This window comes from Dipteris shenzhenensis, chromosome 7 (assembly GCF_047967505.1).
Source record: "Dipteris shenzhenensis isolate YYH24624 ecotype China chromosome 7, Dip_SZ_1.0, whole genome shotgun sequence".
Classification (NCBI taxonomy): Eukaryota; Viridiplantae; Streptophyta; class Polypodiopsida; order Gleicheniales; family Dipteridaceae; genus Dipteris; species Dipteris shenzhenensis.
In genome coordinates this window covers 60,514,589-60,586,677 of record NC_141602.1, presented here as the reverse complement: position 1 = coordinate 60,586,677, position 72,089 = coordinate 60,514,589, and the positions used below count along the sequence as shown (strand labels likewise).

General features: G+C 43.5%; 3 protein-coding genes across 3 annotated transcripts; 2 read left to right on the top strand and 1 right to left on the bottom strand.

Annotated features, from left to right (window-relative positions):
- Positions 1-12,755: 12,755 nt before the first annotated feature.
- Positions 12,756-27,513, top strand: LOC147900605 (uncharacterized; the record flags this gene model as incomplete). Its single annotated transcript, XM_087376686.1, has 4 exons — positions 12,756-12,784; positions 12,864-12,897; positions 13,151-13,208; positions 27,407-27,513. Coding segments are annotated over 4 exons (228 nt in total), but the record flags the coding sequence as incomplete, so codon positions are not given.
- A 1,616-nt stretch (positions 27,514-29,129) lies between these two features.
- On the bottom strand, positions 29,130-32,777 carry LOC147900604 (uncharacterized). Its single transcript, XM_087376685.1, has 4 exons — positions 32,306-32,777; positions 30,325-32,150; positions 29,787-30,216; positions 29,130-29,647 (listed from the first exon to the last, which is right to left on the bottom strand). The coding sequence occupies exons 1-4, from the start codon at positions 32,775-32,777 to the stop codon at positions 29,130-29,132; spliced, it is 3,246 nt and encodes a 1,081-aa protein (XP_087232811.1).
- A 7,031-nt stretch (positions 32,778-39,808) lies between these two features.
- Positions 39,809-41,062, top strand: LOC147900603 (uncharacterized). Its single transcript, XM_087376684.1, has 2 exons — positions 39,809-40,387; positions 40,565-41,062. Exons 1-2 carry the CDS (start codon positions 39,809-39,811, stop codon positions 41,060-41,062), a joined length of 1,077 nt encoding a protein of 358 aa, XP_087232810.1.
- The last annotated feature ends 31,027 nt before the right edge of the window (positions 41,063-72,089 follow it).

The window sequence follows — 72,089 nt, the reverse complement described above, 5'->3', positions numbered from 1 at the left end:
CTTGAACCATTTGACCTAAAACCAAATCCTCCCATCCAACTACCACACTCCTTTCATTCTCTCTAATTCCTCTTGCTTCCCTCTCATTTCTGAGTACCATTTTGAATTTTTCTTTGCTCTAGCCCTCTTTTCAAATTTCCTACTGGCTCTTGAGCGGGAAGCTTCGTTCTCTATTCTCCCTCTCATGGGATGGACTCTCATGCCAAAATCTCATCACTTCTCTTCTCTACCTGTATTTCCCTCCCATTTCACTCTCATTCTTTCAAAACGTTCAAGATTTTTTAATGAGATTCAATCTACCTTCTTCTTTCTCTATTTTGGGTGCTTCTCCTTCAAATCTTGCCACTTCCTCTCTCATCTGAGATTCTCCCACGATTTGAAATCATTTCATTTAGGAAGACAAGGCAATCAATGTTCTAAGTGAGCCATGAATGATGCAAGGTGTTTGGAGCTTAGAAGGAGCTAGTGGATGAGATTCTTTGAGAAAGGATCAAAGAATATTGACTTTTAGGCATTGTAGTTGCGGATGCATGAAAATCAATCTTTCTTTTGCCCATCTCTCAATACTAGTTACTTTCCCTACCCCAATCTCTAAGGGTGCATGATTTCGAACCATTTGTGAAGGTTTGGGGTCCATTCAGACAGCTTGTATGGAGGTTCAGGTGAGATAATCTTTGGAACAATGCAACACAGTGATTATGATGAGATTTGTTTGTTAATGATGTAACTTTGAAGAAACAGTTAGTTTGTAGTCCATTTTGTGTAGTTGTGTTGTTTTGTTTTATTTCATGGTTTGGAAACATTGAAAATTTTGTTTGTTTTGTACGAAATTCCATGAGAATTGAGTCTTTTCCACTCTTACTATCGATGGTTTTCTACATAATATTGCTTGAAATAGATTTCGAGATGTTTTGGGAGCATATAATTTGTTTTGAAGTAAGAACCATCAACTTCATCAATCCTGGAACACATTTGGGACCACTGGGAGGGACAAGTATAATCACATTTTTCTTTCAAAGAACCTTGCTCCAAGAATCGGGTACTGTTCATTCATGTAGTCTTAGAGTGTTTTTAGTTTTCAACTCAAATCAGGGTCTATCAGAGCAACTTGCATGGAGATTCACGTGAGAAAACCTTTAGAACAATGCAAGACAATGAGAATAACAAGATTTTATGATGCATCTTGCAAGAAGCAGTTAATTTGTAGTTTGTTTTGGTAATTTTGTTGTTTTCTTTTAATACATGATTTGAATAGGAAGAAAGATTTGTTTATAAAAGACACACTCTTACTATTGAGGTTTTTTACAGAAGATGGTTTGAAATAGATTTTGAGTTTTTTGGAAGCATATAATTAGTATCGGCGGAGAAACATCCATCAACTTCAGCATTCTGGATTACAAGAGGGACCATTGAGGAGGACAAGTTTGATCATGTTTTTTCTTCAAAGATCCCTGTGAGGTATTGTTCATTCACCTAGTTTAATAGTGTTTGATGATAAGTAAATGTTTTTTTGAATTTGTACATTTTAATCGTTAGATTTTGCATGTAGTTGGGGTTTTCATTTTTTCTTGGTTTGATACTTTTCTGAAACATGTCATGTTTGTATATTGTTTATTGATGTCAATGTTATATTATATTAGTTGGAAAGTGCATGAAATCATGCAAGCTGCTCGGAATTTAAAAAAGGTGGATATCTATTTTCATATAGATGCAGAGAATGCACCATTTTTAAAGAGGAATGAATCCTCCTTAGCAAGTGAAAGTGATTTAGTAGCTCTTTGAAATCAAGGAAAAGCACATATGGATTTGTGGTTAGAAGGGGAAATACATCTAGTAGATCCACAAACTTGTCAGACTCCTCAATTCCATGGATTGACCAGCTTAATGAAGTTCCTATGTAAGGGTGAGAATGGTTTGTTAGGATATTGTGGAAGGTTGATTGGTCATGGATCATAGCGAATATCAATCCTTGCTTAATGAAAGAGACAAAGGGATCGCAATATTGGAGGCTTGGAATCAACATTTGGTATCACTATGCAAGGTACAAGTGTTCAAATGTCTACATATGATGGCATAGAGAAGAAAAATCAAGAATTATAGATAAAGATTCAAACATTAGATGCTCAATTGGGAGAGAGCACTATAAATGCAATTCACTTACAGATGCAAAACACAGCTATGAAGGATGAGATCAAGAAGTTAGAGAAAACATTATCATTCATGAAGGATACTCCAATGGGTCCAAGACTATGTAAGAGGAAATTTCGTCCAATGGATGAAATATCCAAGAAAAGTGGTCATTGGAAGCATCGAGTGAGAGCTTGTAGGAGTGTTTCAGAACTCATGTCTATCCATGATGAACACTATGGTGCTATGGGTGAAGTGTTTACAAAAAAAATGTTGGAGTCTGTCATACAACATCTAGAATTCAAAAGTCTAAAATCAGAGATAACATCTGAGTCAATGAACAAAGTTGTGGAGCATTTCAATGCAACTAGTGCACATGGAGTTTGTGATACTATAGGGATAAGTACAAGGGTATATCGGCTCATATTTAAGAGCTGAAAAACAGCATGTCTTTTTGTGGGAGCAAAAGTTAAAGCCTCACTTCCTAAACCGACTGATGTTGATAAGGCTAGGCATGCACTCAATTTGGGTGTACTTGATTTAGTCAGTGAGCCTAAGCCCCAGCATGTATGTAGTACACTAACTTTGAAAACAAAGGCTGGAGAGACTTAAGAATTGGAATTGATAGTCAATAATAACTTTGTGATGGATGTTTGAAGAGTTCTGCAAGCCATGGTGAAGTTTTATGATATGCCTATGGAAGAATGCAATGGTACTTTGAAGATTGTACTAAAGCTTGATGAAAGTGAGGTGGTCAAAGGTCAAAATTTGGAAAGAGTTAGTTTGATGATGAATAGAATACTAGACCTTGAAGTTGAGCTTGATGATGCAAGATGATTCAGTGTGCAATCAGAACGTGCAATCAGAACAGGAGATTTGGTGGTTGGCTGCTTTTGAGGTATGATGGAAAATTGTATTTTAATGCAATAATGCAAAAAGACTTAGAATATTTTGAAATAACATGTGAGCTTTTTTTGCAGGTTCCGAAAGAATCACATTCAATTTTGAAGTGGTTTTTTGACTAAACCGATATCCCAAGTGTGATCAAAGGTCATAACAATGGTGAGGTACTTGAAGTTGAGGGCTATGGATCCTACCGTGTAGAATGGCATCTAGCTACTGACCTCAATACTATTAAATGTATGTTTAATGTGGCACATGGAGCAAATACAAGCCATCCTTGTCCACTGTGCATGCAAACGAGAGTACCTGCAAAGGGTGGTAAAAAGAATCAAAAGCAATGGGCCTCTGAACTTGCAGAGATAGATCAAACTAAGGCACCATATAGGGATGCTCCAGGGAAAGATCCATCATGGAGCCCAATTCTTGAAATTCCTCTTGAGAGCGAGTACACATTTGTGCACTTCATGCTATTGTGAGAATAATTGAAAAGTTGGTGCACCTATACATCATTGATGCATATAACTTGAAGCCCCAACAAGAGAGTGAGAGGATGATTGCAAGAATTGAAAAGGTTCTTTCAGATATGAGACTACACTCTGGGCAAGTAAAGATTAGAAAAGATCTGGAAAAACAAGCAATGTTCCTTGTAAGCCAAGCTTTTGTGGTGTCAAGGCTTTAAAATGCCTTTCTGTTGCAAAGAAGAAGAATGACAAGCTTAAACGTGCTAATGAGTTTGATGTATGGAGAAAGTTACACAATGCCTGTTGTGAACGAGGGGGGAAGGGACAAAAAAGACTGGAAAAGGCGCGAGTGTGGTTAGCTCTTGATAGCTTGGTACCTTTACTACAAAAGAAAAGATTCAAAGAAGATGATGCACAATGTTTCATCAATGCTGTGAATGACTTTAGTCGGAATATGGAGATAGCTTGGGGAAAGAATCATTTCACACAGTACATGGTAATCTCTAACTTGGACATTGAGATGTGCATATTGAATGGTCCTATATTTACTGATTTGTTTTTCTATTTGGCAGCACATATTATATGCTCATGCACCATACATGGCATGGAATTATGGAAGCATCGAAGTGTGGTCCACTCAGGGGATGGAAAGATCGCATTGGCAAGCACGTTGTGCATATAATAGAGCGATCCAACACGGGGGTGGTAGAACTAAGTCAAGCCCAATCGTTCAATTGGTTCAATGGTGGTACAGGCGTATCAAAATAAGAGTAGTTGCAACACTAGCATTCAAAGAGTCCTTAGTGTCCCATGCAGTGCAAGATGTTAATGCGGAACATCGAAGAAGAATATACAACTCATCGAATGCAAGACATAATCATGCAAGTTGGCGTGCAACCCATCTTATAGACAAGGGTGCATATGGGTGGAGACATACGAAAATGATGGTGTAGACTATTTCAATGTGGATGCCCATGCATAAGTTTCAGAATTTATTTGTAATTGTAGTTATGTGATTTGCAGTAAAGCCAACGTATAATGGACATGAGTTGCAGTCTAAATGAGAAATTTTGTGTTATGGGATGTTAATTATAAGTATTTAGCTCCAGGTTGCACTAATTTTACTTTTTTAAGGGTTTTTATTGAAACAAGTATTTTAAAAAAATTAGGGTTTTTGTCCCTATATAAGAGAATGCGCCCTCATTTTCATTTCACTATATAAAGAGCTCTCCACTCCCACACCACCTCCGACTTTCCCCTGAGATTTCCACCCTATCTCTTGCACCCTCACCCTTTCTCTTGCACACTCTCTCCATCCCCCATGTCCAGGCCCAAGATCAAGTCACCACGGAGACTGGCACAGCCATACTCACCTCCGACTCAGAGACAAAGAGTGATAGCCCCCCCCTCTCCCCCTGATGATCCCCGTCGAAGGGAGAAACTGCCAATCTAGATACCATACAAGGAGAGGAAGGCACAAGAGGAGGGACAGAGGAAGGCACAAGAAGATCCTCTGATAGAGACGGATGACTCGGAGAGCACAGAGGAGGAGCATGTGGAAGAGGAACAATGAAGGACAGAGCAGAGGACCAAGAGAAGAACAGACAATCAGGGTCCATGCCAATGGGGGAGAGGTGCCCGAGCTGCAAGTGCAGAGGTCAAAGAGGCCCTCAACATCTAGGAAGAGGCCCTCCACATCGAGGGCAAAGTGGCCTTCCTCCAGTGAGGCGGTACAGATTCAAGCCAGGGACAGTGGCACTTCAGGATATCAGAAAGTTTCAAAAGTCCATTGATCTGCTCATCCCGATGGCCAGCTTCGCAAGGGTGGTATGCTAGGTCATGCAGGACCTCAGCCCCATGTCTCGGTTTTACAGGGCCCGCGGAGTTGTGGAGGCTCCTTGGCGTATTTCTAGAGAGGCCTTGCTTGCACTACAGCATGCATCTGAGGCCTACCTACTAGTAGACGTCAGGGATGACACCCAGGTGGCTGCCATCCATAGGAAAAGGGTCACGGTGACCGCTGTGCAGACATGCAATTTATTGTATGTCTTAGGAATCCCAAGGGCACTTAGGGATTTTGTATGGTCCACCTTGTACTTTGCCTATAGGCATCTATCTTGTACTCTGCCTATGGGCATCTACCTTGTACTCTGCCTATGGGCATCAATATAATAAAATGTCTTTTTTTGAATTGTCTTTCAATGTGAAATCTTAAATTTATTTTCAATGTATTTGCAATCTATTAATTTACTTACATGCACTCTCAATGTATACAAAGCAAAATAAAATAATAAACATCAAATCTTAATAGAACATGCAAAAGGAAATAATAGTCAATTTTACTTAACATAGAAAAGGAAACAATGTTCTGTAAACGGGAAGAGAAAATTATTTGAAAATGGTATTCTTTATTTACATTGAGTAGTATCACAAATATCATCAAAGCTTGAATGCCTAAGCTACTCTAGTCTACGCTTCTTCCTACTTGGCTCACATCCCTTTTTTGCTTGCTGAAGTAGAGAGGGCTGCACAATTTCATTCTCTATAGTTAAGAGATCTGTAATGCCAGCTGGCCCTACAATAGCTATAATACTATGAAGCGGACCAAATCATGTGTCTAAGAACAAAAATAAAGCTGCACTATGCCTAATCAGAACAACAAGATCAGTAGTAGGACGGATGGGCCTCATCTTCACCATTCGATTGAGGACCCTAAACTTCATGATGTTTATCTTTCCATCTGACGATAATTGTCGATGGAACACCAAAATGTGTTGAGCCACTCTATTGATGTAGTGGCCAATCGATGCCATCCGCCCACCAGAAGACCCTCTGGTTCCACTCTTGCATCCGGTATACTCATCCAAAGATTAGATAAATTAATAAAACATAAAATTTCAAGAATTAATAAGAATAAGGGTTTTTTTCCAAGTAAAAATCATATCTTTAAGAAATCTTATTTGGGAGGCCACTGGGACCCTAGCAACCATGCCCATCAATTTTATGCCCAAAAAACCCTTGCAAGCCCAAAATCTGACATCATTCGTCCAGAGCCCAGTTTTTGCACTGGTTGCATGATGTCAGATTTTGGACTTGCAGGGGTTTTTTGGGCATAAAATTGATGGGCATGGTTGCTAGGGTCCCACCAGTGGCCTCCCAAATCAGATTTCTTAAAGATATGATTTTAATCTATGAAAAAACCATAACCTTGTTTACACAAATGGAGTGAGAGGGGCAAGTGGTAGGGGCATGTGTGAGGGACAAGTGGCAGGGCAAGTGTGACAGGTGGCAGGATGTTCTGGGTTTAAAAATATAACATTTGGTTGGGTTTTGTACCCTAAACCCTCAATCTTATTTTTCATTCCCTAAATCAAATTCGGGAGGCCTCTGACACCCTAGCAACCATGTGCATCATTTTTCAAGCCAAAAACCCCTTGTAAACCCATGTGACCAGAGCCCTACAAAACCATAACCCTAATTGTTTCCAGAAATTTAGGGGCAAGTGGCAGTGGCAGGATGTCTTGGGTTTAAAATCATAAAATTTGCTTTGGTTTTATACTCTAAATCCAAAACCCTATTTTCCCTACCAGTTGAGGAAAAAGAAATGATTTTTGTTCCTAAAATGGAACCTAGAATTATACTGATGATTTTGAATTACATGATGAAGCTCGCAAAGCTATATACCTTTTCTGCCTCATCGCGGAGTGCGTCGGCTATAGTGCCCAACTGGACTCCCTTTTGTGGTTGATCTTGAACTTCATGTTGGCTTGAGGTGCCAGCTTCTTCATCTCTCTCCCCGAACAAATCCCTCTTCAAATTCATGAACTGCTCATCGGACATGTCGTACTCTAGTGCGGCATCCTCGATTGCCTTCTGTGTTAGTTGAATTGCCTCCAGATCGGTGAGGCTCGAGTCATCAAAGCATGCAATCTCATCGATTGCTGGATTCACTGGAGCATCAAAGTCAATGACATCATCAAAAGTGTCATTCGAGAGCCAACAGAGCACCTCGTCCTCTCGGAGACCGGTTTCTTCCATCACTTCCAATAGGGTAAGGTATTCCTCACCCTCAATCCTTATTGGATCAATCCAAGCAAGGTGTGGCTTGCTTGCTGCCTCATCTGGATTATAGGTAGAGGATGGATATGCAACGAGTTGGATATGAGATAAGATGACCTCGCTTTCAACTTGCTCCTCAGCTAGGCTAATAGTATGTTCCTCAGGCTCCAAGTCTAGGTTTAGGTCAGCTCCTCCACCACTTGGTGATGGACCTACTCCACCACTTGTGGATGCAGGACCCTAGGGCTGCTCGCCAACATCCTCATCAAACTTGCTAGTTGCAAGGAGAATAGTAAGGGCTGCATCTCTCTCGATCAAATGAATTGGGGAAGATGAATCATCCCCGATGGGAATAGCATACTCACGAAGAGAGATAGGGACATTATCCATGGCCCTGCCTAGTGTCTTCTTGAAGTTAGCTCTCTGGTCAAAAGAGCTCAAAATATCCAATGAAACCCATTGGTGAGGGGAATTAGCAATCGCGCAACAGATTGCCCATGGATAAGTCTATCAGAAAATTGAAGAGAGGGATTATCAACAGGAAGGAGAGCTCTCAAGTGTGACTCAAGATGGAATGCTTTGCAGAAGATAGGATAAACCTGATATGCAGAGGCATGGGAATCAGTGGATGAAATCCACTGGTCAAAAGCCTCTTTAGGGGAAGCCATGAGTGTAGGAGGATGCTTGGGAAGATGAAAGAGAAGGCTATGGAATGCAAGGTTACTCACAAGTGGGAAACTGAAAATGTGAAAATGACCTTAGAAGTGTACTTTATAAATGGACTATAAATGGACATTGCCCTTAAAAATGCTCTTAATTACAATATTTTTATATTTGTTGTTTTTTCTTTGGAAAGTCTCTCTCTCTCTCTCTCTCTCTCTCTCTCTCTCTCTCTCTCTCTCTCTCTCCTTAGCTATCTCCCTCTCCTCTCTCTCTCTCTCTCTCTCTCTCTCTCTCTCTCTCTCTCTCTCTCTCTCTCTCTCTCATAGACCCACAAGGTCTTCCAAGGATGTTAATATATCTTTCTTTCTTTCCCTTCCTTTGTGTCCCTCATTGTCTCTCTCTCTCTCTCTCTCTCTCTCTCTCTCTCTCTCTCTCTCTCTCTCTCTCTCTCTCTCTCTCTCTCTCTCTCTCTCTCTATCTCTTTCCCTCCCTTTGTGTCCCTATTTGCTCTCTCTCTCTCTCTCTCTCTCTCTCTCTCTCTCTCTCTCTTTCTCTCTCTCTCTCTCTCTCTCTCTCTCTCTCTCTCTCCCTCTCTCTCTTTCTGACACCCGATGATCATCTTGTTGCCATGTTGCCCTTAGCTATCTATGTCATGGACATTGATTTTACATATACACTTTTTGTATTTTGTTAGTGGCTCCACCCTTTGGATCAGTTGTATATGGGTTTTTTTTCAATCTCATAGTGTCTCAAAGACCTTAATTAACTTTCTTATTTTTCTCTTTCTCAACTTGGAGGTGAAAATGAATAAATGCAATCTTAACTCTCTCTCTCTCTTCCCATTCTCTACCTCTCTCTCTTTCTCTATCCCAATGTCCATCTCTCTCTTTCTGTCCCCATCTCCATTGTCATGGACATTGATTTCATGTATACACTTTTTGTATTTTGTTATCGGATCCACCCTTTAGATCAGTTGTATCTGGGTTTTTTTTTTTCAATCTCTTAGTCTCTCAAAGACCTTAATTAACTTTCGTATTTTTCTCCTTCCCAACTTAGAGGTGCAAATGAATAAATGCAATCTTAACTCTCTTTGTCTCCCTTTGTATCCCTCCCCCTCCCTCTATCTCTTTCCCTCCCTCTATGTCCCTGACTGCTCTCTCTCTCTCTCTCTCTCTCTCTCTCTCTCTCTCTCTCTCTCTATTCATACATCTAACTCTGTCCATGGCCAGGTGCATTATTTGTGTCACTTATTGCACTCTCAACTTCTCTCTCTCTCTCTCTCTCTCTCAGTCTCTCTTGCATGCTCTAATTGCTATCTATCTCGAGATCACACACTCTATGTCTTGCACAATACAGATATACAAATACCCACACAAATTTAAAATTACAAATATTTATCATTTTATCATTCATAGACCATAGAGAGCCATCAATCTAAAGGTGCATACTTAATTTAAAAAATCTTAACAATAAATGAAATAACACTTTGTATTATATATGATTTATGTTCATACATGTAACAATGCCTCATTGCCAAGTGCATTGTTGAAGCACTAAGGATCCAAGAAATTGGATATCATATGAAATACCTGCCATCATGTCTCTACTATCTCTAGAGTATGGGGGAGGCAACAATTCTTACAAAGGATACTTATCTCATCCCTATATCTAACTTTGCGATTATCAAGTCTAAAATAATAGTCTTGGGGAGGGCTTGCTATTGCCAATTGTGATTCTTCCCTGATAAATCGCATGGTCCACTCCTCTTCCAATTCCAACATTAGATCAGGATGTCCTTGTCAATAAATTGATACCTCGACAATAGGACTATGAGTCCCATCACGCAGATCATCATCCATTACTGCCCATTGAAGGTTCTTCCATCTAAACCTTCTATATGTGAAAGTCATGCAAAGATTTTGCCTTCTAATGAAATACTTGCAAAATTTGGGATCTATTAATACATAGGATCCTTATCATTTTTTATACAAACAAGAATTGTAAGATTTGCTCACCGAAATGTCACATCTGAAGTGTTCAATCGACATTGTACTAAATCTTCATCATGACATGTTGTTGTTGTCCATCCATTGTCAAATAGCTCAGATAGCTAGTCCATTTTTAAGCTCTTGCAAGTGTAAGTAATCTTTGTTTTCCTTAATTGCCTACAACTTGCAAAGAAATCAACAAAGCATGGAAATGGAAGAAACCAGCTCAACCTAGCATTTCTTCCACTAGTATTTGGCTTCATAGCATTTCTCACATCATAAACATTCTATTTCTATATGATTCACTTATCTCCATTGGAAGCAGCCATTCTGGACTATCAAAAGAGGGTAAGGAAAGAGATTCTAATCTACCATACTGTCCTTCTTCATCTGGATGTGTTGACTCTGTGCCAACATGAACTTATGAAGAAAGAGAAGGTGTTACAACTTCTAGACACAATTTTGTGTTACAACTTTGTGTTACGACTTTGTGACACAACTTTGTGTTACGACTTTGTGACACAACTTTGTGTTACAACTTTGTGTAACAACTTTGTGTTACGACTTTGTGACACAACTTTGTGTTACAACTTTGTGTAACAACTTTGTGTAACAACTTTGTGTTACAACTTCTACATGTAGAGAGAGAATGTGATACAACTTTGTGTTACAACTTTGTGATACAACTTTGTGTTACAACTTTGTGATACGACTTTGTGTTACATGCAGGGAGAGAAGCTCTCCAACTTGTATAAATACCCCATAATGGAATGAAGCCCACACTCTTGGGGCATTGTGTTGAGTCTACATTGGTATTCCAAGCATTTGTCTCAAGTGTCCATGCTTCCTTGCACTGCACGTCCAAAAGCATGTCCTAACCTTGCAACCCTTCTCCCCTCTCCTCCAACCCTGCAACCCACCCTCTCCCTCTCCTCCTCCCTCCTTCTCCCTCCTCCTCCTCCTCCTCCTCCTCCCTCCTCCTCCTCCTCCTCCTCCTCCCTCCTCCTCCTCCTCCTCTCTCCTCCCTCTTCCTCCTCTTCCCTCCTCCTCCTTCCTCCTCTCTCTCTTACTTCACCCATGCTCTTACACCTTCTTCCTCTCCCACTCCTATGCTTTCCTAAACCCTTAAACTCAATGATCTACGAGGGAGACGAGTTCTCCACCATGTACTCTACTCTGAACCTTGGACCCTCCTTCTAACCCTGGACTCCTTCTAAACCTTGGAACCCCCTTCTAAACCCTGGAACTCTTTCTGAACCCTGGAACCTCCTTCTGAACCCTGGAACTTCTCCTAAACCCTTGAACTCTTTCTAAACCCTACAACCTCCTTCTGAACCCTTAAACTCCTCCTAAACCCTACAACCCCCAATGAAGGCGAAAGCCTTCATTACCCCAACAACAATGGTTTACGTGCCTTTTACACATGCTTGCATTTTGTTTACTTACCACACTTAAGCCTACGTCTCTCACCGGAATACGACTCGAGGTCCTAAGCTACACATATACTACAACGACAATCCCAATATATCTGTAGGTGACAAAAAGCCTCGGAACCCTGCAACATAGAATACCCAGCTCTTCCTACGAAAGCGGTAGGAAAGAGCCAACATTTGGCGCCGCTGCCGGGGAGACTAGCGTCTCAAGTAGCGAGTAAACATGCGTAGGTAGGTGTAAAACAAGTCACTAGTTCAAACTTTCACGCACATACCACTCAAGGGCAAGGAGAGTAAAAATTTTTCCAAATCTAGCCAAACATATCAACCCCAAACATCCACTTTGGGTTACTACCTTAAAAAATTTTCTTAATTTCTTAAATAAAAGCCACATGATGTACAATTAGGCTAGGTAGTGGACACGGTTGCGTAGAGCTTTCAATTACGATCATTTTACCTTTTTACAGAAAGGCAAACCGAGCTCTCCATAAAGAGTTATGGCTCGGGAAGAGTTTAGGGTTAAACCCTAAACCTAAACCCTAAACCTAAAATCCAAACCTATAAAAACCTACTCCACTCCCCCTCATGCTTCATCTTTCACTTTTTGCCTCCATTCTCTTCCTCCTTCCGAGCCCCACGCAAGACACTCCTCCCTCTCCATCGACCGCCCCCTTACTCCTATCCTCGCCATGTAAGTGACATCGAGCCCTTCTCGCAGCGATGACCTAGCCTTCCACCCACCGTCCATTGTTCCGCGACAATCCCGTTCCATCGAGAAAGACTTGGAGAGCGTCAGGTAACCACTTCGCCTTGCTTTTCAATTTCCGTCTTTCAGTTTTTTTGTTGCTCTTTTACCCCTCCCCCTCCACCACCATCTCCCCCTCTCCCCCTCCCCCTTCATCTCCACCTCCCCCTCACCTCCCCCTCTCCCCCTCCCCCTCCACCACCATCTCCCCCTCACCTCCCCCTCTCCCCCTCCCCCTCCACCACCATCTCCCCCTCTCCCCCTCCCCCTTCATCTCCACCTCCCCCTCACCTCCCCCTCTCCCCCTCCCCCTCCACCACCATCTCCCCCTCACCTCCCCCTCTCCCCCTCCCCCTCCACCACCATCTCCCCCTCTCCCCCTCCCCCTTCATCTCCACCTCCCCCTCACCTCCCCCTCTCCCCCTCCCCCTCCACCACCATCTCCCTCTCACCTCCCCCTCTCCCCCTCCCCCTCCACCACCATCTCCCCCTCTCCCCCTCCCCCTTCATCTCCCCCTCCACCACCATCTCCCCCTCTCCCCCTCCCCCTTCATCTCCACCTCCCCCTCACCTCCCCCTCTCCCCCTCTCTCCTCCTTCTCCCCCTCCACCCCCCCTCTCCTCTCTCTCCCCCTCCACTACCACCTCCCCTCTTCCCCCTCCCCCTTCATCTCCACCTCCCCCTCACCTCCCCCTCTCCCCCTCCCCCTCCACTACCACCTCCCCTCCCCCCCTCCACTACCACCTCCCCTCCCCCCCTCCACTACCACCTCCCCCCTCCCCCTCTCCCCCTCCCCCTCCACCTCCTCCCCCTCTCTCTCCACCCCCTCGTTCTCCCCCTCCACTACCACCTCCCCCCTCCCCCTCTCTCCCCCTTACCCCCCTCGTCCCCCCATCCCCCTCTCTCCTCCTTCTCCCCCTCCACCCCCCCTCTCCTCTCTCTCCCCCTTACCCCCCCCCTCTCTGTACGCCCCTAACCCCCCCTCTCTCTCTCCCATTCGCTCCTCTCTCTCTCTCCCCCGCCCCCTTACGCTCGCCCCTCCACCCCCCTCTCCTCCTTACCCCCTCCCCCTTACTCCCCCCCTCTCTGTACGCCCCCGCTACCCCCCGCGGCGGCGCACGCAGCGCCGCCGCCCCACGCCCCTCCAACCCCCGCCACCCCGCCTGCGCACCCGCCTACCCCGCCCCGCGCTCGCCACCCCACCCGCGCCCCTCCCACGCCACCCCCGCCCGCCACTCCGCCCGCGGCGACGCACGCAGCGCCGCCGCCCCCCGCCCGCGCCCCGCGCCCCTCCAGCCCCCGCCTACCCCGCCCCGCGCCGCCACCCCGCCCGCGCCCCGCGCCCCTCCAACCCCCGCCTACCCCGCCCCGCCACCCCGCCCGCGCCCCTCCCGCGCCACCCCCGCCCGCCACCCCGCCCGCGGCGACGCACGCAGCGCCGCCGCCCCGCAGCCCTCCCCCTAACCCCCCCGCGCACCCCTAACCCCCTCGCCCCCACCCCCTAACCCCCCCCGCCCCCTCTGTCTAACCCCCCCGCGTACCCCCTCCCCCCCTGCGCCACTCCCCCGCACGCCCCTTCCCCCCTGCGCCACTCCCCCGCACCCCCTCGCACTCTCCTGCGCCCTTCCTCGCCATCCCCCCGCTCACGCACCCCCGTCCTGCCCCCCGCTCACGCACCCCCGTCCCGCCCCCGCGCCACCTCGGGCAGCCCCCCAGGGCGCCGCCGTCGGACAGCCCCCCTCAGAACCACACAAAAAAAAAAAAAAAAACTAAACCTAACCAAACTAACCCTAACCTAACATTAACTCTAGGGTTAGTTTAACCATAGTTAGGTTAGTACTAACTACAGTTAGGTTAGGTTAGTTAACCCTAGGTTAGATAGTTAACCTCAGTTAGATTAGCTACGTAGGTTTGGTTAGTAGTAACTACGGTTAGGTTAGTTTAGTTAGCCATCGGTTAGGTTAGACTAACTCTTCAGTTCGTATCTAACTACAGTTAGTTTAACCTCCCAGTTACAATAACTGGGAGGATCTAGGTTAGTTAGTCTAACTAGAGTCACTTGGTTTCAACCCCTCGGTTGGACTTAAAGTCCATTCACACTACCATTAGGACCGCCCAAACGCCAAATTTACCCTCCTTTAACCCCTCGAAACTCATCCGTTTGGGACCCAAATTGAACCCCGTTTGAACCCAGATTTCACACACGGAAACACCACGTTACGGGGTATTTTTCCAGCCCATTGCACCCCATTTCGGCATCCCTAGCACACGTTCATTCGCGCCCCCGTGTGGGCCTCATTTTGCATTAATTCACTCGTATTTTCACGCCACGACCTCCGATTAATGATCCGTCTGCACCGGCACATTTCCCTACACACGTAGGACAATCCTAGGCACATTATTAACACGACGGTCCCTACACAAACTAACACCACTCTAACTCTCCTAACAGCACTACCTCCACACCCGCCCTTGGGGTAGCGATACCCTTCGCAAATCACGCACCATCTGCATGCAGTTACGTTCCGGCCAACTACTTCGACTCCAACGCTCGCCCAATCCGCATCTAACTCCACTGCAACAACCGCCCCCGCCAATCCTCTACCCCGACTCCCCCCCTGAGATTCAACAACTTCCTTTAACCCCTCCTCGCCCAAACATGGCTGGACGCCGTCATGAGCATGATGGGGACATCGAGCTCGATGCCGAGGCTGACAACTTCTTCAATCGACGAAATCACAACAATCACGGCCGACGCCCCTTGGGAAAAATGGAACTTCCCAAATATAATGGTAGGGGAGACCCTGCTCGCTTCCTCCAACATTTTGATGCTGCATGTCGAGCAGGTGGTGATCAATCCCATGAAACTAAGGTGGCTTGGTTTCCAATGGCCTTAACTGATGAGGCGTCGGAATGGTACCTCGACCTTCTTGTGGAAGAACGTGCCACATGGGACCTACTTCAAACCGAATTCAAACGTCGCTTTCAAACGGAACGACTACAAGATGATCCCGCTCTCCAACTCAGCAAGATCGAACAAGGCCGGAGGGAAGATGTACGCACATACCTGGGAAAGATGAAGAGATTGATTGCCAAATGTGACCCACGGCCAGATGCAAAGTACCTCACGGCATGGTTCATAGCAGGACTCAGAAAGAAAATCTGCAAGGATATGAAAAAGATAAGTAGCTATGAAACATTCAGTGCTGCTCATGCGGCAGCCATTGACATCGAAGATGGTATGACAGATTCAGACACTAGCAGTGATGACGCCAGATCACATACACGAGATAAACGCTCGAAAAAAGGTAAATCAAAGGACACTGCCGAAACATCCACCAATGAAGATCGCCTAGAGGCCATGACCTTGAAATTAAAAGAAGATATGATGCAGGCCATGGATCAAAAACTCCACTTGTCTCAGCCGCCAACTCAAACATATCCACGGCGAGAAAATGTCTGGTGCTCACACTGCTTGGCAAATCATACAGCAAATGAATGCCCAGTCCTAAGAGCAAGAATCACTGCACAAGCAAATCCACCGCCACGGTTGTGGTGCCATATCTGTGTCGTCGACGGCCATGATGAGACCAGTTGCATCTTCAACATGCGCAACAATCCGCCTCGACCACCACAATACCAAGCGGCACCCATGCCAGTATACAGGCAACCGGCACTTGCACAAGCGCCCCCAGCTCCGAGGCTAAATCCTGTTCCCGTTCGGACACAAGTCCCACAACTACTCAGGAATCCAAATCCACGACCGTATCCAAGAGCACCAAATCCAGCTCCTCCGGCAGTTCCCATACATCAATTACAAGCCGAGGAAGTAGACTCGCTATTTGAGTATGAAGCAGAGTACCCAGTGTACTATGTAGAAGGTGCAGAGGGTCTAATACCAGTCTATGCAAATCAAGTGCGACCCAACACATTTCGAGCACCAATCAAGTGTTACGGTTGTGGCGAAAATCATAGGATCGCAGAGTGCCCTCATCGTGGTAGCCCCGCTACTTTCCAACCACTTTGCAGAGATTGTGGCATAGGACATGCCTGTATGGATTGTCCCATGAAAAATAAGGTCCCAGAACAAACAGAGGTTAAGCCTGACGTCCCCATCGGCATCATTGGGGTGGACCATCAAAGTCTGGGTCCAGCAAGTCTAAGGTCACAACCTATCAATGTAATTACACGCCAACATAAAGAGGCCACGAAGGACCCTATCATTCCAATCCAACCGAAGCGACTTCTGAGAAAGAAAGCACAAGTGTCTCCACCTCCGCCAAGCAATGAGCAGCCGAGCTCATCCACATCCACTCCCGAGCCTCGAATACAAGAAGCTCCATTCCCGAATGCAGAGGTGGAGAAGGCTCGTTTTCAGGTACTTCAGCAATGGGTTCAAAATGAACAAGCTCAATTTGAGGCTCAACAAAAAGCTCAAGACCCAATCCATGACTTGGCCCCACAAAGTATTGATACTGTACTCGAGCCTTTGTTCCAACAACAGACTCCACAACAGAATGTACCGCCATGTCAACTTGAAGGAGCTGCACTCTCTAGCATCCTGAGTTGCCCTGTGTCCATTCCCATCGGAATCCTCTTACGAAATTGTCCCAATCTCTGGGAGAGTTTCAAAGGATGGATTGAACTCGCAACTCCCCCTCCACCTATGAACGACATTGAAGATATCCCTGTGCGGATGGGTGAGCGAGATGACATACGCAACATCACTGTGCCTTTAATCCACAAAGCATATAATGAAGTCCGCCATAGTGGATGGTGGAGCAGGTGTCAATGTCCTATCAAAGGAGCTCTACGAAGAATGGGGTCTTCCACCAATGCAAAAGGCTAATTTCAACATACGCCTTGCCGATGATTCACGGGCTAAACCCTTGGGAGTAGTGAATGGCGTGTCCACAAAGATCGCAGGAGTCCGCTTTTCCCTTCAATTCACAATCTTGGATCTCCCCAAAAAATCCTATCAAATCTTACTGGGACGTCCTTGGTTACGGGAAGCATCGGTCCTCCATGACTGGGGAACTAATAGATTGACAATCCAGAATCGAGACACTGCAGTCAGGGTGAATGTGGAGACAGGAGCTATTAAACCAATTGTTCCTAGAGCATTGGATGACACATCTTCCACGACACTCTCGAGCAAATCAGCTCCCTTGCGACAGCATGCCATAGCAGGTGACTCACAAAGCAATGTCAATAACTGGATACAAACATTGGCAACCATCGACAACTGCCATTCATTAGACCCCATTTTCTCACAGATAGATGTTAACGCACTACAGGTCGATCCTCCACCGACACATGAAGAACCAATCAATCTAGAGATGCCATTCTTTATGGCTGACCTCGAATGGGATAATGAACCTGAAGAAGGTACCCATACCAATGATGATTCAGATTTTCCTTGGGACCTTGAAACAGAGGCTGTGAATGCTGAAATTGAAGATCAAATCTTTGATAATGACCTAGCCATTCTCCATGCCCTAATGGCAGTTGAGCTCCCAAAAGTTGAACCTCCACAGTTGAATAACAGCAGAAGATCCCGCAAGAAAGCTGCAGGTGGAAATCGCAGAAAAGCCAAGGCCGAGCACTTCAATGAATTCGAACGAGTCCAAACAAGGATCGTCGAATTGTACCTTGCAAAGTCAGTTCCCTCCAAATCAATACCACCACCTCTTGAATGGTCCCCTGAGGGACTGGAAGGAGTATGTGCAGCACATGAACCCTTACTTGGACACACTTTACCAGTGGAAAAGTTACCCCACAGTTCCCAACGTAAGAAGTTTCGGAAATATAAGCCACATGTGCGGATGAAGCTCGATCAAGAGACTTCAGAAAAAGAAAGAAAAGAAGAGCGTAACAAATTCCTAAATGCAACTATGCCACCCAGTACACATGACTCATGTCAGGCTAGTTCAACCCCATCAGAGGCCGATCTTCGAGAAGTGCCGGAATACTTTAAGAATTATACAAGTGGCAGTGCACCAATAGCAATGCCAAGACCAATCAGAGAATCTGAAGTTCAAGAAACCGATAGCATTGGAGAAACTCCAATCTATGAGGGACCGGCAAAAACACGCACAATAGACCTCGCCCTTGAAGGGGAGGAAGAAAAGTTGGTTTTCATTGGGAAACAGCTCCGTCAAGAAGATGAAATCAAACTCAAAGACCTCCTAATGGAATACCGTGACTGCCTAGCATGGTCATACAAAGAGATGAAAGGCATTTCACCAGAAGTGGCAGTTCACACGATTCCTATAAGGGAAGGTGCTCGCCCTAAGGTATGTGGACCTTATCGCACAAATCCTAAATATGGCACCATGGTTTATGACGAGCTGGAAAAACTCCTAGATGCCGGATTCATCTACGAGATCGAGCACACTGATTGGGTTTCCCCCATTGTCATTGTGCCTAAACGCAACAAGAAGCTCAGAATATGCGTGAACTTGAAAAATGTGAATGCCGCCACAATTAGGGATCACTACCCCCTACCCTTAACAGAAACAGTGTTGGAAAAGGTGGCAGGATCCGAAATATATAGCTTCTTGGATGGCTTTAGTGGCTATAACCAAGTGCAAATTGCTCCTCAAGACCAATCGAAAACAGCATTTGCTACAGAATGGGGTATTTTTGCATATAGAGTCATGCCATTCGGCCTTTGTAATGCCCCAGCCACATTCCAGCGAGTCATGTTCACAGCTTTCAAGTCATTTTTGAATAAGTTTTTACAGGTATTCTTGGATGAATTGTGCATCCATTCAACCAAACAGGACCACTTCAAATGTCTGGAAGAAGTACTAATCAAATGCAGGGAGTATGGCATCTCCCTAAATCCCACAAAATGCCAGTTCATGGTCACCCACGGAGTTGTTTTGGGACACATCGTCTCTCAACATGGGATTGCAACTGACATGGACAAAATCAAAATCATCATGGAATTGCCTCCTCCTACAAATTCCAAAGGTGTACAGGTCTTTATGGGACATGCCGGCTATTATAGAAGATTTATATTGCGGTATGCCATGATAGCTAGACCACTTTACAAATTATTAGTGGAGTTCCTATGGACCGAAGAGTGCGACCAAGCCTTTGAGCTTTTAAAGTGGCGCCTAATCACAGCACCCATCCTTCTATCTCCCAATTGGGATATTGATTTTCATGTTCATACTGATGGATCCAAGTATGCAATTGGGAGTGTGCTTTGTCAACCTGGTGAACATAAGAAAGACTACCCCGTTTACTTCGCCAGTCGACAACTCAATGATGCAGAGATCAACTATACAACCACAGAAAGAGAAGCCCTAGCAATGGTGTATAGTGTAAAGAAATTTCGGCACTATCTACTCGCAAATGATTTTGTCTTCTACACCGACCATCAAGCCTTGCTTTATCTTGTGAACCGTCCGTGTACCACAGGAAGAATAACCAGATGGCTCCTCTTGCTGCAAGAATTCAACTTCAAAATCGTGGTCCGCAAGGGTGCCCAACACTACATTGCCGATCACATGTCTCGAGTCAAGACAGGAGAAGAAGCCACTGGAGTAGAAGACGACTTACCAGATGCCACACTATTTCAAAAAGATGCTGTTCCAGAATGGTGTGGAGATATCATTGGGTACTTGATGGCAGGAAGACCACCCCCTGACATGAAAGCAGTAGATGCCAGAAAATTGATTCTAAAGGCTGCACCATATCAACTCATTGCAGGACAACTATACAAGATGGGCAAGGACCAGATATTAAGAAGATGTGTAATGCCTCATGAGATCCTGCCAATCCTGAGTGAAGTCCATGAAGGCATTGCAGGAGGACACTTCCAAGGGGAAGCCACAGCAAGAAAAGTTCTCCTTGCAGGCTACTGGTGGCCAACACTGTGGGCAGATGCCTATGAATATGTAAAAGGCTGTGATGTATGCCAACGAACTATTAAACCACAACACAAAGACTTCAATCCCCTAACAACAGTTGTTGCACAACAGCCATTTGAAAAATGGGGGATTGATTATGTGGGTCCCATACATCCAGCAGCAAAAGGAACACAGGCACGCTACATCATTGTGGCCACTGATTACTTTACAAAATGGGCTGAAGCTAAAGCAGTTAGAAAGGCAGATGCCAAAAGCACAGCAAGATTCTTGTACGAACATGTGATCACCCGATTCGGATGCCCCCTTGAAATTGTGTCGGATAGAGGCACACATTTTGTCAATGAGGTAATCCAAGAACTCTTGTCTGGCTTCATGGTCATTCATAGAAAAAGCACACCCTACTACCCCCAAGGGAATGGACTAGCAGAATCCACAAATAAAATCATATGCAATATCCTTACCAAGGTAGTAGAACCACAGCGTTCTGATTGGGCAGAGAAACTGAATGCAGCCTTATGGGCATACAGAACCACATTCAAGGTCAGTACAGAGAACACCCCTTTTCAATTGGTGTACGGCCTTGAAGCCGTGGTTCCACTCGAATTTGTAATACCAAGTCTACGCATCGCAATACAGGAACGCATGGGTGATCATGAGTCCTTGAAAGAAAGGCTCTGTCAGTTGGAAAAGCATACAGAGACAAGACTCGTTGCCTATCATGCCATGACAACAGAAAAACGCCGAAGAAAGGCATGGTTTGACAGGAATCTGAAAGATAAAGACATCAAGGAAGGCGACTTAGTCCTGTTATACAATGCCAAGGTACACAAGGGAAAACTGAAGTATCTAGGTCAAGGACCCTACCGAGTACGAAAAATGAATCCCATCGAAGCTGTGCTACTTTAGACACTAGATGGAGTCCAATTCAACACAACAATAAACGGGAGCCGACTGAAGCGCTACTACATCAACACGCGAGCCATCCCCGACAACAACGAAGATTTGGGAAACCAAGTCTTCCTTAGTTAGGCTTAGATTGTATCACAAGCACTCACTCGCATATGCACGTTTTTGCACATATAGTTTGCACTAGATTGTTACACGCACATTCACTGCATATGCACGTTTTTTGCACAATAGGGATGTTTGAGTCTTAGTTTCCCTATCAAATCCCACAAATAAGCATATAGTTAGACACATCACATGCACTCACATGATTTTGCATAGGCACATACTAGATTGCATAAAAAATAGTATCACACACTTTCATTCCATACTCTCAAAGCATGCAATGAATTCACAAGCAGTACACAAAGCTATGCCAAAACTCAAGATGAATTGGCAACAGAGTCTGCAGCCTCCGCAACGAGACCCCCGCCAAACATCACAGCCGTCTCCTATATGCAAAAATATCAAACTTGCATACTAATTATCTACAAGCTCAATGCTACGGGTGCAATCGCATCCAACATGTATGCAAGATAGCAAGAAATGCCAACCTCAACAACGAGACCCCCGCCAAACCTCTTCCCAAGAAGATTCGATGGCAACGTCCGCAACCTCAGCAACGACATCCCCTCCGATATTCACAGTCATCTACCCCTCCTTAAGAGGAGATAAGCTTCTTGACCAACATCCTTTTTATACCAATCCTCAACAACGAGACCCCCGCCAAACATCAAAGCTGTCCCCTATATGCAAAAATATCAGAGTTGCATCCTAATTCTCTACAAGCTCAATGATAAGGGTGCAATCGCATCCAACATGTATGCAAGATAGCAAGAAATGCCAACCTCAACAACGAGACCCCCGCCAAACCTCTTCCCAAGAAGATTCGATGACAGAGTCCGCAACCTCAGCAACGAGATCCCCTCTGAAATTCACAGTCATCTACCCCTCCTTAAGAGGAGATAAGCTTCTTAACTACAGCCTACGCAGATATGGTGCAAAAGCATTACAGCAGGAACGCCTCGCATACCACAAGGCTAAACAGCCACTGGATTACACACATGGCATTCCAAGTCTTGGGGAGGGCTTGCTATTGCCAATTGTGATTCTTCCCTGATAAATCGCATGGTCCACTCCTCTTCCAATTCCAACATTAGATCAGGATGTCCTTGTCAATAAATTGATACCTCGACAATAGGACTATGAGTCCCATCACGCAGATCATCATCCATTACTGCCCATTGAAGGTTCTTCCATCTAAACCTTCTATATGTGAAAGTCATGCAAAGATTTTGCCTTCTAATGAAATACTTGCAAAATTTGGGATCTATTAATACATAGGATCCTTATCATTTTTTATACAAACAAGAATTGTAAGATTTGCTCACCGAAATGTCACATCTGAAGTGTTCAATCGACATTGTACTAAATCTTCATCATGACATGTTGTTGTTGTCCCCATCCATTGTCAAATAGCTCAGATAGCTAGTCCATTTCTAAGCTCTTGCAAGTGTAAGTAATCTTTGTTTTCCTTAATTGCCTACAACTTGCAAAGAAATCAACAAAGCATGGAAATGGAAGAAACCAGCTCAACCTAGCATTTCTTCCACTAGTATTTGGCTTCATAGCATTTCTCACATCATAAACATTCTATTTCTATATGATTCACTTATCTCCATTGGAAGCAGCCATTCTGGACTATCAAAAGAGGGTAAGGAAAGAGATTCTAATCTACCATACTGTCCTTCTTCATCTGGATGTGTTGACTCTGTGCCAACATGAACTTATGAAGAAAGAGAAGGTGTTACAACTTCTAGACACAATTTTGTGTTACAACTTTGTGTTACGACTTTGTGACACAACTTTGTGTTACGACTTTGTGACACAACTTTGTGTTACGACTTTGTGTAACAACTTTGTGTTACGACTTTGTGACACAACTTTGTGTTACAACTTTGTGTAACAACTTTGTGTTACAACTTCTACATGTAGAGAGAGAATGTGATACAACTTTGTGTTACAACTTTGTGATACAACTTTGTGTTACAACTTTGTGATACGACTTTGTGTTACAGGCAGGGAGAGAAGCTCTCCAACTTGTATAAATACCCCATAATGGAATGAAGCCCACACTCTTGGGGCATTGTGTTGAGTCTACATTGGTATTCCAAGCATTTGTCTCAAGTGTCCATGCTTCCTTGCACTGCACGTCCAAAAGCATGTCCTAACCTTGCAACCCTTCTCCCCTCTCCTCCAACCCTGCAACCCACCCTCTCCCTCTCCTCCTCCCTCCTTCTCCCTCCTCCTCCTCCTCCTCCTCCTCCCTCCTCCTCCTCCTCCTCCTCCTCCCTCCTCCTCCTCCTCCTCTCTCCTCCCTCTTCCTCCTCTTCCCTCCTCCTCCTTCCTCCTCTCTCTCTTACTTCACCCATGCTCTTACACCTTCTTCCTCTCCCACTCCTATGCTTTCCTAAACCCTTAAACTCAATGATCTACGAGGGAGACGAGTTCTCCACCATGTACTCTACTCTGAACCTTGGACCCTCCTTCTAACCCTGGACTCCTTCTAAACCTTGGAACCCCCTTCTAAACCCTGGAACTCTTTCTGAACCCTGGAACCTCCTTCTGAACCCTGGAACTTCTCCTAAACCCTTGAACTCTTTCTAAACCCTACAACCTCCTTCTGAACCCTTAAACTCCTCCTAAACCCTACAACCCCCAATGAAGGCGAAAGCCTTCATTACCCCAACAACAATGGTTTACGTGCCTTTTACACATGCTTGCATTTTGTTTACTTACCACACTTAAGCCTACGTCTCTCACCGGAATACGACTCGAGGTCCTAAGCTACACATATACTACAACGACAATCCCAATATATCTGTAGGTGACAAAAAGCCTCGGAACCCTGCAACATAGAATACCCAGCTCTTCCTACGAAAGCGGTAGGAAAGAGCCAACATTTGGCGCCGCTGCCGGGGAGACTAGCGTCTCAAGTAGCGAGTAAACATGCGTAGGTAGGTGTAAAACAAGTCACTAGTTCAAACTTTCACGCACATACCACTCAAGGGCAAGGAGAGTAAAAATTTTTCCAAATCTAGCCAAACATATCAACCCCAAACATCCACTTTGGGTTACTACCTTAAAAAATTTTCTTAATTTCTTAAATAAAAGCCACATGATGTACAATTAGGCTAGGTAGTGGACACGGTTGCGTAGAGCTTTCAATTACGATCATTTTACCTTTTTACAGAAAGGCAAACCGAGCTCTCCATAAAGAGTTATGGCTCGGGAAGAGTTTAGGGTTAAACCCTAAACCTAAAATCCAAACCTATAAAAACCTACTCCACTCCGGAATACGACTCGAGGTAGGAAAGAGCCAACAGGATGACATGCAACACCCCAGTTACACATGCTACAGGCTCCCACTCTTTGTAAGTAGATGGATATAAGTCTTTAAAACAAATACAAGGCATAAGACAGTAGTGTCAACGTCCCCAAATAAATGCAAATACTCTAAAAAGCAAATGAAGTACTAGTACACGTTGAAAAACTTACAATTGGGCCTACGATATGGAAGTCCTGCATTCGGATGCACATATATGTTTGCATGGGTAAAGACATGCTGAATATATACTTGTGTCACTATGTTACTGCCAGGACAAATTTCAAAATCTAAGATCCTTCCCTTCTAATGTTTAGAGAAGTCTATTGCATCCTTCCGACCCACTTTGTTATAGCACCCACGATTAGTGGGTTGCATTGTGATCCAAGAATATTTCCTACAGAGCTGAGGAATCCATTCCCCATGCTCATCCTTAGCATTCTTCAATACAACAGACTATAAACTACTTATGTATCTATCATTTTCTACTTCCATAGTTCTGCCCCTGTACCATATGATTAAAATTAGCTCTTTCTACTTCCAAAGACCCTCAAATTTATGTCTTCTATTCTCTCTTTCTATCCCTCTCTTTCTCTTTCTTTGCAAGTCTCTCTCTCTCTCTCTCTCTCTCTCTCTCTCTCTCTCTCTCTCTCTCTCTCTCTCTCTCTCTCTCCCTCTCCCTCCCCCTCCCTCTCCCTCCCCCTCCTTCCCTCTCTCCTTTAACTAAACCTCTCCCAAAAACAAGCAAAATATTATTACAAAAAACATAGAATACTTCTCTCTCTCAGTCTGTCTTCCAAGGTACCGCTCACACAAACAAACATCAATTTTTTTTGAAATACTTAGTTACGATATGCTCTCTTCCTGCTCTGCTGTTTCTCCACAAATAAAGAAAACATTATCAATATCATATCACTCTCTCTCTCCCTCCCAAAACTCTTTGATTAGGATCTCTTTTTCTTCCTTCTTTCTCAAATACTTCTAAAACCTAGCAGTTTGAAATACAATCTCTGTCTCTCTCCCTCAATCATCCCCTCAACAAAAGAAAACATAGCAGTTCGAAATATAATCTCTGTCTCTCTTTTTCCTTCCTCTATCTACCCCTCCTATACTAGCAAATAAGAAAATGACTATTTTCTATCTCTCTCCCTCACTCATCCCCTCAAACAGATAAAAAAACACAGCAGTTTCAAATATAATCTCTCTCTCTCTCTCTCTCTCTCTCTCTCTCTCTCTCTCTCTCTCTCTCTCTCTCTCTTTCCCTTCCTATATCTATCCCTCCTATACTAATGAAGAAAAAAATGACTATTTTATGTCTCTCTCTCCCTCACTCATCCCCTCAAATAGAAAACAACATAGCAGTTCGAAATAATCTCTCTCTCTCTCTCTCTCTCTCTCTCTCTCTCTCCCCCTTCCTCTATCTATCCCTCCTATACCATTGAAGAAAAAAATGTCAAAAATCGTCTTGTAGTTTAATATATCATCTACCTCAATCTCTCCCTCTTCCCTGTCTCTTCTAACAAACATATAGACAAAGTGTGATACAAAAACGTATCTACTTAATACAAACAAAACTTTCAAGACGAAATCACCTCATTACCTGGAAAGTATGCGTTCCTTCTTCTGGAGTTGACTCTATATACTCCAAAAAGGTAGAGAAAGAGCCGAAAATGATAGAACACCTGCTTTTCTCACTCCTTCCAAGCAGATTTAGGTCGCAACTTCAGGAGGTGACTCTCTATACTCCAAAAAGGTAAGGGAAGAACCAAAAATGAGAGAACACCTGTTTTTCTCACTCCTTCCAAGCAGATTTAGGTCGCAACTTTGGTTTCTAAGAGAGAGTGAAATAAGTAGAGAATGAATGGAAGAGAAGAGGGATGAACAAAGCTTTGACATAAGTTTCTATGAGAGATTTTTGAATGTGGAAGAAAAACGTGAGCAAAGAGGAGAGAGAATGACTAAGCAAGAGTGGAAAGAAGATATTTTGAAACCAATTGCTAGAAAGTGGCGGGAATGAATGTTTGAAACATTTTGGAAGAGAGAGAATAGGGGGAGAGCTGGTTAGGAAGTGAGAGTTTGGGCCAAATGGTTGAACCAAATGGAAAACGTGAGCATAGTTTTAGCTAGGGGATAGTTTGCCTTGGGAGGAAAACATCGGACGCCTGACAGGGTTAGGGCAGGCCTGTCAAAGATAATTTTTTATTATGAACCACCAATGACGTTTTTTGGGGTATTTTGAAAAAAAACTAAAATTTCCCCTAGATTTAGGGAGACTCTGTCACAGAGAAGTCCACACGGCATAATCTCCTTCATGGATACCATATTCCCTTATCCAAGCCTCTAATATTTTAGTAATTCTCCAAAGGGCCCCTTTTTGAGTCCAAATTTTTTGTAATGCTTGGATATTCTTGGATTGCGCTAGCTCCATGGTCCCCTTGCCTTCTTTGTGGAGAACACATGTACAATACTATGAGCTCACAATGTTGACGTGCCAAAATGACATGTTCTATATCACCATTCTAAGCAAAATTGGTACTAGCCAACAGTCCAACAATGACCTTGAATCAATTAATGTTTGCTACCTTCAACAACCATCTCAAAGGCATGCAATATGACACGTATAGTATACAAATGCCACCAAACACAAACACTATAATGATGTTTGCAACCTCTTGCATACTTCATGACATATACTCAAAGCAGATGACTTGACCCATAAATCGTGCAAGAAAACAATAAGGATATTGTTGGAGTTGAGGAACACTGGTGGGTTTCATGTAGACTTAATGCTCAAGCCTGGTATGATTTGCTCAGGCAACTTAGACATTTTTGATGGTCTTGTGAAGTGTGTGGACGGCATCTTCAAGGACTCCCACACCAACTCGAAACCTTTCCATGAGCCCAATACTCCTGAACCCTAGTACCTCCTTCTAAACCCTTAACCCCGTGAATCAATGAAGGAGACTAGCTCTCCAGTCCTCAACCCTGGAATCCTTTATAAACCCTGGAACCCTTAGCTAGCTTTCTCAATCCTATCCTTCTTCTAAAGTGGCAGCGTCTCCACAGCATCACCTAGTGGCGACGCACGCCTCAAAAACTAGTTGCCTGCCTGCAAAATTCGATCGCTCTCGCTACGAAAACCTGTCGCTCGTTCTCAAAAAACGACGGCGGTGCCCACCCTACCTAGCACCCGTGCGGCGGCGCCACCCACCCGTAGTGGCTCTAGGAGGACAAGCACGCATAGGCAACAAATTCTTGTACAAAAACCACCACTCCAGAAACATGGACCCAATACTTTCGATAGCGTGCGAATTTCAAGTGGGCAAAAACCATCTAAACAATGTCTATCCAACCGGTTGCCACTCGAACAATACACCACTTGGATGGCCTTTCAATGGATTTTCTTGCATTCGACCCGTAAAACATCAAAGCACATGGACTAGTTATATTTTTTTCTCTCACAAGTTCGTGACCCTGCAAATTTCTAGCTCCTTCGCAAAATTGAACAAAAGCACATCAACGAAGAAATTGAGCACCTTAAATGAAGTTGTGAATGGCTCCATGATTACATGGACTTCACATTATAAAATCATAATAAATCAAACATGCAATCCCTCAATACGAAGTCATTCCAGTTCCATGCAAGAGACATCATGTCCACCCAAAGCATGCTTGCAGTAGTAGTGCTTTGTCTCCAAGAAACACACATGCCATCAAACCAAAGTATCTGAGTTCTCGGATTTTGCATTATTACATACAGACAAGACCTTGGGATATCCACCTCCTACAAGAAAAGGGTTATTCTTTAAATCAACAAAGTGCTTGTGCTTGCTCTCCATAGTTGACTCTTCGATTCTTACGCAATTTGCAACAATAATCAATGTCTATAAGGCTCCAAAGGATCCACTGCAAATCCTCTTTCCACATTCTGCAAACAATGCTGCTATGTATACCATGGCACACTCCATATGTCATTGGTGATTCAAGTTTGGCTACAAGTCAACAAGTGCGAGAAACTCTAAGCTATGCCAGTTCATGTCACCTCACAAGCTACAACTTGTTACAACATCTACAACAGCCCATTTTATGACTCTGGACCACATTTGGACCAACATGCCTAATTACAACCTTCCACATGGAGCAAACGTCATATATTGGTCTCACCACTCCCTACTATACATTACAATTATTTAAGGCAAGCTGCATGAATATCAATGATCATTGATCATCCTGATTGGCTCATTTTGGAAAAGCCTTTACTCATAAGTAAAGCACCTCTCTAATTTCTTTAAACTTAGAGCCTCTTTTTGTGCTGAATCTTTCAAAGATTCTGAATGTGTCTCCTAAGGTGGAAATATTATCCAAACAACCCTCAAATGGGGTTCAAAAACTAAAGAGTTGAAAGCCAAAAACTTCAAGTTCTCCAATTATGCTTGTTGTACTGATCACCATTATATACACATGCATAAACAGTAACTAGATTGGCCAAGCTGGAGGTCTGCATAATATTGCCCCACTTGTTATATTTACAAAAGGTTTAGAGGTTTTTAAAAGGAATCTCTTGATCAGTGGTGGCATCATCATCGTAGAGCTGCTTTTGTATGAGAGATGCTTGACTGTGGAGTTGCTGATGCACGTTTCCAAGCTTGATGTGATCAATGGTGGCATCGTCATCATAGAGCTGCTTTTGTATGAGAGATGCTTGAGTACTGTGGAGTTGCTGATGCACGTTTCCAAGCTTGATGTGATTAAGATGTGTCACTACGTCCCTCATACAAGGCCAATCTTGCGGCTTTCTCCTCGTGCACGCAACGCCCAATTCCATCACCTGCATCATCTCGTCGCGCAGGTGCGTTTCTTTGTCACCTTCCGATCGGAGCGTTGCATCCAATGCTTCCCGTGTCGAGAACGTGGACAGCACCCACGACCGCAGGTCCATCGTATCCGCTTTGAACATCTCGCTGGTCGAACTCTTGCCTGTGAGCATCTCTAATAGTGTTATACCATAGCTGTAAACATCGCCTTTGGTAGTGTAGGTAGCTTGAAATGCGTACTCTGGCAACATGTTCAGATGATCACAATTCATTAGCAAGATCGGCAAAAGGATAACAACTACCAAATTCGACGAAATAGTTGTAGGATCCACTTGTATACGTCTGAGACTCTGAGCATCCGCAAGAAGGGAGAGACTCACCTGGCGCAGCATAGCCTAGTGTGCCCTTGAATGTACTGGAGTTCGTTGCACTGACGGCAACCGGATCTAACAGTTTTGCAATGCCAAAGTCTGCTACACGAGCAGTCATGTCTGCATCCAACAGAATGTTGCTCGGTTTGATGTCGCAATGCACCACGGGCTCTTGGCACTCCTCGTGCAAATACACCAAAGCTTGTGCAACAGCAATGGAAATATCAAAGCGCATTCTCCAGTCAAATGAACCTCTTTGTCCCTCACGGTAGAGTTGGGCTTCTAAACTCCCATTCTCTAAGTATTCAAGAACCACAGCTTTTACTTGTGAGCCGATGCAATAGCCTTTCAACCCCACCAAATTTCTATGTCTTAAATTGCTCAGTATTCCCAATTCCTTCCTGAAGGCTCGATCCCCCCATAGCTGCATTCTGTTTGTCTATCCTTTTCACAACGACCACAATATTGCCGTTGTTCAAAGTACCTTTATACACTCTGCTAAACGCAGCGGTTCCAATCAAGTTTTCTGGTTGAAGTCGTTTGTTGCAAGACGGAGATCTTGCTCGTCGAAGTGCTTAAAATCCTTGACAGTGAAACTCGTACCACTAGAAAGCTGAGGTGCAAATACTTGGTGAAACCGTCGATAGCTCCACCAACTGATCAAACAGGCTAATAGTACGAGAAGCATCCCCGCTGCACCTAAACTGATTTTCCCAAGTTTACTCAAGCCCTTGTGGTGTTTGGTAACTGAGGGTGCAGCCATACAATATTCTGGGCTTAAGACTCGCCCACATAGTGCCACATCTCCAAGAAACGATTCGTTTGTGACATTTTCGAAGACACCCGTGGTAGGTATCTGCCCTGTCAGATCAGCGTTATAAGACACATTTATAAAAGCAAGATTTTTTAGTTGACCAAGGCTCTCAGGAATCGATCCATCCAACTGATTTATAGAGAGATCTAGCCTTTCGAGTGCCGTGCATCCTGTACCAATAGATGAAGGGATACTTTCAGACAACATGTTCGAAGAGAAGTCGATCGTTCGAACACGGGAAAGTTGCCCTATACTCGAAGGGATCGTTCCTGAAAGATTGTTATGGGAGAGGTCCAGGCCTACCTGCAGATTTATCTTGGACAGAGAACTAGGTATTGTACCGCTGAAATTGTTGTGGGAGAGGTCCAAATCGTATAGCGCCTGACAGTTGCTCATAGAGTCTGGTATCATACCAGAAAGCATGTTTCCTTGCAAGTACAATTGACTCAAAACTTGCAGTTCAGTCAGCCGAGACGGGATAGGTCCCGTTAGACTGTTGTCTTGAAGACCCAGGTAAGTAAGCCCACTGCAAGACGCAAGCTGTTCTGGAATGCTTCCAGTTAGCTTGTTATTGTCCAAATATAAGCCTTCCAAACGCAGCAGGTTGCCCAGAGTATAGGGAATGCTACCGGTTAGAGAGTTGGAAGAAATACGCAAATCCACCAGCGCGGATGCACTCAAGTTGCCAAGCTCAAGGGGTATTTTACCTTGTAGGGAATTGTACGACAGGCGGACGATAATGAGTTTGCCTAGTTGACCTAGAGCAGGAGGAATTGAACCTGATAGATTGTTGGTGTCAAGGTAAAGGTGCATAAGTTGGGAGCAGTTTCCAAGGGAAGGGGGAATGGAGCCATTCAGCCTATTGTCCGCCAAGTAAAGGAAATTCATGTTTTGAAGGAGAGAGAGCTCTCCAGGTATTGCACCCGTGAGTTTATTTCTATCAAGGAACAACTCTTCTAGGTTTGTACAATTGCCTAGTTCCGCTGGGATACTGCCGGTCATGCCAAAAATCCCTCGGAACCCCAGATATAAGAGTTGTTGAAGCCTTCCGTATTCAGGAGGTATATTCCCGGTCAAGTATAGATTTCCTGAGAAGATTAGCCACTGAAGCTTACTGCAATTCCCTATAGATGCAGGAACACTGCCTGAGATATTTAGGTTGGACAAATCGAGAACTGTCAGCTGAACGAGATTTCCCAGCTCAGGAGGCACTATACCGATCAAGCCAAGATTGGAGACGAATACGAGAGAGGTCAGATTTGTACAGTTGCCGAGTTGAAGAGGAATGCTGCCAGAAAAATTGTTGACGCCAAGTTGCAGGATCGTCAGAGACGTAAGTTGTCCTAGCTCAGCAGGAATTTCACCTGACAAAGCGTTATTATTGAGCCACAGGTATTCCAAGGATGCCACTTTTCCTAGCTCAGAAGGGATAAATCCAGTTAAAAAGTTGTTTGCAAGATTCAGGTGATACAAGGCCGAGAAGTTGCCGAATACAATGGGGATGCTGCCGGTCAATTGGTTCTGGTTGAGGTCTAGGTAAGAAAGGGACTTGAATAAGCCTGAAATGTTGGTAGGAATCGATCCAGTTAAGTTGTTGGCGCTGAGATCTAGGTACTGGAGGTTGGAAAGGGCAGCCATTAGAGACGATGGGATGCTCCCATTCAAGTAGTTTCTACACAGAGAAAGGTGTTGCAAATTTACTAGAGAACCCAACTCGCTAGGAACTGTGCCATTGAGCTGTTGGAGCAAAGATTTAAGTAGGTAAGGTTGGAGGAGGAAGCCAAAGCAGGAGGAATCGGCCCTTGTAGCTGGTTAGCACTAAGGTCCAGGGCTTCCAAGGAAGGGAGTTGCCCAAGTTGGGGAGGAATGGATGCAGAGAAGTTGTTTGAAGAGAGATTCAAGAGGGACAAGCAGGGCAAAGTACTTAGGATGGGGGGGATAGTGCCAAGCAACTGTTGCTGTGGAAGCGTGAGTGCTGTGACGCACGAGTTGATGATATTGTAAGAAACGCCAGTCCAGTTGCAAGGCGAATTCCCATAGGACGTCCCCCAACCTTGCAGGGCTCCTAGGGGATCGTCCACATGTTGCTTGAACTGCAAAAGAATTGCTGCATCCCTGGTCTGATTTGTGAGAACCTGGAAATCATCGGTATTGCTTAATTGCCGATCGGACTGTGAACCCCTCATGGCGATGGTCAACCCAATTTGCAAACCTTGTGGACGACGTCATGGATCTTAGTGTCGGAGATACAGCTACAGCTCCCACCTGCAATCCACACAACAACTTGATCACCCCTGCCTGCTATCCCGGCGAGCAAAAGCCAATCCAATAGCATCGATAATGTTGCTAAAAAAGATTTTAACGATGATTTCAGCAAGATTTCCAACGCTCCAATGCTAATCACTGCATTATATTGCACCTGCATCAACTCTTGATGGATGAAGGTAGTCTCAATTGCTGCTGCAAAAATTGCAAGTGCGGCAAGACCGCCGAACACTGCCATCCTGATAATTTCAAACACTAATTGGAAAAATTCGAACGCTACCGAAGAGATCAGCTCCGTGCAGGGAATGACATGGTAAAAGGCTTAATTACTTTCAGGGTCTGGGATTGTTGGATTCTCTTGGATGCGAGCAGGTTTTGGATGATGCTTGCCAGCAAAGGTGTTGAAGAGGGCACGGAACGGAGAGGAAGAAAACCAGGGAGGGGAGGCCGGCGATGTGACTCAAAAAACTAGTTGGTCTTCCACGTAATAGAATAATAATAAAATGCATTTAAATATGGACGTAACCAATTTCTCCCATTTCCAAAACATATACAAATTCAATTAGTTAATTAGTAAGAGTCTTCTCATCTCATAATGATAAAAATACATTTAGAATGGATGGAGCTTCTTTTTCCAACAATTAAAAGAACTAGGGATGAGTTATGCACGACACATGGCCTCGTTTCATGTGTAGACAAATGTCATCATTCCATGCTTTTTCAATCACTCGAAAGAAGGATTGGAGTTCCTAGGGTCTTGAGGCCATGGTCCAAGATGGAATAAAAAGCTGTAGCTATTCTTCGGACAACTAGGTCTAGGATGGGAGTAATGATTAATCACAAATAGATTTCTATCCTAAACCCCCCATGAAAGTCTCGTTGAGGTGCTAACTTTCCCTAAGGACTATTTACACTACCATAGTTTAAGACACACGACTTAAGGATTTGAAAGAAAGAGTGCATTCCGATTGAGATTCATGGGGATCTTCTTATGTTAAATATCTTAACATCATGTTAAAGATGCTTGACAATTTAACCCCCACCAAGAAATAGATGCTCCAAGACCTTCTGCGAAGGATTACAAGTTAAAATATACAAATAAGGGTATAAATAAGTGTATATGTTGTTTTTATGAGTGCAGCTATGTGTCTAATTACACGTTATTTGTCCTTATGTATATGCACGTGTTAGTGTGTCTATGCATGTGTTTGGCTATATGTGTAGCGATGTTGTTGTGTGCTTAATATTAGATTAGTATTAGGCTATGTTAGTTTAGTTTCATAGTTAGAGAGAGAATGTATGTTGTGTGTATTTTGTGCATGTCAAATTTTTTTATGGATATGAATTTATTATTAGCCTTTGGTATGCCGTATGCATGAGATCTGGCTATGTCACTGTGATTTAATTTTTAGAAAATGAGGAGTGTAACCTATTTGGTGCACTCCACTTGGTATTGTGTAGGATTGTGGACTCAAAGTCGTTTATTGCAATCCAGTCAAGATTGCAATGTTTGTTGACATTTGAAAAGAATATTTATATCCATGGTAAACCAGTCTTTTGATCTTAGGCTCTTTTTTTTTCCTGTAAAATTATTATCATTGCACACCCTTAGCTTCTTTATGTCTCTTCTTTTGTCATGCTATGGAGTCTAACACCTATTTCATTACTTTTGGACTCGTGCACTACCCAAATTCGTTTTGTGATATAGTTTTGGATAGAACGTGAAAAAAAAGAGGCTCTTCTAAAACAAAACATTGAGACAAAAAGTAAGATTTAAAAAATTCAAATTAGAAAATCTGACGTGACATGTTATTAAAACTAGAGTACATTAAAAAAAGAGGTCATCACATTTCTGAAAGAAGTTTATCATATAACTCAAAGCCATATGGTGATATGTGATTAAAACTAGAGTACATTAAAAAAAGAGGTCATGATCACATTTTTGAAGAAGTTTATCATATAACTCAAAGCCATATGGTGTCAAAAAGCACCTTACAATCCTGCCATCAAATTGGCCATCTCTATCTCGCTGATTACACCAGCATCACTTTTTTCATCTTCATCGATGTAATTATGACATGCAAAGATACACAAAGATTCAAAGAGTCTTTTGTTCAATTCTTCTTATTTATTCCTAATACTTTCAGTAGTGCAGCCTGCTGTAAATCCCCTACCACGAGCACCTCTAAAAGACATTTGTTCAAACAGACTTGCAAGCTCTTCTCTTACTAAAGAGTACTTTCATAGCTCTTCTCTACAATGTCTTATCTTCTTGTTCTCTTCCCTTTCTTGGCTGCTTCTGCAATGCAAACTCATCTTTGTCATCTTGGGTCAATGGTCCTTGCCTCGTCTTCTCATCTTGATTTCTTTTGTGTTTGCAATCCATAATAAGTTGGTGTTGATTGAAATCTCAAGAGAATGGATAATTGCAAGAACTTGTTCAGCTTGAAACAGGATAGAAGAAACGAGGAGATGTAGGAGAGGAGAGGAGAACCAAGTATGCAAGGAGATAGATAGGAAATGAGAATGGAATTGATAGCGAGGAGATAGTAGAGGAGATGAGCGAACATAGAATAGATAGCGAGGAGATAGAACAAATACGAGAGTAAGAGAAGGCAAGACGGATAAAGGTTCGGAGAGAAGGCAAGATGGTAGAAGAAATGAGAGAGGAAGCTCGCCTAAAAGTAAAGAGGGTGCGAGTATGGCATACTGGATAGTGGGAAGTGGAATAGGCATACTGGATAGTGGGAAGTGGAATAAAGTGAGTGAGGCATCTTTTTTTTTCAAGAAAATTACTTTATTAAGTATGAATGAAAACCGTGAGAGCAAGTTCAAATCCGGGAATACATCATTCTATGCATGAGGGGAAAAAGAAGCTCAAAAGGAGCTAATTAAAAACCAAGGCGGAGGCTGAAAATGCCACCTCAACCCTGCAGAAGACTCAAAGAAGAAAGGAGGTCCTCTCCAAACTCTTAAAAATGTAACTTTCCTCGGAGTGGTGGCTCACTGGCTTCTCATACATTTCTATAAATTTGCATTATTAGTCTATAAATTTATGAAATGTCTATAAATGTCTTCTTCTTCATTATTGGTCATGCACGTCTAGAAATGTGTTTTTATCGAACCTATACTTATATATTAATATAAAATCCTAGCGAAAGTTTATTGAGTTAGTCTTTTTAGTTTCATAATAGTAATAGAATATATTACAATTTTTAATGTTTTCTTTTTAGTTTTGAAGAAAAACATGTAAATCTTGGGGAAACTACAAGTTTTTTCTCATAAAAGTTTCAAATCCTGGAATGTTTCAAAAACCTTTATTTTTATTAGGGCATACAAACTTTCAAATCCAATATAGAATTTTTGCCTCTTTACGACAAAACTGGTGGGTAGGTGAGGAAGGATACACACATTTCTAGACGTTCATGACCAATAATGAAGAAGAAGACATGCATTCATGACCAATGGACAAGCCTAAGACAAAGCCAACAAAGTCTAGCATTAGGAAGGTGAGGAAGAAGACATGCATGAGTGGTTAAGGTGGGTAGGTAAGGAATAATGTGTGCATTTCCAACCAATGTAAGTACATGAAAAATATTGAGGAAGACATGCATGACGAATTCACCACCCTAAGAAAATGCCAACCAAGTCCCAATTCTTGCCTACAAGGTCAGCACCAACGTAAAATATTTCTCTCTTCTTTTGTGATTTGATATTGCTTGATCATGGGCATTTATGTCTTCTTTGTGATGTCCCTTATAAAATAAATATGTAAAAATAGTACCCAATAAACTTGTGTATCAAGCAAAAGCTTTTAATGAATGCACCTTCCATGTTTAGTAAGACCAACGAACATCCATGTGACGCACAACCAAATACCAAGTCTCTCCTAGCTAGCAAGGACAAAGAAAATAATTAACACCACCCTCGGCTCACCCTCTCATGAGCCCTACTTCTTGTGGGGGAAGGGACCCTTCTTGAAAATCCCTAAGAGTGGGGACTCTTTACACACCTAAGTGTATGGTAACTTGTAAAATTCAGCCATTTCTCAATCTTCCAAGCTTGAAAGCAATGCCTCGCTTGACGTTTATGTGCGAGTCTATCCATGCTAACTTCTGAAAAGGAAGAATGTGAAATTGTACGGTGGAGATTAAATTATCTCCGACTGCTACAGACCTTGCCGTATCAAGCAAAAAATCTCTACGAACCTTCCATGTGCATGACCAGCAAACACCTCTATGAAACCACAACCAAAACCCAAGGCTCCACTAGCAAGGAAAAAGAAAACTAGATACCACATTTTATTGCCACCCTATACACATCTTCTTACTAGTTGTAGTGGGAAAGGGACTCTCCACTAGTAGAGAAAAAGAGAACTAGATGTCAACCATAGACAGACCCTCTCATTAGCCCTACTTCACATGCCTATTGGAAAGTACTAGTGCTCTTGTGAAGTGGGATTTTGTAGACTAGCTCCCCTCTCGTTATCCTACTGGTCCAGTAGCTTTGTCTTTGTTTTCTTTGTAGTACTACATGCCTAGCGGTGGGAGACATGACCTTTTGGAGAGTCTCTTCGGCCCTTTAAAATAGTGAAGAGGGTGCGAGTATGGCATACTGGATAGTGGGAAGTGGAATAAAGTGAGTGAGGCATCTTTTTTTTTTCAAGAAAATTACTTTATTAAGTATGAATGAAAACCGTGAGAGCAAGTTCAAATCCGGGGATACATCATTCTATGCATGAGGGGAAAAAGAAGCTCAAAAGGAGCTAATTAAAAACCAAGGCGGAGGCGGAAAATGCCACCTCAACCCTGCGGAAGACTCAAAGAAGAAAGGAGGTCCTCTCCAAACTCTTAAAAATGTAACTTTCCTGGGAGTGGTGGCTCACTGGCTGCTCATACATATCTATAAATTTGTATACATTTATTGGTCATACATTTCTATAAGTTTGCATTATTAGTCTATAAATTTATGAAATGTCTATAAATGTCTTCTTCTTCATTATTGGTCATGCACGTCTAGAAATGTGTTTTTATCGAACCTATACTTATATATTAATATAAAATCCTAGCGAAAGTTTATTGAGTTAGTCTTTTTAGTTTCATAATAGTGATAGAATATATTACAATTTTTAAAGTTTTCTTTTTAATTTTGAAGAAAAACATGTAAATCTTAGCGAAACTTCAAGTTTTTTCTCATAAAAGTTTCAAATCCTGGAATGTTTCAAAAACCTTTATTTTTATTAGGGCATACAAACTTTCAAATCCAGTATAAATTTTTTGCCTCTTTACGACAAAACAGGGAAAAATCATCCATGGTGGGTAAGTGAGGAAGGATACACACATTTCTAGATGTGCATGACCAATAATGAAGAAGAAGACATGCATTCATGACCAATGGACAAGCCTAAGACAAAGCCAACAAAGTCTAGCATTAGGAAGGTGAGGAAGAAGACATGCATGAGTGGTTAAGGTGGGTAGGTAAGGAATAATCTCGGGGGGGTCACTCATCATATGTAACCCTATCACGTGAGTTCAACAGAAGGATTTTTTTTATTTCTAAAATTTACAGAAATAAATATACATAAGGGACTATTTAAAATAGTTTTGGAAAAAATTTACAGATTTGTATAGAAAAGGGGTACATTTTATTAACGAAATCTTTTACAGATAAGGGACTTTAAATATAGGCCTTGAACGCACGTGATATAGAGGGTTTATACATAGTGACCCCCCCGAGGGAATAATATGTGCATTTCCAAGCAATGTATGTACATGACAAATATTGAGGAAGACATGCATGACGAATTCACCACCCTAAGAAAATGCCAACCAAGTCCCAATTCTTGCCTACAAGGTCAGCACCAACGTAAAATATTTCTCTCTTCTTTTGTGATTTGATATTGCTTGGTCATGGGCATTTATGTCTTCTTTGTGATGTCCCTTATAAAATAAATATGTAAAAATAGTACCCAATAAACTTATGTATCAAGCAAAAGCTTTTAATGAATGAACCTTCCATGTTTAGTAAGACCAACGAACATCCATGTGACACACAACCAAATACCAAGTCTCTCCTAGCCAGCAAGAACAAAGAAAATATTTAGCACCACTCACCCTCTCATGAGCCGTACTTCTTGTGGGGGAAGGGACCCTTCTTGAAAATCCCTAAGAGTGGGGACTCTTTACACACCTAAGTGTATGGTAACTTGTAAAATTCAGCCATTTCTCAATCTTCCAAGCTTGAAAGCAATGCCTCGCTTGACGTTGATGTGCGAGTCTCTCCTGCATGCTAACTTCTGAAAAGGAAGAATGTGAAATTGTACAGTGGAGATTAAATTATCTCCGACTGCTACAGACCTTGCTGTATCAAGCAAAAAATCTCTACGAACCTTCCATGTGCATGACCAGCAAACACCTCTATGAAACCACAACCAAAACCCAAGGCTCCACTAGCAAGGAAAAAGAAAACTAGATACCACATTTTATTGCCACCCTGAACACATCCTCTTATTAGTTGTAGTGGGAAAGGGACTCTCCACTAGTAGAGAAAAAGAGAACTAGATGTCAACCATAGACAGACCCTCTCATTAGCCCTACTTCACATGCCTATTGGAAAGTACTAGTGCTCTTGTGAAGTGGGATTTTGTAGACTAGCTCCCCTCTCGTTATCCTACTGGTCCAGTAGCTTTGTCTTTGTTTTCTTTGTAGTACTGCGTGCCTAGTGGTGGGAGACATGACCTTTTGGAGAGTCTCTTCGGCCCTTTAAAATAGTGTGAAGCAGCTGAGCTCCTGCTAACTACATTTCTTTCGTCGGGCCTTCAAGCTAGAGAGAGAGGGAGAGGACTTTTGCATTGTTTTTCTTGTTTCCTTTAATAGAAGTCCAACAATTAGCAGAGAAGAATTCACGCGTGTCAAGCCACCACCAAGAGAGCGAGCGCAAGAGATCTTTTCCAATGTCTACAACAGCGGCGATTTTGGTGGTAGCCATAGATTTGGGCACTATTTTCTCTGGATTTGCCCATGCACACAGGTTTGAGCCCGATAGGGTGTTCAATTGGTACGATTGGCCTCATCAGAACCAAGCAGGACTAGGCAAACCTTACTGCAAAACACAAACCAGTCTGTTATATGTTCCTGATGGCAGCGATGGGAAATATGCCGTCCAAGTTTGGGGCTGGAGTGCCTTGTGGAAATTTAGAGAGCTGCCTCGCCAGCCAATTTCTAATGGCATGAATTTGTTGCGGCTTGTAGACCAATGCGACAACACTTCTCAAAGTCTTACTATACACGGTGCATATCGTAAAATCGTCCATGTGATGAACCATACACTATCCATCAAAGGGAAAGATGCCTTCCTCGTGGCCAAGTTCAAGCTATTTCTGGTGAATGGATATCAAGGTAGCAGCACCCGTAAGGAGCTTCCTGGTGACCTTACGGTTGAAACACTTCTTGTCAATTATCTCTGGTTCATAGGGGAATACGTGATCGAGAAGCTCCAACTATCTTACGGTACACAGTTGGGGAAAAAAGATGTTTAGTGGTGTGTACCGTTTCCTCATGATTTCGACGATGTTGGACGAGTGAGCAAAGCAAGTGATAGAGATGTGCGCCCAAAAAACCGGGCTTGTGAAAAGACCCTTGTGTACCGGCTGATGCTACATGCTCTGCACATTATCGTGGAGCCAGAAGTTGCCTCTGTGTACTGCTAGAAAAATGTGAGAGAATTGAAGCTTAGGAAAGGGGAGAAGGTTTTGGTAGCTGATATAGGAGGGGGAACTATTGATGTGGTAGTACAGAAGAAGGCTGATGAAGACCCCAATAGCTTGAAAATGGAGAAGGCCGTCAAGAGCTACGGAGCTTTGGGAGGTGGAACCTTTGTAGACTTGCAATTCATGAAATTCATGTGTGCAAAGATGGGTCCTGCATGCTTCATCGAATTTTGTGATGAGAACCCATCCGAAGCCGTCAACCTCTTAAGTTCGTCGCAAGTCATAAAGACGGGGTTTGATGGAGATGGATCTCATTATGATTTGTCGCTTCTAGGGAAGCTAACCACTGCATGGAAGGAACATGATCGAAGAAATGGGACAACGTGGCCCGATGAAGACTATGTTGAGGTGAGACTAGACGATGCCGATATGAGGGGAATATTTGATCCAGAGGTCGAGAAGGTGCTCAATTTGATCAAGCAACAAATCATCGGGTAGAAGTAGTACTGGCAGTGGTAGGCGGATTTGCTTCTTCACCTTATCTAATAAAGAGGATACAAAAGCAATTCGCCAAGCAAGTCGGCCATATCATCGTTTCAATCTGGTTCCAATAGAACCAAGGAGTGCAATCTGTAACGGAGCAGTTCGTCTCTGCATGCAAAATGATTTCATTCAGTCTAGGATATCAAAGAAGACATATGGGCTAGTAGTGTCCAAGCCCGCAAAAGCAGATGATCCAACTGATTTGGTGTTTCTGAAAGACAATGAGATAAGTCTTGCCGGGGTCAGTTTGATGTGTTCGTGAGGATGGGAGAGAGGGTAGCCATGAATACATCAGTGAAGCACCGCTACAACCCCGGGGGATTCATAGGGGGAAACTTATGATATCACGTGAGTGTACAATAGGGGGGTTTTTTGAAATGAGGCATAAGCTTATACATTAGGGGTGGGGGCCCTTTTTATGTTTTCCCAATATTGAATTTAAGTTAGGGGGGCCATGCCACATTTAAGAGGGGGGGACATAGTATAGGCTACCTTAGGTAACTAGTCTAAACAAGTTTGGTTATAAATAGTCATAGGGAAAGTAATCTAAATTTTCTTATTGTGTGATCTAAATTCTTGAGAAAGAACGTAGATTTAAGGAAAGGGGGAGACATAATAGAATTTTGGTGGTATCTTATTTAAGCTTGAATAGGGGTGTTTTATCATCCTACGTGGATCTTAAATAGGGGGTTTTCTTGAAGTTCATGCACACAGGTGACGTCCCCGTTTAATGAAGAGTGAATCCCCTGGGGCTACAACCCATTGCATCACGCCAATGAAGAGCTACTCCTGAAATTGTATAGCTCAACGAAAATGAATCCAAGATATACAAAAGAGAGCGAATGCAGATTAGAAGGCAGTTTTAAGCTCAACATTACAAAGAAGATATAAATGTCCCATGACCAAGCAATATCAAATCACAAAAGAAGAGATAAATATTTTAAGTTGGTGCTGACCTTGTAGGTAGACTTAGGACTTGGTTGGCATTTTTTTAGGGTGGTGAATTGGTCATGCATGTCTTCCTCAATATTAGTCATGTACTTACATTGGTTGCAAATGCACATATTATTCCTTACCTACTCACCTTAACCACTCATGCATGTCTTCTTCCTCACCTTCCTAATGCTAGACTTTGTTGGCATTTTCTTAGGCTTGTCCATTGGTCATTAATGCATGTCTTCTTCTTCATTATTGGTCATGCACGTCTAGAAATGTGTGTATCAAATATATAGAAATGTCTATAAATTTGCATTCATCCATTGGTCATGAATGCATGTCTTCTTCTTCACTGGCTCACTGGCTGCTCTAGAGGATCCCTGCATGCTCGCCCAGGTGGCCTTCAGAGTGTGTACTATGTCGGTCCAAATACTGACCATAACCTGAGAGGGGTGAACCTAGATACCCTCCATTGCTTCTGTACACCGAGTGTACACCTGGCTCTCAAAATATGCCAAGCTGTAATGCTAGCTAGAATCTCCCATTATGTGTCTACTGAGGCATGAGTAGCCCTCAAAGGAGTGAAGGGGACATCCTGGAGGGAACAAGACTCCACTAAGTGTCGCCATACAATGAGAGTTGGATTTGGATCATGTCCTTCAAAGATCACCTGAAACACACTATTCAAAATTTTTGGACTTTCTCTCTTGGTTTGGACTTTTTTTTGGAGCATATCCTCTCCACTCAACTTCACTTAGTGAGCTAAAAAATTGGGTTTTTTTTAGCACTAAATGGGTCACTTATATACAAATATGGCCTTATTAAGCTAAAAAGTCAAGTGCTAACCTCTAATTTTAAAAAAAATGGCTCAGTGAAGCTATAATTCCCAAACTCGTGCATGGTGCCCCCATCCAATAACTATAATAATAATAATAGTAGTCTCCTAACTCAAGTTCAATTTTAACACTATGAAGTGAAAATATGACACCATATGAAAAGAGTTTGTTGAATTCAACATATAAGTGGTGTATAGATACACCATTTTTTTGAAAAAAAAGAGTTTGTTGAATTCAATATATAAGTGGTGTATAGATACACCCTTTTTTTGAAAAACAAACCATACAATAAATTATCTTATTGGTGGTGTATAGATACACCATTTGTATGGAAAAAAGCATACAAAACATTATCTTATACATCTGAATCTCGTTCAGAGTCATCAGATTCATGTAATGTATTTGAGCTTGATGGGTCAAGTCTTGCCAAATGATGTTTAATATGGACACGACTTGGATTAGGGATTGTGATACATTTTTCAACATTGTATCCATGCTTCTTTTTAAAACTTCGTGTCCTCGATTTCCAGCAATGAATAATGCTACTGACTTCCACCTCTGTTAATCCCTCAGTATTTGGAACCCATTCACGTTTCTTTTGCAAGCATCCCTCATAGAGTTGTTTTATTGTATATCTTCTCGGGAGATTTTTCAATGGCTTTGGTTCATACCATAAAGCTGTAAATGTTATAGGAGTTCCCTTGTCATCCCTTTCTATCTTAGCAACCTTTGCAACCCGAATTGGGCCACCTTGGTCATCCAACTCTGAACCTGGATCAGATGCCCAAACTGCAACAAATAGACCCTCTTCAATCTCATTAGATGGTATAAACTCTAGTAAGGGTTTGTCTCCCTTCCTGCCACGATATTTTTGAGGTAAAAGGCATTCCTCTGCTTCCTCCATATCTACTAACATATTTATATCCACAGGAAAACTTGGTGACCTAGCTTGTTCCGGCCAAAAGGATTCAGAGTATTCAATGCTCATTAAGTTTTCTTTCTAAAGATTGGATAAGTGCTTCAGTTGATTTAATTGTCTCCAAATGTACTAATACTCCACACAAGTGTGTTTTTAGTCCACGTTTGCCCTCCAATGCCGGTGGGATACGTCTATATCGTGGCAAAGTGGTTGTATTCTGGTCCATGCCATCAATGGTGATGCACATGGACTTATCGACATGTGAAATAGCTTCCTCTCTCCAAGAAGCATACAACTTTCGAGCATCCTGCACATGACGTAAATGGATTGATCGCAATTTAAAATATCTTCCTCGCTGCTGCTCACATTTACTATGTTCAATGGCATTTTTTAATTCATCACATGTCTTACATTTTGACATCCTTTGCTTTGATGGTGTCTTGACATGGCAAAAATCTCTACGCCAAATTTTGTACAAGGTTGATCGTGAAATCATGCTCTCGTCTCTGTCTTGTAAAGTTTTATTGACAGTTTCTAGGATGACCTTCTTTGTCATTCCCAAAGGAAGATGTTGTTGGCATTCGACACGTCCATCTAGCATTGTTTGTTGAAGATGAGGCTGCGGTAATGCATGGTCTTCGAGAACTTGCTTTAATGTTGCGGTTGCATTTATAGTGCTTCCATGGCATTTAAGCTTGTAGGTATTTCCATGAATTGTATGAATAACTTTTTCTTTCACCTCTGCCCAGATGGTCCAGTATGTGCCATGTGATAGTCCAGCTAACCATTGATATCCTCGATTGCAAATGGGTCTCCCATTAACCATGGAGAATATGAAGACATTCCACAAGAGCAGCCATTTCAAGTCCTGGTGATTACAACACAATGACCTTGTACAAGAAAACAGACAAGATTGGGATTCCCTTGTATCAAAGGGGGTAGTAATGTTGGCTATAATTTTTTATAGTTCTTCGCATGGTGAAAAGAGTAGGTGAGCAAGGGAGCAAATGGGTGAATGAGAGCTGGAGGAGAGAACATAGAGCAAAGTAGCCAAGAAAAGGTAGATGAGAGATGGAGGAGAGAGACGAGCAAAATAGTAGAGCAAAGAGTAGTCGAATCATGTTTGGGGCCATAGTTAAGTACACTCTAATATTAATGAGCCACCTTAAATTAATCCAAATTTGAGCCACTGTAGTGACTGGAGGCCCAATGGTGCCATCTAAATAATCATGAGACATCTTAATAAGCCATGTTAAATTAATCAAAATCCAAGCTAGCATGGTGATTGGAGGCTCGATGGTGCCATCCAAATAATCATGAGCCATCTTTAACTAATCAAAATTCAAGCTACCAACAATTAATCACACATTGCTTGGCCACCGGGCAGTGCTGTCTTTTGCAGACATTCTTTGCCATGCAAAGATTTATAAGAAGGCCTTTAAAAATAGCAAAAATTGTCGTTCTCATAAAAGTAAGGACACCACAGTGACTAGGACTAGATTGCTTGTTTTTCCCCAAAAATAATCACTAGCATGCAAGCCCATCCAATTATAGAAACATGAGCCACTATTTAATCTCATGCCACCACGATGACTGGTAATTAATTGCACTAAAAATAATCAAGAATTGTTTTGTCTCAAAAATCATCACCGACATGCAAGCCAATCCAATTATAAAGCCATGACCCCCTATTTAATCTCATGCCACCGTGGTGACTGGTAATTAACTATACTAAAATTAATAAAAATTTATTTTTCTTGAAAAAAAACTCCCACGACATGTAAGCCCATCAAATTATAAAATCATGAGCCGCTATTTAATCTCATGCCACCACGGTGATTGATACTAGACAGCACTAAAAATAATCAAGATTTGTTTTGCCCCAAATGTAAGCTTGCCAACAATAACATGCAAGCCTGGCATGCAAGCACATGCCACCACGGTGATTGGTAATTAATGGCACTAAACATAAATATTCAAATAATCATGAAAGAGCTACCATATTAATGACTGGTGGTAATGAAATTGCATGCATGCTGGTAATGACTGGTGGTAATGAAATTGCATGCATGCTGGTGCACCATATAGACCAAAAAGATTACCTGTGATGTGGGCAACATTGCTCATATCACAGATGCATTCAATGCACCCTTAGATCACATGCAAGCCGAATGGTGTTGTCCAAATAATCATGACGGAGCCACCATGGCGGTGATTGATAATTAAGTGGTAATTACATTGCATGCAAGCTTGATTAAAATTCAAGCCTCCAATTATTCACCTACCACCTTTTGAAATAATCATTAAGGAGCCACCACAATGCCATGCTGCTTAACTACACTCTACCTAATCACATGCACGTCAAATTTTTTGGGTGAAAAAAGACTTATGGTATGCCACCTCAGACAACCACCATCACATGAGCCAGCTATTGAGGGTGGTGCCCTTCACTCTAATTAAACCTCCACTATTCCATTTCATTTACCATTTCTAACTCCTTTCAATGTTTTCTCTAATTACTCCTTGCACTCTTCCTATACCTTCTATCCCCTGTCACAATGGATACCCTCCCAAACATGTCATCCTACTCCATCTCTACAAATGCTAAGAGCGCTGCTCACACCCTCTAATCTAGAAATCGTGACATGTGAGAGCTCTTCACACAATTGTTCCTCCCCTAATCTTAAAATCATGACATACAAGATCTACTTACACAATCTTTGAAAGTGTAATTTGGATTCTCTCTCCAACTTCACCAAGTTGATAGATGAAGTGAATGTGAAGGAGGATGGATACATTGTTTGTTAAACTTAAAATATTAACATCACTGAAAGCATGATTGAAAGGACACTAGGCATTCTTGGAGGCGATTTGTAGGCACAATTATTGAAGAAGTCATGGAAGAGCTCAGATATTTTAGATTTATACTCGAACACTCAGATTAATGTAGATTGTGGAGTCAAGATCTTGAGCTTGCCAAAATTGATGTTCAAGATGTGTTGAAATAGACAAGGCAATGCTTTCTTGATTTGAGAGAAATAATGAATTTCTAGCATGTTCAAGAAGTAGTAGAGAGATTGACCAGATGTATGGTCTCTTTCTCAAAGGCAATTGCCACGAGAGTGATGACTAACTTGAATAATTGCAAGAATAGTAAATCCATATTGTCATGTTAGTCAATTGGAATTGATATGCATCTGATGGGAACTTTTCCCAAATTAGTTTTAAATCTATACAAGAATTTTCTATATATGAAAGTTATTGATGCAGCGAAGATAGTACAACATGAGATAATGGTTAGGGAGGACACAGAAGCCAAGATGGAGGAGGCAGAAGCAAAGGCCTTGTAGGCATGACAATAAGATGAGGCCACTGAAAAAATGGCCGAGATGGAAAAGCATAGAAGAGAAGAAGTAGAGAAGCACACTAAGGTGATTTATCATTAGTAGCTTGATAATGTTAGAATGGATGGGGAAAAAGTCGAGCAAGAGCTAGCAGGGATGAAAAAGTTCTTAAAGATCAGAGAGTTGACAAGGAGGATCTTTAACAACAACTTTGCAAAATGCAAAACCCCTTGAATATTGATAAAGAGAAACGATAAATCAACTAAAAAGGGATAATGCAAAACTAGAGAATTGATGCAGGAGCTATAAGAGAAGTCTTGGCAGGAAGACAAAGGGAGAAGCCATGCCGGAAGATAGAGAATGTACAAGTCCTTAGATTACACTAGGGCTCTGCAAGAGCTTGCCATGGCTCTTGAAAGTTTTAACAAGTAGTCCTCTATCCTGACTGGAACCCAACGTAGAGTGGATCTCTTGGGACATGCCTATAGAGAAGCTACTAGACAAATTTACAAGGTTTAACGATAGTAAGATGATAGAATCACATAGAGTTATTGCAGTGAGTGAGCATCAAGTGGAGGTGTTGTAGGAGAATGTATCCACCCTCAAGATAGGAAGAAATCGAGAAACAACTTGCTAATGCACAAGCTCAAATTGTGGTATTGATAGCCGCAATGGTTAAAGCAAATGACTATTCTCTTTGGATGTGGCAAGGCAAGAAGTGAACAGTCTACCATCTACACATTACAGATGAGTGCATGATTTGATGGCTCGATTGCAATAGCCACTCTTTGCATGTGTTTTTATTTCGGGTATTTATGGATACAAACTCACTTTGTAGTGGTTACCCACTACCCATGTTGTGGAAACATCAATTCTCCAAAGAGTCAGGGCCATTGGTTGCCTAGGTAAGGAATGGGCCGATCCTTCCAGGTTGACCATTGCAGAGGATACTAGATGGAGACTTTGGATTTTTCAGGGTCGACCTCTTGCGGAGCTTGACTGGGACCCAAGTGAGTGGGCACGGCCTGCTCTGGTGGTAGGCATTCGTTCTCTTTCTTTTTTCCAGTACTCGACGAGGGCAGGTTACAGGCTTCAGCAGAGAGACTCTCATCACCTACCATCTGCTTCCCAGCATTGGCATGCACAGGGACTTACTGTAGAGCTACTAGACCCACTTTTGGGGCATCAGTAGAGCCAGGAAAGTCTCCTACTTTCTTTGGCTCACTATACATAGGGGCATACCTGTGGGTACTTGGCTTTAGCAGATGGGTAGACCCTCCTTGTGTATGCATTGTCAGCTTGCAGAGGAATCTAGCAAGCATTGTTTATGGAGTTGCACCAGCTCTAGAGTGGTATGGACAGGTATCTTCAGGTTGTTCTCATATGTTACATCTGAGTCCTTTCTGATGACTTGGGGCGCTATCCTTTGGGGGAGAGGATCTGGAGCCTTTACTCTCTTTGAGTCAGAGCCAGGAGACACAGTTTCTTCATGCAGCATTGCCAGAGATGGGGTCCCATAGAGGCAAGCATCATGGAGCCACAGGATTTACTTTTGGTACCGGTACCAGTTCAGGATTCCATGCCTACTTCAGCTGTAGGATCAGCCTGGGAGGTGATTTCTAGCATTACCATATGGCGGATATGGTGCTCGCGATGTTCTTTTGTCCTTGGGGGCCATTTATGCACGGAGGCTGACACTCTCACTTCCATTTGGGCGGAGATTATCTTCACTCTCGGGAGTCAGTGGGAGCAGTGTATAGGCACCTCTTTGGCAGCTCGTGGGAGACTTATATCCTTCATGAGGACATGGGACTGCTCATTATTTTTTCATTTGACCCCTTTTGGGATGTCGTGGCATTTTAGACCACCTCCATGGCTTTTTCGCCACATTGTTGAGGCTAGGGATAGAGTACTTTCTTTCCCACCTGTTGTATGATTTGTTTTGAATGGAATATATCACTCTTTTCTAAACATCAATTCTACCTACTTGCTTATCATCCATAGTGAGACATGGGATGATGTCATAGAAATTTCCAAGTGGGTCTACCAAGAAAAAAGAAAGGGCCTTGAAGAGAAGAAACAACCCGTTGAAAGAAGGGATCGTGAAGCAAAAAAGTCCAAGCTAGGCTTAGGCAAAAGTGTTGAACCCCTCAACAAGGAAACATAAAGGGAAGAAGTCCAAGTTCGAGCCTCGATAAGAAGGGACGACCCCCCCCCATCAGGGCTGATCCTCCCACTAGGGAGCAGACATAGCCCAAAGAGCTAAAAGTGACCTAATGAAGGGAGCTCAAAGCATAAAATAAAATGTGGAACTAGCCCCCTAAAGGAAAGGAGCAAGAAGGGTCCATCCTCCAAGCAACTAGATGTACCTAAAAGACCTCCAAGCAGCTAGATCTAGCTAAAAGTCCTTAATGTATGAGATATATCTATTCAATTATTAATGGAACCACTCTTTAATTATTGCCAGAGTTGTTGAATGTTTGCAGCCATTTAAATACAAGTTTGCTTTATGCAAACAAACTCTTTTAGGATCTTCATTTATACCAAAAAGTTGTTTTAGCATCACAACCAGTGTGGTGTTAGTACAAGATAAGGGATCTCACAATTTATGATCATAACCACCAAGGTGTTAGTACAAGATAAGGGGTCTCACAATTTAGGATCACAACCAACAAGGTGGTAGTACAGGAGTGTAGAAATATGATGCAGCAGAGAGATTGTTTGACAACAATGACAGTATAATAGCAAGAGAATAGTCACAATATAGCAAAATAAAAATTTCGTATAAGATACAATTGATGGTGTTGTCCACTCCTGCGCTCTCCAGTAGAGCTTCGATGGCGATCTAGACAGACTCTAGATGGAGAAGGACTGGAGGTAGGGGTACTGCCATTCGATGTTGAGGCTTGAGAAGTGGCCTCCTTATATAGCCCTTTGTACTAGACCAATTCCACCACATTGGTGGGCTGGCAATGGCACATGCATATTTACTTAGCACAGTGTGTGACTAAGTATGAGGACAGTGGCACATGTTTGCTTGACTTTCACCACCGACCAAAGACCATTAACCACCGACCATTGATCATGTGAACGAGGGAAAATTCACATGCAAATGACCGCACATGCAACGGAGGGCATACCATCACACCCTACACCCCCATCAGGGGCACTACCCCCAAACCCCTAAGGAGTACAATAATCCTTCTACCATCTCCTAACCATCAAACGGTCACCATGAGACCTCATCTAGTGTCAAAACTAGGATCCTACCAAGGTCTAGTGCTCACACCATGGCTTCTCCTCATAATGGGGGCCTTACAAAAGGGCACTATGGAACATTGGTGGTTACATATGAAAGGTGGACATTGCACATACACCAACAAGGAGAAGTGGTCACTAGCATGGTGGTTGGTTGCATACAATATATGGGCCCTGGAGGGGTCCCTATTAGGGGCAAGAGGCCTATCGATATGTCCTATATGTCTAGTGGCATGTTGATATGTCCCTTGCCCATAAAGAGGACCCCTTATGATATTAACACTTGCATTTATACAAGATGTTTTAGTATTGCAACCAGTGTGGTAGTTGGTTGCACATGATACATCATCTAAGATTAATTGCCACTAGTGTGGTGGTTTGTTTCAAAATTATTACAAGATGAATGTGGTCACCAGGTAGGTGGCATAAATTCTATTTTATTTTTATATATACCTTTGTAAGAGTAGAATACATCCAATCGCTTGGGATTATTCGAAGAGCATGGTGGGTTTGGGATTTACTACTATAAAAACCAAGTGCAATGGTGGTAAAACAAGCACGGTGAGGATTTAATATTTGGGATTTACATAAAATAAGTGCAGTGTTTGTAAAACAAGCATGGTGGTGGGATTTATCCATTTTTCTAGGATAAATGAAATACAATTTTCTTAGAATTCATTTTCTTGTACTGTCTTAGTCGTCCACTACTCCAAGACACCCCATGATGTGCTCATGCATGTCTAACTCCATTTTAAAGACACTCTTAGCCTTCTTTAATCTAGGCATAGCGTGCAACTGGAACTTAATAGCTCTTACTAGATGAGAGTACAAAAATGTTTGTGGACTCTTCTGTAACAATTTGTAATCATGGCCTCTCTTGAATGTCTTTTTGTAACAAATATCTCCAAATACTACATCCAACTTCTCTTAGCTTGTTCCCCAATGATCATCAGATGCTTCCTCAACCTTGTGCTTGGGCTTGGTACACTATGACACAAAGTATGAATCATGTTCCTCATTCTCCCTAGAGTTAGCAAAACAATTGCAAAGTTATCCCCCTCTTCCAAATAGTCAATGAGGTAATCAGAAGACTCCCCAAACTAAGGTGAGTCATCATTTGTCTCTCCATTGTATAAAGATAAAACTTGAACTATCTCCCATGTCTTCACATTTGCAATGTCCTTACAATTGTCATGATTTATAGAAACAAGAAAATTTTCTTGTTTTGAGCATGTGGTTGTTTAAAAAGACCCATATGCTATGAAAACTATGAGTTTCTTTAATGGCCTCACAATCATGTCTATTTCTCTTTTGCACTTCATTCACTTTTACTTCATAGAACACTTTGCTCATGGAAATATTCCTGAGGCTTTGTTTACTGTATGTTGATTATGCCCTGATAAAGAGGTTGGGGTTATCAGCCATGTTACAACATTGTGGGCATCATTGAGATTTTCTTGAGGGAATATTAGAAAACATGAATACAAATGCTCAAGAGAGAAAGAGATAAATGGTGGAAGCTCACTATGCAAGAGGACGCTCAAGGGAAATGTGGGGAGACATGGAGAGAGAGAGAGGCCAAGCTTATCCAACTTCTACGTTTGGATTTCATTCCACACCCACACACTTCACCCATGTATGTGCTTATGCAAAGACCCAATTCATAAGCTTGCATCTCATTGGCTTACTAATCACCCACTTACCCATGCACTCTCTTGCTTTCACTAGGACTAGACTTTCAACACTAAGAACGTAGGATTGTTATAACGTGAGATTGTTAGGTTAGTTCTCTATTGGACAAAGAGTGAATGGAATATATGCAACCGAGATGGTACAAGCCATTAGAGGGTGGAAGCTAAATGAGACCACCTAAATGGACGAGATCAGAAGAGAGCTCATCAAATGAAGTGCTCGGGACTAGCACCTAGGCCATGGGTCTTAGCATGGGAAGGTGACACAAAAAGCACTGTTTGGGACATTTACTTCTTTTAGTGGTATAGGACACCTATTTCAAACCTTAAAAAATTATTGCAATGATAAGATGTGCTTTTTGGCTCTTACAATATTGTAAGTTCATTAAAGAACATTGATATTTTAAAACATTCATATATTAAGGTACATAATTTGTGCTATAAGTAATGTGCTATGTGCTTTCATAAAGCACAAAAAGTACGTCACCTAACCATGCCTAGACTCCCATTCAAGGGGCCCTTGGATTCTAAGTGATGAAGTGGGCAATAGAGGTCCACACAACAGTATTGCAACAACGTAATGCACAAAACGGTAGTTTTGTAGAAAAAGAAGGCTCAATCAATGTTGACAGAATGGTATCTGGGTTCCATCTATAAGTACTTATCTACAATTGATCTGATCTAGATTTTGGCACTCAATGTTGATTATCACTTGTGGCCTTTGCCATTGTATATATATTTTACATACTGCATGTTATAAGACTCCTCGATCCTTTATTGTTTGAGTGTGTTTGCCTTTTATTCCTTTGTTTTGCTTTTTGCTGCATGGTATCAGAGTGGGAGTGAGGTGACCCATCTACTACTTCTGTTTCTAAGGTTTGTCACCGCTCTAGGTCCTAGCTATGGCTTGTAGAGTTGAGAATGGGAGTGTCTCACATATCTATGCCTTAGGAGGGAATGGTAATTGTTGACTCTATGCTAACATGAATTTATGTAGAAAAGGGAATGTGATACAACTTTGTGATACAACTTTGTGTTACAACTTTGTGTTGCAACTTTGTGATATAACTTTGTGTTACAACTTTGTGTTACAACTTTGTGCTACAACTTCTACATGTAGAAAGAGAATGTGTTACAACTTTGTGCAGAGAGAGAAGCTCTCCAACTTGTATAAATACCCCACAATGGAATGAAGCCGACACTCTTTGGGGCATTGTGTTGAGTCTACTTTGGTATTCCATGCATTTTTCTCAAGTGTCCATGCTTCCTTGCACTCCACGTCCAAACGCATGTCCTAACCTTGCAACTCCTCCTCCCCTCTCCTCCAACCTTGCAACCCATCCTCTCCCTCTCCTCCTCCCTCCTCCTCCTTCCCCCTCCTCCCTCCTCTTTCCTCCTCCTCCTCCCTCCTCCTCCTCCTCCTCCTTCCTCCTCCTCCTCCCTCCTCCTCTTCCCTCCTCTCTCTTCTTTTCCCCATCCTCTTACACCTTCTTCCTCTCCCACTCCTATGCTCCCCCTAAACCCTTTATTACTCAACCCTTAAACTCCATGATCTACGAGGGAGACGAGTTCTCCACCATGTACTCTACCCTGAACCTTGGAACCTCCTTCTAACCCTGGACTCCTTCTAAACCTTGGAACCTCCTTCTAAACCCTAGAACTCCTTCTAAACCCTAAAACCTCCTTCTAAACCCTAGAACTCCTTCTAAACCCTGGAACCTCCTTCTAACCCTGGAACTCCTTCTAAGCCCTGGAACCTCCTTCTGAACCCTGGAACCTCCTTCTAACCCTTAAACTCCTCCTAAACCCTACAACCCCCAATGAAGGCGAAAGCCTTAATTACCTCAACAAAGATGATTTATGTTTCTTTTACACATGCATGCACTTTGTTTGCTTACCACACTTAAGCCTACGTCTCTCATCAGAACACGACTCGAGGTCCTAAGCTACACATATACTACAACCGACAACCCCAATATATCTGTAGGTGACAACTCGGTGCACATGAAGGACAATGGGACGGATGATTCGGACGATTGGCTTCGAGGTTATAACGTGAACTGGGAACCGGCTTGCAAACATAGAATACCCAGCTCTTCCTACGAAAGCAGTAGAAAAGAGCCAACATTTGGCGCCACTGCCGGGGAGACTAGTGTCTCAAGTAGTGAGTAAACATACGTAGGTATGTATAAAAAACAAACTACTTCGAACTTTCACGAACATAACAGTCAAGGGCAAGGAGGGTAAATTTTTTTCCCATTTCTAGCCAAACATATCAACCCCAAGCATCAACCTTGGGTTACTATCTTAAGAAATTTTCTTTATTTCTTAAATAGAAGCCACATGATATACAATCAGGCTAGGTAGTGGACACGAATGCGTAGAGCTTGCAATTTTGATCATTTTACCTTTTTTCAAAAAAGCAAACCGAGCTATCCATAAAGAGTTATGGCTCGGGAAGAGTTTAGGGTTAAACCCTAAACCTAAAATCAAATCCTATAAAAACCAATTCCACCCCCTCATTCCTCATCTTTCACTTTTTGCCTCCATTCTCTTCTTCATTCTGAGCCCCACGCAAGACACTCCTTCCTCTCCATCGAGCACCACCTTACTCCCATCCTCACATTGTAAGTGGCTTCGAGCCCATCTCGCAGCGATAACCTAGCCATCCACCCACCATCCATTGTTCCACAACAATCTCGTTACATCGAGAAAGACTTGGAGAGCGTTCAGGTGACCACTTCTCTCTCCTTTTCGATTTTCGTCTGTCAAGTTTTTTGCTCTCTTTTTTTCTCCCTCCCATCTCCACCACCCCTCCCCCCTCCATTTCCACCTTCCCCTCCCCCCTCCATCTCCACCTCCCCCTCCCCCCTCCCCCTCCACCTTCCCCTCCCCCCTCCCCCCTCCATCTCCACCTCCCCTTCCCCCTCCATCTCCACCTCCCCTTCCCCCTTCCATCTCCACCTTCCCCTCCCCCCTCCCCCCTCCATCTCCACCTCCCCCTCCCCCTTCCCCCTCCATCTCCATCTCCCCCTCCCCCTCAATTTCCACCACCCCCTCCCCCCTCCATCTCCACCACCCCCTCCCCCTCCCCCCTCCATCTCCACCTCCCCCTCCCCCTCCCTCCTCCATCTCCCCCTCCCCCCTCCATCTCCACCACTGCCTCCCCCTCCCCCTTCCATCTCCACCTCCCCCTCCATCTCCCCCTCCCCCCTCCATCTCCACCTCCCCCTCCACCCTCCCCCTCCCCCTTCCCCTCCATCTCCACCTCCCCCTCCCCTGCCCCCCTCCCCCCTCCATCTCCACCTCCCCCTCCCCCTTCCCCCTCCATCTCCACCTCCCCCTCCCTCTCCATCTCCACCTCCCCCTCCCCCTCCATCTCCACCTCCCCCTCCCCCTCCATCTCCACCTCCCCCTCCCCCCTCCATCTCCACCTCCCCCTCCCCCCTCCCTCCTCCATCTCCACCTCCCCCTCCCCCCTCCATCTCCACCACCCCCTCCCTCTCTCTCTCTCATTCACTCCCCCACCCCCTCTCTCTCTCCCCCTTACCCCCCTTCTCTCTACCACTCCCCCCCCACTCTCTATCCCTCCCCCTTTCTCTCTCTATCTCTCTCTTTCCCTCCCCCTCTCTCTCTCTTTTTCTCTCTCTCTCTTTCTCTCTCAATCTCTCTCTCTAACACACACTCTCTCTCTTTCTCTCTCTCTCTCTTACTCTCTCTCTCTCATTCTCTCCCCCTCCCCCCCCCCTCTCTCTCTCTCTCTCTCTCTCCCCCATACCCCCCCTCTCTACCACCCTCCCCCCTCTCTCTCTCTCTCTCTTCCCCATACCCCCCCTGTCTCTACCACCCTCCCTCTCTCTCTCTCTCCCCCTTACCCCCTCTCTCTCTATTTCCCCCCCCCCCCTCTCTCTCTCTCTCTCTCTCTCTCTCTCTCTCTCTCTCTCTCTCTCTCTCTCTCTCTCTCCCCTATACCCCCCTCTCTCTACCACCCTCCCCCTCTCTCTCTCTCTTCCCCATACACTCCCTCTCTCTACCACCCTCCCCCTCTCTCTACCATCCCCCTCCCGCTTCTCTCTTCCCCCCCTCTCTCTCTCTCCCCCTTACCCCCCCCTCTCTCTCTCTCTCTCTCTCCCCCTTACCCCCCTCTCTCTCTCTCCCCCTTACCCCCCTCTCTCTCTCTCCCCCTTACCCCCCCTCTCTCTCTCTTTCCCCCCCCTCTTTGTAACCCTCCCCCCACCCCGCGGCGGCGCACGCAGCATCGCCCCTCGCTCTCCGCCCTGCCTCGCCCCTCGCTCTCTGCCCCCCTCTTTGCCCCCCGCCCACCACCCCACGGTGGGGCACGCAACGTTGCCTCACCCTGCCCCGCCCCCCCGCTCTCCGCCCCCCTCTCTGCCCCCCGCTTGCCTCGCGGTGCTACCTCACAGCGCCGCCTTGCCCCCCGCTCTCCACCCCCCTCTCCGGCCCTCGCTCGCCCCATGGCGGTGCACGCAGCGTTGCCCCGCCCCCTACTCTCCGCCCCCCTCTCCGCCCCCCCCCCCGCCCGCCCCGTGCTGCCCCCGCACCCCGCTCTCCGCCACCCTCACCCCCCGCCCCCCTCTATGTGGGGGTTAAAGGTCACTGTGCCTTTACCCCGGTTATGTACAATACTCAAACACATATATAAATGAATGAAAAAGAAGATTAGGGTGGTTCTGCACCCACCAAAACTTGAATGGCTCTCTGTTTCTCTCTCTCCCTCTTCCATTCTTGCTTCCGTTGAGAGCACTCTCAACTGGAATCAGAGCCCGGGTGATCTAGTTGAGCGTGCGTGAATGCTTGAAGCTCAGCAGCTTTGTGGGAGGAAGGAGAAGCTCTGTGGGAAGCTTTGTGGGGGACTTTACTTGCATTCGAGTGTGCAGAGACCTTGGAGGAACCTTTGGAAAAGTCACTTTGGTTTTGCGAAGTGGTTTTGAGAGCCTGTTAAGTGTTTTCAAAGAAAAAGTCATTTTTTTAGCTTTTCCCTGTTCCGTTCGATGACAGAGACTCCGTATTGACTTGTAGAGGCAACTATTGCTTGCTTTTGGTGTCCACTTCACTTCATGAGCTTGGAAAAACCTTCATTCTTGAATCTGGGATCATTTCATTGGATTTCTGACTCACCGTGTCAGTTTCTGCGTTTTTCTGCCCGGGTGTTGGAACTCAAGTTTGGAGCAACCATTTGCAGATCTGTCAGTTTCGGTGAACTCAGGAGGTCCTAAAACTTCTATGTTGCTCATCATTCGCACTCCGGTGGAGTTTACAAATAGCTCTATTTCCAAAAACGTTTTTCAGTCCGTGTGTTGGACCCAGTGATTGAGACCATGGTTTCCAAAACCGTCTGTCCCATTGCATTCCGGACGCCCAAAAACCCCTACCTATCAGTTCTTATGTGATTCGGTGGAGGAATTTTAGAGTTATAGATCTCTGTGTATTCGATTTCGTCTCTCTATTATGCATTTTTCATTCTAAGGTTTTGAAACCTTAGATTTATGCCACATGGCAGTGGATAAGTGTTGACTCCCATTTCTCACTCATCCATTGGGATTTTGGAGTTTCGGCAGAAGAGAGATATTTGCAGATTTTCTTCCTGAGTCCGATTATGCAATGGCACCCATCTTTTGAGGCATCTCAGGTTCTATTTTCAATAGCGGTCATTACCGTGGGACTATGATTTCTTGAGCATACCTTATGCAAATCACTCTGGTTGTAGTTTGAGCAGTGTGCGCTCATTTGTGGTGTGCATTGGGTTGCAGTGGATGATTTATAGGCCATTTGGATGCATTGTGGTCCTTATTGGATGCGCTGATAGGCCCAAATTGCCTTGTGGGATGCTATTTTTATGGATGCTTTGCACATGGATGCTATTTTATGCTGAGGGATAGCTTTGACACATTGCAAGTGATGCATTGATAGTGCTATGCTCTCTTGGATGAGATATTATTAATGCATATGCCAGTGGATGGTGTTTATGCTTGAGTCATTTGGCACTTATTGGCATTTTGGATTGCCATTGCAGTTGGCATTTTCTTTTGGGCCAGATTTGCTCATATGGATGCATAGTATATGCACATGAGTCTTTGAGACATGAGTTTTGGTGATATTTCACTCTATTATGGCATACACATTTGGGTGCACCTGGTATTTGGTGTGATTCTCTCTTGTAGGCACTAGAATTTGGGATTTTTGCTTCATTTGCATCATGGCATCCTCTTCCATGTCTGAAAAGGAATTTTTTAGCATTAAAAAGTTTGATGGGACAAACTTTTCTTTGTGGAAAGAACAAATAAGGGATGTGCTTATTCAAAAGAAGCAGATTAAACCCTTGGCAGGGATTGAAGCTAAGCCTGCAAATATGTCTGAGGATGATTGGAATGAGTTGGATGCATTAGCAAAATCTACTATTAGACTTCATCTTGCAGAGTCATTTTATTTCACAGTAGTAAATGAGCAGACTACGGAAGATTTGTGGAAGAAACTGTGTGCCACTTATGAAAAGGAAACTGCCTCTAATAAAGTTTACCTCATGAAGAGGTTGTTTGAGCTGCAGATGAAGGAAGGGGTCTCCATTGCTTCTCACTTGAATGAATTCAATATTATTTTCAGCCAGCTTCAGGGTCAGAAGATGAATTTTGATGCGGAGACTAACGCAATATTTCTCTTATGTTCATTGCCAATAACTCTGCACCTGGTGGAGCACTAAAATTTGATGATGTTGTGGGTAGCTTGTTGGCCGAGGAGATTAGATGGAAGTCTATGGACGGCAATAAGCAAGATGCAGCCTTAAATGTGCAAAGGGGCACAGATCACAGTTTAAGGGGAAGTCCCAAGAAAGAGGGAAGTCTCGTAGCAAATCCAGGGCACGGAACATTGAGTGTTACCACTGTGGCAAGAAGGGCCATATGAAAAAGGATTGCTACAAGCTAAAAAGAGGGCAAAAGGATAAGAAAAAGAATGAAAATTGGGGTGCAAATAAGAAGGAAGAGAGTCCAAGGGAGGACAAAGAAAAAGTGAAGATCAAGGAGATCAATGTAGTCACACATGATAGTGACAATGACGTTCTCTTCATGTCTACTTTATTTGCAGAGTTGCTTACCACTTCATGACTAAATCAGCCCATAAAAGAAGTGGAAAGAAAGAGTTTGAAAAGCTTGATTTGGTGCATTCAGACGTATGTGGTCCCATGCCTACACGGTCATTAGGCAGGGCTGAATACTATGTGACATTCATTGATGATGCAACTAGGAAAGTGTGGGCTTATGCTATAGCTCGGAAGAGTGATGTGTTCCAGGTATTTCAGAAATGGCTGGCCTTGGTTGAGAATCAGTCAGGTAGAACGCTTAAATGCCTACGGACTGACAATGGTGGAGAGTATCTCTCTCATAACTTTCAGCATTTCTATTATACACGTGGGATTAAGAGGGAGCTCACATCCCCTCGTACTCCAGAGCAAAATCCAATTGTAGAAAAGATGAACCGTACCATTCAAGAAAGGTTGCAATGCATGCTTTCCAATGCAAGTCTTTCTGGTGGTTTTTGGGCTGAGGCAATGAAGACTGCAATGCATGTGATCAATAGATCACCTAGTAAGAGTTTGGATGGTGGTATTCCTGAAGAGGCATGGAGTGGCAAGAAGCCCTCTTACTCTCATTTGCGTATATTTGGGTGTGAGGCATATGCACATGTGCCAAAAGAGCTTCGAAAGAAGCTAGATCCTAAGTCTAGGAAATGCATCTTTCTGGGTTATGGTGAAAGTGGAGAGATGGGCTATCGTCTTTGGGATCCAGAAGCAAAGAAGATCATACGCAGCCATGATGTAGTCTTCAATGAGAAGAAGATGCATAAGGCACCCATGAGGGATGTGGAAATGAGGAGAATCACTTTCCAGGATGTGAATCCACCTGCATATGTTGATAGACAGCAAGCTATCCATGCACCAAATGTGCAAGAAATGGTACCACCAAGTACTCCCATAGGTATATAATCAAGGATAGATAATGGATCATCTATTGGTGGAAATGATGAGCCAAATGTGGCTGATATGTAGGTGGGACAGCAAGCTGAAATGCCCTTAAGAAGATCATCTAGAGTGTCTAGACCGCCTGATAGGTTTGTTCCAAGGGTAGACTATTGGATGCTTACTGATTGCGGGGAGTCTTCTTGCTACAGAGAGGCTATGATGCGTGAGGATCAATGCAAGTGGGAGTATGCTATGCAATTAGAGATGAGTTCACTTATGAAGAATAAGACGGGACTTGGTTTCTTTGCCACATGGAAAGAAAGCGTTGCCCTGTAAATGGGTCTACAAAATGAAGGTCATAGGTGATGATGTGCCTAGGTACAAGGCCCGTTTGGTCGCTAAGGCGTTCAAGCAAGAGAAGGGTGTGGACTTTGATGAGATATTCTCTCCGGTTGTGAAGATGACCACACTTAAATGCATGCTTGGACTAGTGGCATCAGAGGATATGGAGCTTGTGCAGATGGATGTCAAGACAGCTTTCTTGCATGGGGATTTGCATGAGGAAATTTACATGGTGCAGCCAGAAGGCTTTGAAGAAAAGGGCAAAGAGCATTTAGTTTGCAAGCTGAAGAAGAGTCTCTATGGTCTTAAGCAAGCGCCTAGAGAATGGTATCAAAAATTTGATGCTTTCATTCGGTCCTAGGGTTATAGAAGGAGTGAAATTGATCACTGCCTCTACACTAAAAGGGCTAAGGATAATAGCCCGATAATCTTGGCACTATATGTGGATGATATGCTATTGGCTAGCAAGAATACTTATGAGCAAGATGCATTAAAGGCCAAGTTGCATGAGGCCTTTGATATGAAGGATTTGGGACTTGCAGGTCATATTCTTGGTATGCGCATCACGCGTGACCGGAGTAGGAAACTCCTTTGGCTTTCACAAAAAGAGTATGTTACAAAAGTATTGCAACATTTCAATATGGAGGGGGGGAAGGCAGTGAGTACTCCATTGCCTCCATATGTGAAACTGAGTCATATAGATAGTCCCAAATCAGATGAGGAAAGGGCCATGATGGCCAAGGTTCCTTATGCATCAACAGTTGGGAGTCTTATGTATGCTATGATAGCTACTAGACCAGACATTGCATTTGCAGTGGGAGCTGTTAGCCGGTATATGGCTAATCCAGGAAAGATGCATTGGGAGGCAGTTAAGTGCATCATGAGGTACATGAAGGGTACCAAGGAGATGTGCATCTGCTTTGGTAGAGGAGACATGCATGTACTTGGGTATACAGATTCTGACTATGCAGGGCATGTGGATAGTAGAAGATCCACTTCTGGTTATGTGTTCATCTTTGTAGGTGGTGCAGTGTCGTGGATGTCTTGCGCACAGAAGTGCATTGCTTTGTCTACCACAGAGGCTGAGTATGTTTTGTAGCCACAGAGGGTTGCAAGGAGGCTATATGGCTTGATCGGCTAGTGGGAGATTTGGGGATTCATACAGGTGTACCGACATTGCATAGTGATTCCATGAGTGCTATTCAACTAGCACGGAATCCGGTCTTTCATGCAAAGACCAAACACATTGAGGTTAGGTACCATTTCATCAGGGAGGTACTTGAGGACAAGCCCATAGAGCTTGTCAAGGTTCATATAGATGATAACCCTACAGATATGCTGACAAAGAGTCTACCTAGTCAGCGGTTTGAGTATTGTCGTGTATTGATGGGCATTGGATAGTATGCTCACTGGTTGTTCTCCCTTAAAGGCACATTGTCCTTTAAGTGGGAGGTTGTGGGGGTTAAAGGTCACTGTGCCTTTACCTCGATTATGTACAATACTCAAACACATATATAAATGAATAAAAAAGAAGATTAGGGTGGTTCTGTGCCCACCAAAACTTGAATGGCTCTCTGTTTCTCTCTCTCCCTCTTCTGTTCTTACTTCCGTTGAGAGCACTCTCACTCTCCTCTCACCCCCCTCTCCTCTCACCCTCCTCTCCACTCACCCCCCGCCCTCACCCCCCGCCCCCTCTCCCATCACCCCCCGCCCCCCCTCTCCTCTCCCCCCTCGCCCTTCCCCCCTGTCCAAATACCCCCCCCACCCCCCGCGCCGTCGCGAGCGACACCCCCCCCACTGTCCAAAAAAAAAAAAAAATCCTAAACTAACTTTAGTTAGGTTCACTAAGTTAGGTTAGGTTAAGTTATTATTTCCCTCTATTAGGTTAATTTTAACCATAGCTAGGTCAATCTAACTGTTACTTAGTTACTCTAACTAGGTTAGTTGAACTAACTAACTATGGTCAGTCTAACTATCACTAGGCTAGGTTAGACTAACTGATTAGCATCTAACTAGACAAAGAGGTTAGTTAATCTAACTAGATCAACTTGGTTTCAACCCCTCGGTTGGACTTAAAGTCCATTCACACCACCATTAGGACCCCCCCAATGCAAAATTTACACCTACTTTAACCCCTTGAAACTCATCCGTTTGGGACCCAAACTGAACTCCGTTTAAACCCAAATTTCACACACAGAAATGCCATGCTGCGGGGTATTTTTCCAACTCATTGCACACCATTTTGGCATCCCTAGCACTCGTTCATTCGCACCCCCGCATGGGCCTCGTTTCGCACAAACTCGATCATATCTTCACACCGTGACCTCCGATTAACGATCCGTCTGCACCGGCACATTTCCCTACACACGTAGGACAATCTTAGGCACATTATTAACACAATGGTCCCTACACAAATTAACACCACTCTAACTCTCCTAACAAAGCTACATCCACACCCGCACTTGGGGTAGTGACACCCTTGGCAAATCACGCACAATCTGCATGCAGCTACGTTCCGGCCAATGCCTTCGACTCCAATGCTCACCACATCTGCATATAACTTCGCTGCAACAACCGCCACCGCCAATCCTCTACCCTGAATCCCCCCCTGAGATTCAACCACTTCCTCTAACTCCTCCACACCCCAACATGGCTGGACGCTGTCATGACAATGATGGGGATCTCGACCTCGATGCAGAGGCTGACAACTTCTTCCATCAAAGAAATAACAACAATCAAGGCCGATGCCCCTTGGGAAAACTGGAACTTTCGAAATATAATGGTAGGGGAGACCCAGCCTGCTTCCTCCAGCATTTTGATGCCGCATGATGTCGAGCAGGTGGCGATCAATCCCATGAAACGAAGGTGGCATGGTTTCCAATGGCCTTAACTGATGAAACGTCAGAATGGTACCTAGACCTTCTCGTGGAAGAACGTGCCACATGGGACCTACTTCAAACCGAATTCAAATGACACTTTCAAACGGAGAGGCTACAAGACGATCCCGCTCTCCAACTCAGCAAGATCGAATAAGGTCGGAGGGAAGATGTACGCACATATCTGGGAAAGATGAAGAGATTGATCGCCAAATGTGACCCACGCCTGGATGCAAAGTACCTCACGGCATGGTTCATAGTAGGTCTAAGAAAGAAAATCCGAAAGGATATGAAAAAGATAAGTAGCTATGAAACATTTAGTGCTGCTCATACGGTAGCCATTGACATCGAAGATGGCATGACAGACTCAGACACTAGTAGTGATGATGACAGATCAAATACATGAGATAAGCACTCGAAAAAGGGTAAATCAAAGGACAGTGCCAAAACATCAAATGAAGATCTCCTAGAGGCCATGACCTTGAAGCTGAAAGAAGATATGATGCAGGCCATGGATCAAAAACTCCACTTGTCTCAGCCCCCAACTCAAACATATCCATGACGAGAAAATGTCTGGTGTCCACACTGCCTAGCAAATCATATAGCAAATGAGTGCCTGGTCCTCAGAGCCAAGATCACTGCACAAGCAAATCCACTGCCATGGTTGTGGTGCCATATCTGCGTCATCGGCGGCCATGATGAGAACAGTTGCATCTTCAATATGCACAACAATCCGCCTCGACCTCCACAATACCAAGTGGCACACATGCCAGTATACAGGCAATAGGAACTTGCACAAGTGCCCCCAGCTCTAAGGCTAAATCTTGTTTCTGTTTGGACACAAGTCCCACAACTACTCAGGAATCCGAATCCACGACTGTATCCAAGAGCACCAAATCCAGCTCCTCAAGCAATTCCCATACATCAATTACAAGCCGAGGAAGTAGACTCGTTATTTGAGTATGAAGTAGAGTACCCATCGTACTATGTAGAAGGTGCAGAGGGTCTAATACCAATTTATGCAAATCAAGTACGACCCAACACATTTCGAGCACCAATTAAGTGCTACGGTTATGGAGAAAATCACCAGATCATAGAGTTTCCTCATTGTGGTAGCCTAGCTACTTTCCAACCCCTCTACAGAGATTGTGGCATAGGACATGCCTGTATGGATTGTCCATGAAAAATAAGGTCCCAGAACAAACAAAGGTTAAGCCTGATGTCCCCATCGGCATCATTGGGGTGGACCATCAAAGTTTGGGGGTCCGGCAAGTGTAAAGTCACAACCTGTCAATGTAATTACATGCCAACAGAATGAGGCCACCAAGGACCCTAACATTCCAATCTAATCAAAGCGACTTCTAAAAAAGAAAGCACAAGTGCCTCCACCTGTGCCAAGCAATGAGCAGCTGAGCTCATCCACATCAACTCCTGAGCCTCAAACAAAAGAATCTCCATACCCGAATGCAGAGGTGGAGAAGGCTCGTTTTCAGGTACTTCAGCAATGGGTCCAAAATGAACAAGCTCAATTTGAGGCTGAGAAATAAGCTCAAGACCCAATCCATGACTTGGCCCCACAAAGTATTAATAATGTACTTGAGCCTTTGTTCCAACAACAGACTCCACAACAGAATGTACCGCCATGTCAACTTGAAGGAGCTGCACTCTCTAGCATCTTTAGTTGCCCTGTGTCAATTTCCATCGGAATCCTCCTGTGGAACTGTCCCAATCTCAGGGAGAGTTCAAAGGATGGATCGAACTCACAAATCCCCCTCCATCTATGAACGACATTGAAGATATCCCTGTGCGGATGGGTGAGAGAGATAACATACGCAACATTACTATGCCTTTGATCCACAAGGCATATAATGAAGTCCAAGCCATAGTGGATGGTGGAGCAGGTGTGTTCTTTTGGCTTTCACAACTAAGAAGAGGAAAACTATTTTCAGCCTCCACCTTTGTGTGTATTCCCCCATTGTGTATGTGAGAAAGCCGCAAGTGAGACTCCTTCCTTCTCTCCCACTATCTTCACATGGTATCAGAGCTTGGTTCATGGTAAGGAGCTCAAGAAAGCAAACCAAGTTCGTGGTGTCCTGGTAAGAGGACCAGTGTTGCTTTCCTTTTTCGAGTTTGGGAGCAAATCTCTGCAGGTAGCACAGCCAGAAAGTGCAAGAGTGCATTTTCTCAGATTGAGACGCCCTTCATGGTGTGGCAAGAGGGCAATATATGCTGCAGATTTTGGGGCCATTTCAGGGCCCATTTTGGAGGCACAAGCATTGAGAAAAAGGCCTTGTTTTTGCTGTGTGACCACTGCTCTGCAAGTCGGTGAAAAGTTTCCATCAAAATTGCATCATATTCCTGTGCGCAAAGATACTGGGAGTTACAGAATCATCCTTATTGCCTGTTGATGCAAAATCGTCACTAGGAAGTGACTGTGTGGTTAAATACCACTTTCATCAGTTTTGCAGATTTGCCCTTGTGAGGCAGAAGCTTTGCAGTGATAGAATATTTTGCAGTGTTCTGTAATGGCGTTTGATTCTCTTTCATGGATTGTCACTGAAAAGCTTGACAAGAATAACTTCCAAGCATGGAAGTTTAGAATGATGAATTTCCTTATGGGAAAAGGCTATTGGGAGTTCCTTACAGGAAATGAAGAAGAACCAGTTCTTCCTAATGTTCCCAATCAACAGGAAATGCAGGCATTTAAAGGATGGCATGAGAGAGCCAGAAAAGTTATATACTGGCTGTCTATCAGTATTTCAGATTCTATGATTGTGCATATTCAGGATGGAAGTACGCCAAAGGAGGCATGGGATACTTTGGCAAAAATGTACAGCACAAATATGCAAGCCAGGAAAATGCAGCTCAAGCAGAGTGCAGAGAGAAAATATGAGCATCAATGACTACCACATGAAGGTGAAGAAAATTGCAGATGCACTTGCTTCCATTGGGTCGCTACTGGAAGATGATGATTTATATTTTGTGACCTTGAATGGTCTAGGAAAGGATTATGTATAGTTCCGGACATCCATTGCCGTCCATGAAAAATTTCCTGATTTTGAGGAGTTGTTTGCTCTTCTAATTTCTGAAGAGCAGAGAAATGGTGGTGCATCTTCTTCAGGAGGAACTTCAAAAGAAACTATCTTCTACTCAAATGCTGGAAGAGGTAGAGGCAGAGGTAGAGCAGGCCGATCTGGAGGCCATGGTAGAAATCAAAATATGCAACAAACCCAAGAAAACTAGTCCTATGGAGGAGGACATGGCAACTCTAGAGGCAGGGGGAGCCAAAGAGGTCGTGGTGGATGGTAGAGAGGCCAAAATGCAAACAGCAATGTTGAATGCAACTATTGTGGTAAAATGGGTCATATGGCTAAAGAATGCTACAAAAAGCAGAATGACATTATGAATGGAGAATTCCAGTAAGGCAATTATGCATCCTCTAGTAGATAGGGTGATGACAGAAAGGAGCATTTGTTTATGGTGCAGCACATGACCAATTCTGTGACAAGTGCAAAAGAAAGCAATGATGTGTGGTATGTTGACTCAGGTGCATCAAACCACATGACAGGTCATGTAGAATGGATGCAGGATGCAAGGAAAATGAAAAAACCAAGATTTGTGGAGACTGGTGATGATACTACACATCCTATTGTGCAGATTGGTAAAATTCCTTTGTCTATGCAGGATGGGAAAAAGAAATACCTGTCTGATGTATTTCATGTCCCGAATATCACCAAGAACCTGGTTTCTATTGGCCAAATGGTTGAGCAAGGCTTGCAGGTCAGATTTAATCCTCATGGATGCTTTGTTGAGGATATGAAAAATAATGGTTGCTTGATAGCAAAAGGAAAGAAGAAGGGCCGGATGTTTACATTGGATGTGGACATGCCTGAATTGAGTGCAACAATGTTTGCACATGGGACCGGTGTAGTTGCAGATATTGATATCTGGCATAAACGCATTGGTCATGTTAATGTACAATGACTTAACTCAATGCAGGCCCAAAATATTGTTGCAAGATTGCCTAAATTTAAGGTTTTAGAAATGCGTAAGGTATGTGAAGCCTATCAATTTGGAAAACACGCAAGGAAACCATTTCTTAGACATGTTCGAGAGAGTAAGAAGCCATTGGAATTAATCCACTCTGATGCGTGGACTACTAAAGCTGCATCTATTGGAGGCTGTCATTATTTTGTCACTTTTATTGATGACTACAGCAAAAAAGTTTGGGTGTATTTTATGAAAAAGAAAAGTGAAGTGTTTGGGCATTTCAAAGCTTTTAAAGCTATGATTGAAAAAGAAACAGGCCTGCAAATAAAATTCCTAAGGTCAGATGGAGGGGGAGAGTACCTCTCAAATGAGTTTGCAAGGTTCCTGCAGGAGCATGACATAAAGCAAAAATATTCATGCAGTCATACCCCACACCAAAATGGACTTGCAGAAAGGAGAGGTATCTAGGGCCATGCTAAATGAAAAAGACCTACCAGATTATTATTGGGCTGAAGCAGTTGCTACAGCAGTTTACATAATGAACAGTCTCCCACTGTAGCAATACATGGCATGATGCCAGAGGAGATGTATACTGGTAGGAAACTAGATATTTCTCATTTGAAAATTTTTGGTTGCATTGCCTATGTTCATGTGCCAGATGAGTTGAGGTCCAAGTTGGATCCAAAAGCTGAGAAGTGCATCTTTATTGGTTATTCTCTGCAGCAGAAAGGGTATAGATGCTATAACCCTTCTCCTCGTAAGCTTACAGTGAGCAGAGATGTTGTTTTTTATGAGATGAGCAGCTGGTATAAACCAGTAAATGTGATTGATGATGTAGATGCACAAAATGGTAATGCTGCACAGAATTCACAGCAGCAATCACAAAATATTAGTGGACCTATAGTGTCCTCTAGCAGTGGTTCACATACTTCGCCATGGACAGGCAGATTGAGATCACGAGAATCTCCTCAAAGCAATGCAGATAGTGGTATGCAGGTATCACGAAAAGGAAAAGAGAAGGTAGATCAGCCCATGTTTGATGTGAATGCAGGTCACTCTTACGTGGATGGTGAATCCAGTGGCTTAGAACAGAGCATTGATGATGAGTTGGGTATTCTTTCTATTGTTACACCTGGAGTAAGGAAGACCAGGGATGATTTGAGAGCACCTGGAAGTGAGCCTATTTTGCACAGGTCTACCAGAGCTAGGTATCCTATGGATAGGCTGAAATATGATGGATTTACAACCATTCACTATGCCTATATGGTCAAAGTGATACAGGAACCAGAACCCACTTCTTTTGAGCAAGCCATGGGAAAAGAAAAATGGGAGAAAGCCATGGATGAAGAAATGGATGCCTTGGAAGCAAATGCTACATGGGAATTGGTGCCTTTGCCTAAAGACAAGAATGCAATTGGCTGTAAGTGGTCTATAAGGTGAAGCACAATGCAGATGGTTCTGTGAACAGAAACAAGGCAAGATTAGTTGTCAAGGGGTATGCATAGGCATATGGCATTGATTATGAAGAAACATTCAGTCTGGTTGCAAGGATGGCAACCGTAAGAGCAGTCATTGCTATGGCTGCATCAAAGGGATGGTCTTTACATCAGATGGATGTAAAGAATGCCTTCTTGCATGTGGTGATTTGCAAGAAGAGGTCTTTATGGAGCAGCCTCCAGGTTATGTTCATGCTGTTCATCCTGAGTTTGTTTGCAGGTTGAAGAAAGCCTTGTATGGCTTGAAGCAAGCACCTAGAGCATGGTCTGACAAGATAGGACATTATCTTGTCACTATTGGCTTTCAGATTTCCAAGGCAGATTTCTCACTTTATGTGAGAAAAACAGAGAAAGGTATTATGCTACTTGTCATTTATGTTGATGATTTGATCATCACAGGCGATAGTGATGAAGATATTCTTCATGTGAAAATGCTATTGAAGCAGAAGTTTGAGATGAAGGATTTGGGAGAGCTGCGTTATTTCTTGGGCATTGAGGTGATTAGATCACCAAGTGGGATACGGCTCTTGCAGAGGCAGTATGGATTGGACATGCTGTCCAAATATCGGATGACCAGGTTGTAAGCCTATTTCAGTTCCTTTGGAGCAAAATGCTAAGTGCAGATGCAGGTGAGCTTTTGGAAGACCCTACTATGTACAGGCACATAGTAGGAAGTTTCATTTATATCACTATTACTAGGCCAGATTTGAGCTATGCTGTTGGATTGGTAAGTCAGTTTATGCAGGCTCCAAGGAAACTGCATTTGGATGTGGCTAGACGCATACTCAGGTATGTGAAGTCCACATTGCAGTATGGACTATTTTATGAGACTGGGGTTCAAATACAATTGCATGGATACACTAATGCTGATTGGGCTCGTAGTATTTCTGATAGACAATCTACCAGTGGATATGTGTTCTCTTTTGGGAGTGTTGCAATCACTTGGAGCAGCAAGAAATAGCCTATAGTTGCCTTGTTGAGAACAGAGGCTGAGTACAGGGGTGCAGCAATGGCTGCATGTGAGGTAGCTTGGTTGCATAAGCTACTTTATGATATGCATCAGTCTACAGATGGGCCAGTTGTCATTTATTGTGACAACATGAGCGGTATACACTTGGCAAATAACCCAGTCTATCATGCTAGAACAAAGCACATTGAGGTGCATTATCATTATGTGCGAGAGAAGGTTTTACTAGGTCTTATTTATCTAGTTTATGTCAGCACAGAGGATTAGGTAGCTAACATATTCACGAAGGCATTGGGCATAGAGAAGCTGTGCAAGTTCAGAGACCTGCTTGGTGTGCACGAATTGGGATTGAGCTCCAGGGGGAGTGTTGAGATATCAAGCTCCACTCGTGATATGCCGGGGTGACCGTTGTGCATTTATGTCACCGACTTGTTATCTGCAGATGCGGTTGGTACACCGCCCATGAATAATAGCTGGATGACAGCTATCCTTATGTACTCTAGTTCATGGCTTAGTTAGTATGCCACCTTAGTTAGCTGAGTTTGGTTTGAGACCCACATATAGGGTTCTTCTATTTCTTTGTACTAGAGTTCTTTTGGCTTTCACAACTAAGAAGAGGAAAATTGTTTTCAACCTCCACCTTTGTGTGTATTCCCCCATTGTGTATGTGAGAAAGCCACAAGTGAGACTCCTTCCTTCTCTCCCACTATCTTCACACATTCACCCTAACTGCAATGTCTCGATTCTGGATTGTCAGTTTATCAGTTCCCCAGTCATGGAGGACTAATGCTTCCTGTAACCAAGGACATCCCAGTAAGATTTGATAGGATTTTTTGGGGAGATCTAAGATTGTGAATTGAAGGGAAAAGCGAAGTCCTGTGATCTTTGTGGACACACCATTCACTATTCCCAAGGGTTTAGCCCGTGAATCATCGGCAAGGCATATGTTGAAATTAGCCTTTTGCATTGGTGGGAGACCCCATTCTTCATAGAGCTCCTTTGATAGGACAAGTACAAAGAAATAGAAGAACCCTATATGTGGGTCTCAAACCAAACTCAGCTAACTAAGTTGGCATACTAACTGAGCCACGAACTAGAGTACATAAGGATAGCTGTCATCCAGCTATTATTCATGGGCGGTGTACCAACTGCATGTGTAGCTAACAAGTCGGTGACATAAATGCACAACGGTCACCCTGGCATATCACGAGTGGAGCTCGATATCTCAACAGAATGCGGGGACAGGAGCTATTAAACCAATTGTGCCTAGAGCATTGGATGACACATCTTCCACGACAGTCTCAAGCAAATCAGCTCCCTTGCAATAGCATGCCATAGCGGGTGACTCACAAAGCAATGTCAATAACTAGATACAAACATTGGCAACCATCGACAACTACCATTCATTAGACCCCATCTTCTCATAGATAGATGCTAATGCACTACAGGTCGATCCTCCACTCCAACATGAAGAACCAATCGATCTAGAGATGCCATTCTTTATGGCTGACCTCGAGTGGGATAATGAACCTGAAGAAGGTACCCATACCAATGATGACTCAGATTTTCCTTGGGACCTTGAAACAAAGGCTGCGAATGCTGAAATTGAAGATCAAATCTTTGATAATGACCTAGCCATTCTGCATGCCCTAATGGCAGTTGAGCTCCCAAAAGTTGAACCTCTGCAGTTGAATAACTGCAGAAGATCCCGCAAGAAATCTGAAGGAGGAAATTGCAGAAAAGCCAACGCCGAGCACTTCAATGAATTCGAACGAGTCCAATCAAGGATCGTCGAATTATACCTTGCAAAGTTAGCTCCCTCAAAATCAGAACCACCGCCTCTTGAATGGTCCCCTAAGGGACTGGAAGGAGTATGTGCAGCACATGAGCCCTTACTTGGAAACACCTTACCAATGGAAAAGTTACCCCACAGTTCCCAACGTAAGAAGTTTTGGAAATATAAGCCACATGTGCGGATGAAGCTCGATCAAGCGACTTCAGAAAAAGAAAGAAAAGAAGAGCCTAACAAATTAATAAATGCAACTATGCCACCCAGTACACATGACACATGTCAGGCTAGTTCAACCCCATCAAAAGGCAAGTGAGTTGGCCAAGGTCCGAGCAAATAGGTAGTATATCAAGAGGGTGTGGCCCTCATCAAGGAATTTAAATCAAAACAAAAAGATCCTGAGTCTTAAACTGATGTGTGCTGTCTATTTACTTACTATTTTAGACTACAAATTAACTCAGAGACTCTTCATGCACTCCTTGGGAGCTTCCTGGTGCTCTCCCTGAACAGATGTACTAGCTGATTTTTTTGATGTCCCTCCCATAGACTTGTTGGTTTCCCAT

What these genes read in the sequence shown, in the direction of transcription:
- LOC147900604 (XM_087376685.1), bottom strand. Translation starts at nt 32,777, where the DNA reads ATGAGGGGTTCACAGTCCGATCGGCAATTAAGCAATACCGATGATTTC. An exon ending in AATGGCACAGTTCCTAGCGA is followed by an intron (nt 32,151 to 32,305) that starts GTTGGGTTCTCT and finishes CCAACATTTCAG; the next exon opens with GCTTATTCAAGTCCCTTTCT. An exon ending in ACTAGGCTATGCTGCGCCAG is followed by an intron (nt 29,648 to 29,786) that starts GTGAGTCTCTCC and finishes ACATGTTGCCAG; the next exon opens with AGTACGCATTTCAAGCTACC.
- LOC147900603 (XM_087376684.1), top strand. Translation starts at nt 39,809, where the DNA reads ATGTCTACAACAGCGGCGATTTTGGTGGTAGCCATAGATTTGGGCACT. An exon ending in CACAGTTGGGGAAAAAAGAT is followed by an intron (nt 40,388 to 40,564) that starts GTTTAGTGGTGT and finishes GTGTACTGCTAG; the next exon opens with AAAAATGTGAGAGAATTGAA.